This window comes from Mytilus galloprovincialis, chromosome 3 (genome assembly GCF_965363235.1).
Source record: "Mytilus galloprovincialis chromosome 3, xbMytGall1.hap1.1, whole genome shotgun sequence".
Classification (NCBI taxonomy): Eukaryota; Metazoa; Mollusca; class Bivalvia; order Mytilida; family Mytilidae; genus Mytilus; species Mytilus galloprovincialis.
The window spans coordinates 6,852,219-6,924,307 of NC_134840.1; the positions used below are offsets into that span (position 1 = coordinate 6,852,219).

The following is a 72,089-nucleotide window of genomic DNA, read 5'->3' on the forward strand; positions in this document are numbered from 1 at the left end:
TGTTTTGTTCACATATTGTTGTCAATACAATGGAATTTTATGCGACTGTCATACAAGTGAGGGGTTTAGCTAGCTATAAAACCAGGTTTAATCCACCCTTTCTACATAAGAAAATGCCTATACCAGGTCAAGAATATGGCTGTTATTATCCCTTTTATTGATGTGTTTGAGCTTTTGATTTTGTCATATGATTAGGGACTTTCCCTTTTGAATTTTCCTCGGAGTTAAGTATTTTTGTGATTATAGTTTTTATAAAAATCTATATAATGTCAATTTCAGAGTACGTTTTGTTTGAATCTGAATGAGACATCAATCGAAATCACACAAACCCAAACAACATCTAACAAAGACAGGTATCTAAACAAAATATCAAGATTTTATTCTTATTTTTATTTACTTAACATTTGTTTTCAAGAGAGAGAAATATTTTTTTAACAGAAAAAAGTTGTAATTCGGTGAATTTTAGGGAAATCTATGAAATCGATGAAATTTTAGCAATTATTCAGAAAGTCATTATGGAGAGAAGATTTTTTTAGGTTTCAAAAATCTTTTAGTGAGCGAATTTGAAGAATTTTGAATCAATTTAGGGTGGCCTTCACTTTTAAATTTTTATCCTCTTTAGGGCAAGGTGTTTGCCAAATATGTCGCATCCATCTTAGGGATACGTGATGAACTGTAACTAACTTCTCATCTTTATATAAACAAGGATGAAATTATGTTGTTTCATGAATCCTTCTAGGGAATATAGCCTCAAACCGAGTTGTTGGATACACAGAGAAACATAAACATCTTCCAAATGAAAAATGGAACATGCTTTGATATATTAACAATTTTTGTGACAACGTTTAAGCTGGTAACATAGCCAGTACCTGAACAAAATCCTGGATATGTTTTTTGAGGATAACTTCTAAAGGATGCATAATATTTCGATTTTCTATCTCTTATCGGATGAACAATCCTAAAAAACAATATCCTCCAACTGCGGTTTGTAAAACGTGATCGTTTTTCTTGATAACTTGGATTAGACCATGAATATTCACATACATATCATGGTCTGTCTTCATAACAAACTTTGCATTATTACAATGCGTCACTATCCATTGAAATCCCATTACTGTTTTAAAAGTTAAATTCGAATATGAATCTTTAAAATTTCCTAGCACAATATCTTTTGTTATGGAATTTTCTTTCTTAATATCTTCAGTCTCAGGTGATTCGCCGATTAGAAATATGTATCTGATCTTTTCTTTGGTCATGTTTGCATATTTTAACCAAGATTCCCTAACCGCCGTTCGTGCCAAACTATTTTGTGGTAATGAAGTTATAAGGATTAATAATTTGACATTTTCATTTTCTGTTTTACAAATATCTGCATTGTTGATTAAAAATTTGAATATTTTGGAAAAACACCTATTACATTTCAGTGGCCTTTCTGTCGGTTTCGATACAGCCATATTTAAATCGTTCAACGAATTCATAACAGTAACTGGCATTTCAGCTTTTATAATAGGCAAACTAGTGACATCATGTAAATATTGGTGATGAGAGTCAAGCAAACTTGTTGAAGAATTTAAATTAAAAAAAATATATGTCATTTAGAACGTTACCAACACTGTTCATAAGTTTTATTGTTGTCAGATAATTCTTCATGGATTCCAGGTTTGTGTACAATAACATTGGTAATAAAACACCGATTAAAACAATAGCTGGAAATAAACCCGAAACCACATTCCTACTGTTTCTTTTCATGACCACTTTATACATTGTTTATCTTCAATAATTTGCAGCTAGATCTGAAATAAAAAAGAAATCATGTATGCTGTATATTTTCTAATTGTGGATTTTTGACGAGTGTAATACGACATATAAGGACATATTACATATGTAAATACTAGTAGTCTATAATGGAAATGGACTATATATAATTAATCCTTTAAATAAACTTATCCTAAAAAGTTACCTTTTAAACATTGTAGTTAGATCACTAAATATTGTTACTTTTTTTTTGGTATTAATATTGGTTTTGTTATCAGTAAATTTATAGCAAACTACTATTAAATATTATTGTTAAATACGTATGCACATTCATGGATCTACAATCGGTCGATACCTGTATCTTTGCATTGCACAAGATCATGTTTTTCTCTGACTGTTTGTGAAGTCTTTGCACTAAATCCATTGGATGTCGGGTATGTACTGATTGATAATTTAGTTTAGAAGCATGTTTTTTTTTATTAGTTGTTAATGGCTTTGAACTAGCTGTCAGTAACTGCCAGTACTCTCAGATCAGTATCTCTTTGTTGTTGGAATTTAAAAGTACCGGGCCACGCCCACTTGTATTTGTATTATTTGTATGTTTATCCAACTGATGAAATAAGCCATTTTCAACTGATTTTCATAGTTCGTTCTTATGATGTACTGTTACACCACTGTCCCAGGTTATTGGAGGGTTGGGATCCCCCTAACAAGTTTAACCCCGCCACATTCTCTATGTATGTGCCTGTCCCAAGTAAGGAGCTTGTGGTTGTCGTGTGTTTATGTGTTAAATATTTGGTTTTCGTTTATTTTTTGTACATAAATTAGGCCGTTAGTTTTCTCGTTTGAATTGTTTTACATTTTCATTTCGGGGCCTTTTATAGCTGACTATGCGTAAATGGCTTTACTCATTGTTGAAAGCCGTACGGTGACCTATAGTTATAAATTTCTGTGTCATTTTGGTCTCTTGTGGAGAGTTGTCTCATTGGCAATCATACCATATCTTCCTTTTTTATATTTAATGTTCTTTTTGTGTATATTGCATTTTGCAAGATTTCTAATATAACTGTCAAAATATATATAAAACACCACATAGAGTCCATATACTAAATACCCTTTAGTACTTGTAGGTTGGTTAACCCTACTAGTTTGACGTCATATGTCTATTCCATCAGAATACGACATTTCCATTGGCTATTCGTTAAGTGTCTCAACAAGGACGAATTAACATACTCGCCATTATTTACCATTGACATCATCTATAATTCAAAAACAATCAAAAACAAAAGAACTAGGACTTCAACAACAAGAAAAACATTCAGCTTCTGGCTATATGCTGACAGGATACACCCAGGACCACTTCTAGCTAAAGTATGGCTAAGGAAAATAACTAAACATGCATTAATCAACTGTTTGAAACCAGATCAGTAAAAATATCCCTTGCTATATATGCTAAAAACATCAACTACAACCAATCCAATCAGTAAGGATATCCCTTGCTACATTGGACCGTCACCCGATAAAAAAATCAGTAAGGATTTCCCATGCTACATTTTACATACAAATTGAACCAATCAGTAAGGATCTCCCTTGCTACATTGGACCGTAACACAAGAAACAATCAGTAAGGATTTTCCTTGCTACATTGTACATACTGAAAACCATAAGACAATCAGTAAGGACATCCCTTGCTATATCATCTACAAAATGAAGTACACACTGTTACTATTCCTAGCCAGCTCGTTAGTTCTGCATATCATATATGCACAAACAGGGCCATCAAAACAAAACCTGGTCAAGTTGCTAAGCCCGAAATTACATCATAGCGGCAGAAGACCAATATTATTACCAGTACAAGCAAGTCACAATATATCAACAATGTTACTTATCGTCATACTATCAGGTGACATAGAAACAAACCCAGGTCTTTAAACAGAAAATGTCTTCCCATTTGGTCTATGTGAAAGACCCGTAACATGGTCAACAGAGGGAGTATGTTGCGACTGTTGTAGTATTTGGCACCACCGCTCATGCATCGAATTATGCAGACTATGAACTTGTACAAAGGTCAAATGTGCAATGGATGTGTTGCAAATGTGACAGCCTAAATGTATCTTCCTTCATTTATCATGCATACGAAATAGAAAACATAATCTATAATTATGAATCATTTACAAAAGATCTAAGCTTCATGAACTCTTTCTCTTCATCATTTAGTCCATTAGAAACAAGCAGCCCAAACGATAAATCAATAACCAAAAATCAGTCTGATGTAAACAAAACAAAAACCAGCATAAAAAGGTATAACACCACCACCCTACAACATCAACAATAAAAGAAACCTCAGAATCATGACGGTACACTGCAGAAGTATTAAAGACAAAACCTCTGAATTTAAAACTACAATAAATACACAAAGCCAGATATCATAATAGGAACCGAATCTTGGCTAAAAGGGGTAAAACCCGGAAAGAATCCAACTAAAGATGCTATAAAATCAGCAGAAGTATTCCCTGATAACTATACATCATACAGGAATGACAGAGGAAGCTTAGAGGAGTATTCCCTGATAATTACACATCATACAGGAATGACAGAGGAAGCTTAGAGGAGTATTCCCTGATAACTATACATCATACAGGAATGACAGAGGAAGCTTAGAGGAGTATTCCCTGATAATTACACATCATACAGGAATGACAGAGGAAGCTTAGAGGAGTATTCCCTGATAATTACACATCATACAGGAATGACAGAGGAAGCTTAGAGGAGTATTCCCTGATAACTATATATCATACAGGAATGACAGAGGAAGCTTAGAGGAGTATTCCCTGATAACTATACATCATACAGGAATGACAGAGGAAGCTTAGAGGAGTATTCCCTGATAATTACACATCATACAGGAATGACAGAGGAAGCTTAGAGGAGTATTCCCTGATAACTATACATCATACAGGAATGACAGATGATCCTAAGGGGGGAGTTTTCATATTAGTCCACAACAGTATGATTGGCACTGAACAACCACAATGCATAACAAAATGCGAGATCGAGTGGGTTAACCTCGAACTAAAAACAGCTCAAGATCTAATCGTTAGCTCATTATACATGCCACACAGAAACAAAGTACAACTAAAAGAACTCGAAAAATCCCTGGAAAAAATCACAGAGGAGAACAAAAATAGTAACATCAAACTAGCAGGCGATATCAACTGCCAAGACATAATGTGGGAAAACCGCTCCATAAAGAAAGATGCCTAAAATCCAGCTGTTCAAAAACAGCTCATAAATATAACTCAATTGGTCTTACACAATTCCACGAAGAACCAACAAGGGAAAACAATCTACTGGACCTTGTATTCACAACAAATCCGTCGCTAATGAAAACATCAACGAGCATATCAGGTATATCTGATCACGCCGTCATCATAACTGACCCAGGCATCAAACCGTTTTACTCTAAATCCAACCCTCGAAAAGTGTACACCGGGGCAAGAGCCAACTGGGATGAAGTGAATAAAGATGTCGATTCACTGACAACAGAAATAAGGAAGAATATCCAAAACAATCAAAATATCAACGAAGCTTGGTTGACATTTAAGAAACACCTATTCGCCTGCCTAGACAAAAATTTACCATTTAAAATAGTCAAATCAAACAACAGACTGCCATGGATAACCCACAAGTTCAAGAAAATGCTGAAGAAAAAAAACCTGTACAACCAATCCCAAAGAAAAAAACGAAATATTGAACAAATTACAACTATTATAAAAAAAATTGCAAGACAGAAATCAGGAAAGCAGAACATAACTACATTATCAACGCTATAATCGAAGGAATTAACAAGAACAACACAAAACCATTTTGGAAATATGTCAAGTCAAGGAAGCAAGACAACATCGGAGTTGCACCACTAAAGAGACAAGGACACTTATAAATGACAGCAAGGAGAAGGCCCAAATTCTACTGGAGCAATTTGTGTCTGTCTTCAAAAAGGAAACAACCCAAAAAAAAAAAGTAAAATCACAAAAATACTGAACTTAGAGGAAAATCAATTCGGAAAGTCCATTATCACATGGCAAAATCAAATAACAAAACGTATCAAAAACGAATGGACAAGACCTGTCATATTCATGACTTGGTACAGGCATTTTCAAATGTAGAAAATGGTGGATTAAACCTGGTTCTATAGCGCTAACCCTCTCACTTTAATGACAGTCTCATCAAATTCCGTTATATTTACATTGATGCGTTAATAAACAGACACAATAAATAAAATAGTCAAAATATGGGTACATCAGTCATCATCGTATAACAATTTTAAAAGGAACAATTTAACAGAACACAAAAACATCTACTATCTACGAACACATTCATTGATTTGAGTGTCTGACGTCAGAAAATTTTATACGTCACATAAATTTGTCGTTCAATGTGCATACAGACGATTTTAAAATTTACATAGGCAATGTTAGCATACAGGGTTAAACAAACGGTAAACGGACAGAAAGTCACAGGACAAAAAATCACAGGACATAAAGTCACAAATTTGATAGGACAAATAGTCACAAATATTTTGTTGACAAATTTTTGAATATATAAGAGAATATCTTGAAATGTTCACTTTTTAATACACATATTCATATTAAAGTTTAGGAAATTTATCATTTTACTTGAAAAATGAAGATTTATTTAATTCTAATCATGCAAAGGACATATTTCTTGGCACCATGAAGCCATTTAAGTGCTAATCTACTTTGACATTTTGTTTTCTTAACAATTATTTTATCATCTTAGATATTTTTTTGATAAATTTTGCTTACAAAGTTTGTTAATATACAATACTTAAAGAATAATACAAAAATGTTTTTGTAAAAATAAGCATTTTTTATTCAAAGAAAATAATCAGAAAAAATGAATTGTGACTTTTTGTCCTGTGACTTTTTGTCCGTGACTTTTTGTCTGTGACTTTTTGTCCTGTGACTTTCTGTCCTACATTCAAACAAACATTACCAAAAACAAATATTAGGGTAAAAGACTCCATAACTAAAATCACCATCAGAATAGAAGGATTAAAAAGCTGCTACAAAATATCAACCCATTCAAAGCATCTGGCCCAGACAACATATATACCGAACAGAGTATTAAAACAATGCGCCGAACATCTGGCACAAATAATGACATCGATATTCCTGCTATCCCTAGACAGTGGTACCCTATCCGATGACGGGAGAAATGCAAACATCTCCAGTATATTTAAGACGGCAGATCGACATGCGGCTGAAAATTACAGGCCCGTCTCACTGACTTCAGTACACTGTAAGCTACTTGAATACATAATATACAGACATATGCTAAAACACATTGAACAGCATAACGTATTAACATCATTAAACCATGGCTTCAGATCCGGATATTCCTTTGAGACCCAACTTGCCATCACAATCCACGACATGCTCCAGTAATACGACAAAGGAAACCAGGTGGACATAGCAACTCTGGACTTCTTTAAGGCAATCGATACTGTGCCTCATGATAGACTCCTGCACAAAATAAACCAATATGAAATATGGACCGAAAGAAAAATGCGATTCCAACTTGATAGAACAACACTCAACTAATGCATCAATCGAATGTGGGGTCCCCCAAGGAACGGGATGGGAGGATATTAGCGCTTTCTCAAGACAATCTAATAAAATTCCATAGACCCAAACAACAAATAAAAGCAACAACATATAATAACTTTGCAACCATGAACATTATAAACTAACAAGTCTGTAACAACAAACGAGCGGTCATAGTTTCCAACAGTAGGACCAACCAGTACAAAAACTCTATCTTTGTGTGCACTGCAGTAGATTGGAACCATCTATAGAGGACTCGGTAGTGTGCATCACTACAGCCAAGGAGTTTATATCAGCACTCCTCAGCAACCACGACTAATTTATGCGCAGACCAACCCGTCACACAATAACGAAAGAAATCTGTGACGTACCAATCCATATACAGAAGTGGGAAATACGGATACAGACGCTTTGACTTGTATGTCTCGAAAGTGATTTGCAAATCTATATCGTATTTTTTATATATGCAGGTAGACCCTCGGTGGCCAAGTGGTCTAAGTAGTATCAAGGAAAAAAAGGAGTTCTACTACTGTTATCACTAGCCAGTCAACACTGAGGTTGTGACTTCTAACCTCGCTCGTGCAGGGGCACTCGACTCCAATCTTAATAACAGACTTACAGCTGTCCTAGCACTCCATTTTAGTGCTGGGGTTGGAATTGTCCTTGTAATAATTGTTGTAAATATGTAAGCGACTCATTTCTATTAATCCTGATTGGGAGTGTACATGTATGGATTCCACTGTACCCTCGCAGATCTTGAGGGGTGCTTTGAATAAGGAGGAATCTACCAGTACACACACATACATGCTAGGATTATCAGTTTTCCAATCATAGGTTGGTGGTTTTTCTCCGGGTACTACCCCTTCCCCAACCATAAAAATCGACCGCCATGAAATATCCCAAAAGTGGTGTTAAAGCACTAACAATCAATCAATCATGTATTCAGTACCAACAGATTATAATACACAACCAGATAAGGCACAAAATGTGCACCATAATAAAGTTACCTTGTCTTGTAACCCCCAATAACATAATGGTTACATTGGTTACATTGGTTACACTCATACAAACTATAATAAATCATCAGTTTCAGAAACTCTCAAATCAAGGTACATTTGTAACCTCCATTGACCTAATGGTTACATTGGAAACACTGGCCGACTTCATTTAGAACAGTTCTGACTAGAGTAGATGAGATTGACATGGTAATATATAACACCTGTTATGATTGCACATAGCTTTCCTGCCATAAGAACTTAAGGAACCCTGCGTTGTGGTAGGGTTCCTTGAGGTCGACTCAACTTCGCATTGACGTCACTACGCTACTACTGCAGAATACGATTTTCTACTCTTTTAAATAAAAAACATTTCTGAAGATATGTTTCATTGTTATTCTAAATTATTGCTAAAAAATGTCAATTTTCTAATGGCCATTTCAAACCAGACTTCTGAATGCCTAAATACATTTCAGAACAAATCAGCAGGTTGTTAATTGATATTTATACCGGAGAGAGAGAGAGAGAGAGAGAGAATTAAGATAAAAACAATACAAAAATAGAAATATCTATGTACCACATTGCAAATCAGTAGACAGTATTTTAATATATTTATTAATAAAGATAAATAAATATTGTATGATCATAATTTAAAATGTTCAGATCAAAAATAATTTCTATAATATGCAATTATTCTAATAATAAAATATTTTACAAAAGACAGTAGCCCAAACCCTAAAGTTACATTTAATAAATACTAAATCTAACTTTCCTCTGCAAAAAATATCATACCAAAAATGATGTAGGTTAAAACATATTATTTCTATTAAATTGATATAACACTGAAATGGTGTCAATTTTGAAAAAGTGTCCTACGAAAATAATTTTAGTTTACCTTTTCACTGATATATCAGGTTTATGACACAATAACTGGCATACTTCAATTATTTTTTAACAAATTCATTTATTTGTAGTACATAATCACATATTCTATTATTGCACAATTAGTATTAAACTTCCTAAACAATAAACAAAACACTATAATAATGAGCAAGTTAGTCGTCTTTATCATCTTTTGAATATTTTGATATTATATATCCCTTTTAGGAGCAAATAACATTCAGACAAAGGCATATTACTCCAAGGAAAATTCAAAACGAAAAGTCCCTTATCAAATTGCAAAATCAAAAAGCTCAAACACATATAACAACTGTCATATCACTGACTCCTCAGCTCATCTGGAATCAATAAGAACCTGAATGGAATGATTTGGAAACTGTAAGTTTCATTGAGGAGATATATATAGTACCATTGAGGACCTAATTAATTTTGTTATTCTTTAAATTGGCAGTAAAAAACAGTTATCAATAAAAATTGTGTCTCCATGCTTTGACATTTACTTGAAAAACAATCCTCTTATAAATTTGTTTTATATACACAAGATTTAACATTATCACAATAACGAGGATGCTAAAAATTGTCATTTCTAAACAATCTTCATTTATAAATGATACTGTTTGTATATTATTGTAGCATGACTTATTTCAGTACAATCGTCTGTTTTTAGAAAAAAAAAACTATATTTTATCAGCTTTAATAAGCGAATGAAGCTAAAACATCCAATTGGTTTAAGCCAATATTTAAAAAAATATGCTCTACCTTCCTATATATATTTGAAAGTAATCTTTTCATTCTCATACACTGTTCTGGAGTTCTTGTAATACTTTTTACAATAAATCATTAATATATAATAAATACAAATTGAGTTCACAATTTCCCAATATTATAAAATACATAAAAAAAACTTTAAAAAAATATAACATATACTTTAAACATTAAAAAATCACCTTATGCAAACACTTTTAAATAACCCTTTGTACTTCAAAAAGGACACCCACAACCTTCTTGGTCAATAAGTAACCATTAAATATAGATATGAAAGAGAAACAATTCATAGAACTTGGATCAGGTACTTGCACTGAAATAGGTACACTTTCTGACATATCAGTTAAATAATATGCAAATTATTTAATAAAACTGTATTTGAAAATTTCCAAACAATCCTGGTTGTTATCAAACAAGAAATATGATTGAATATACAACAAAAGCACTGTTCTATCAGAAACAGCACACCTGAGTTTGCCATTTCTACTTTGTAAAAGCGCCATTACACATTGAGCAACATTAAATATAACACAGATACCATTGATTTCCCTAGAACTTTGGTTTCAAATATACATGTATAGAAACACTTAAAGAATGAGTTAAACAAATGAACACAAACAAAATAAATAAGAATCAAATCTCATATTGAAGAGCAGTCATTAAAGTTCATAAAATTCCATTGATTTGTCAATGTAATTAAAAAATGTTGGTAAAGTTTGTAGAATTGAGTGGCAGAGTTGAAGGCTGAACACTACTAGATGTTGTGTCAAGACTGTTCAATATCTGTGTAACCTTCTCTATAACACTGTTATTTAATTGAGTAGAATTTATTGTTGCTGGTGAACTTTCTAGGATTATATCACTTATTGCATTATATAGATCATAAACTACAGCAAAACCAAAATACAATGGTATAAGTAACTGTAATGGTCTCATGTATCCAGGAATCCGAACGCAAATTTTCTGTTGTCTGAAAAAAGAAATCAAATATCAAATTTCATGAACATTTTTTAGTTGTACATGTAATTGGTTTTAAACAAACTTCTTGGTACTCAATTTCGGTATCTATCAAAATGTTAAGGAAAAGAACTTTAATGTGAATAAAAGAAATTCATTGTGGTCTTAATATTTTCTTTAATTTTCTGACTGCACTCTGCCTGCCAGGTGTTATTATACCCTATATACGAATAATATCAGCACTGAGGCACTTTTCAATCTGTAGCAAATATCATGTACACATGTTCCTTGGCAATTATAGATAACCAAAACTGTAATTGTCATGAGAATGTATCAGGCTTTGATGTTCTAAATTAGCAAAACATGAAAAATAGGGACCTAAATAACAGTTCAAGTTTACAATACTTCTGTAAGTTTTCTTTAGTCTATTTTGAAGATTTATAGAGCAAAAATCTGGCTATGAGTTTTTATTTGAATTTTATTATATGTGTCATGTCATGCCATAATCTCATAAGAAGAGATTGGCAACTTCGGTTGAAGGATGTACGTAATAATATAATAATCCTAAAATCTTACAATGTATATTTCTTCCTTGCGCTAAGCATCATTAGAAATACAAATAACCCAGCTTCTAAATTAACTGTCAATGATGAGTATTTTTCCAACATTTCTACAAAACCCTGGAGAATAAACATGAAGTTAGATTATTAGCACTGTGTACTTATTTTAAAGCTTCCATTTGTGTAACATTAAAAATAAACAAGTAAAATGACACATTCAAAACTTTTGGTAAATTATGATGGAATCAGCGGTGTTCACTCATCTGGTTATATTGCACATTATAAGATTTTATCATTTGGATTTGGACAATGTAAAATAAATTGAATTTTGCTTGTTATTTTTTTTTTTAGTCTTTCAGAGACAGAACAGCTAAAAATTGATCAGTTGAATTAAGAAATAATTCTTTCATGCCATTCTCTATGCTAATTTTATCATGGGTAGGCCTTATTTATTCCCTATCTTTATGCCGAGCGGTTACAAGGTGTAAAATATTGACAAATCTAATGCTTACCCATGTTAAAATGAGCATAGAGCATGGTATGATAGAATTATTTTGATTCTAATAATAAAATTCAGAACATTGGTACTTCGTACCATTCCTATAATACAAATTCCAAAGGCAGCCATTTTCATTTTAGGAAGCCAAAACATTATAAAACATCAAGTTTCACAATAAAAATTGAACAAATATGCAAACTTACTCAAAGAAAGATTTTATTGCAACATGTATAATAAATGTACAATTTTCTGGAAGGATAAAAGTAAAAATCTTGAAAATAAGGGCTTACTTTGATCATTTCTAGAATTTCTATATTACTTTTTCTCAGTTTGATCCAAATAGTATTTTTTGTATTTGAAATAGGAAAATGTTCGAAACACAAATATATACTTTATGAGTACATAACTAACTATAAAAAATTTAGATAAAAATATTTATCTATAGATCATAACTTCTAGTTTTCTTTCATTGAATATTCTTTGTTATTAAAAATATAAACTATTATGATCATTTTTGTAAATCGGTTAAACTTAATCTAGTGTACTTACTCTTGGATCTAACATGGCTACTAAGAATACAATACTGAACAGAAACAGAGAAACAATCTTATTACACACACTGAAATAAATAATTATTTATTACACACACTGAAATATATAATTATTTATTACACACACGGAAATATATAATTATTTATTACACACACTGAAATATAAAATCCTTTATTACACACACTGAAATATATAATTATTTATTACACACACTGAAATGTACAATCCTTTATTACACACACTGAAATATACAATTATTTATTACACACACTGAAATATAAAATCCTTTATTACACACACTGAAAAATACAATCCTTTATTACACACACTGAAATATATAATTATTTATTACACACACTGAAATATAAAATCCTTTATTACACACACTGAAATATATAATTATTTATTACACACACTGAAATATGAAATCCTTTATTACACACACTGAAATATACAATCCTTTATTACACACACTGAAATATATAATTCTTTATTACACACACTGAAATATGAAATCCTTTATTACACACACTGAAATATATTATTCTTTATTACACACACTGAAATATGAAATCCTTTATTACACACACTGAAATATAAAATCCTTTATTACACACACTGAAATATACAATCCTTTATTACACACACTGAAATATGAAATCCTTTATTACACACACTGAAATATACAATCCTTTATTACACACACTGAAATATATAATTCTTTATCAACAACTGAAAAATAAATTTCTTTATTACACACTGAAATATAAATCCTTTATTACACACACTGAAATATATAATTATTTATTACTCACACTGAAATATGATTATTTATTACACACACTGAAATATAAAATCCTTTATTATACACACTGAAATATATAATTATTTATTACACACTGAAATATAAAATCCTTTATTACACACACTGAAATATATAATTATTTATTACACACACTGAAATATGAAACTGAAATATATAAATATTTATAACACACACTGATATATGAAATCCTTTATTTCACACACTGAAATATACAATCCTTTATTATACACACTGAAATATATAATTCTTTATCGACACACTGGAAAATAAATTTCTTTAGTACACACACTGAAATATAAAATTCTTTATTTCACACACTGAAATATATAATTCTTTATCAACACACTAAAAATATATTCCTTTATTACACACACTGAAATGTAAAATTATATATTACACACACTGAAAATTGTAATTATTCGTTACACAATGAAATATACCATCCTTTATTACACACACTGAAATATATAATTATTTATTACACACACTGAAATATAAAATCCTTTATTACACACACTGAAATATATAATTATTTATTACACACACCGAAATATAAAATCCTTTATTACACACACTGAAATATGAAATCCTTTATTACACACACTGAAATATACAATCCTTTATTACACATACTGAAATATGTAATTCTTTATCGACACACTGAAAAATAAATTTCTTTATTACACACACTGAAATATAAAATCCTTTATTACACACACTGAAATATATAATTATTTATTACACACACTGAAATATAAAATCCTTTATTACACACACTGAAATGTATAATTATTTATTACACACTGAAATATAAAATCCTTTATTACACACACTGAAATATATAATTATTTATCACACACACTGAAATATAAAATCCTTTATTACACACACCGAAATATATAATTATTTATTACACACTGAAATATAAAATCCTTTATTACACACACTGAAATATATAATTATTTATTACACACACTGAAATATGAAATCCTTTATTATACACACTGAAATATACAATCCTTTATTACACACACTGAAATATATAATTCTTTATCGACACACTGAAAAATAAATTTCTTTATTACACACACTGAAATATAAAATTCTTTATTTCACACGCTGAAATATATAATTCTTTATCAACACACTGAAAAATATATTCCTTTATTACACACACTGAAATGTAAAATTATATATTACACACACTGAAAAATGTAATTATTTGTTACACAATGAAATATACCATCCTTTATTACACACACTGAAATGTAAAATTCTAAATTACACACACTGAAAAATAATTTATTCATTACACACTGAAAAATATAATTATTCATTACACACTGAAATATACACTTCAAACTCTGAAACATACAATTTTTTATTAAACAAGCTGAAATATACATTTTTTTAACACACACACTGAATTAAACAATTCTGAATTACACTCTAATATACATAAGTTTATTACACAATTCTTTTAGTATTGCACACACTGCAAAATACAATTCCATATTATTATATGGATGGTCAGACCTTTTGGGTCAGTAATTAATAAAGATAAGATTAGATTACAATTTGTGGTTGATGTAAGTGATTGCTTTTTTAAAGCCTAACTGTAAATTTATTTCTCGGTCTTTAAATCTAAAGAAACAACAGGCTGTATCATAAGGATAACAGAAGATTTTCAAGTCTACTTCTACTTAAAATGGTAAAACATATTTAAGAGCAATTGCTTCTGAAAAGTATGAACCTCCTGAATATGCATGCAATATTTGCCAATGGACGTTAATCAACCAACAATCAATCAATCAATCTGAAAAGGTTGAATTGATAGCTTCAATCATATAAACATTTTGCTGATCAGGCTCTTTGTTAAATGACTTTGTTTTAATTTTTATTTATAATTATTTGATATCTTCTCATGTAAAGATATTTATCATATACTTAGACTAAATAACATATGATTTTTACTGTATGATAATAGCATAAAATTAACGTAAATTTCATATTTTTCGAATTGGTGCTTAGCGGGCTGATATGAAAAGTTTATCACATGCTTCGAACGTTATCACATGCCTTTCCGTAACGTTATCGCATGGCATTCCGGTGATACTCGGCAAATTCCGGAAAATACACCTCAATGCTACGTTTTCAGTGAAAAACATCACAAAGTAGTGTACAAAACAATTATTTGGATAGTGGAAAGTATATTGTGTAAAAAAAACCCAAAATAAATGCATTTTTAAAAGTTTCAAACATAATTTAGAAAGTAACTTTTATAAAATTTGACTTTTCCAAACAGTGTTCATTATGTAGATTGTTAAATTAAATTTTTTTTGTCGATTCGTCCATATTAAAATGTTTTTCTTCTCTTTTGATGCATATGATAGAAAGATTTCATATCGAATGTACTAAATTTGGGGTCCGACGTTCGTGAACGTTCACTCTTTGAACTTCTATTTGGGAACCACATGAAAGGATCTGTATTCAATATATGAATCTGTTATTTTTCTCCATTGTTGAAGCATATGATAAAAAGATCATATCATGTCATTTTTCATATCGCATGTATTATCAGCCCTCGGTCAATATCAGCCCTCGAGCCATGCGGCTCTTGGGCTGATATTGAACCTAGGGCTGATAATACATGCGATATGAAAAATGCCATGTAATAATCTGATAATAGTTATTATCTAGGCTAAATTCATATTACATACCATTCTCCATTACAACAGATCTTCCTTGATTTATACGCTGACTCTTTATCTTTTGGCCATAAAGATTTCATCAATCCTGTCACTGAAATCAAACAAACCATAAAGATTTCATCAATCCTGTCACTGAAATCAAACAAACCATAAAGATTTCATCAATCCTGTCACTGAAATCAAACAAACCATAAAGATTTCATCAATCCTGTCACTGAAATCAAACAAACTAATGTTAATTCACAAAATACGGCAACATAAATTATTGTGATTTTAGGGTATACTGTATAGAAGTAGTGCTAAAGGAATTTAAATGCAAGATTTTATTTTAAGGATTCCTAAGCAATTAAATTTTTAGCAATAATAAAAACATGTTTTGCATACAAGAAAATGAGGAGCTTGTTTGTTTTGCATAAACATAGCAATTTAAAAATACAATAGAATAGGATAGAAAATTTTCTCCTGCTTTACTGACCATGGACTTTATGTGGAAAGTCTTAATGATAAAGGTTTTACAACAAGTATCACAATAACATTTTTAAAGATACATGATAATGAAGTTTATGTCAGATTAATCTTGTCAGCCAGACCCATTGCTAATGGTAATTGAAAAACAGACATCCATGTATACGAACACCATCTTACCTAGCAATATAACCTACAGGTATGATAAAGGACAGCTCCACTAACCAGACATGACAAAGTTAAACTGATGTAATAATTTAACTCCATTTATAGGAACACCATCTTACCTAGCAATATAACTTACAGGTATGATAAAGGACAGCTCCACTAACCAGACATGACAAAGTTAAACTGATGTAATAATTTAACTCCATTTATAGGAACACCATCTTACCTAGCAATATAACTTATAGGTATGATAAAGGACAGCTCCACTTACCAGACATGACAAAGTTAAACTGATGTAATAATTTAACTCCATTTATAGGAACACCATCTTACCTAGCAATATAACTTACAGGTATGATAAAGGACAGCTCCACTAACCAGACATGACAAAGTTAAACTGATGTAATAATTTAACTCCATTTATAGGAACACCATCTTACCTAGCAATATAACTTACAGGTATGATAAAGGACAGCTCCACTAACCAGACATGACAAAGTTAAACTGATGTAATAATTTAACTCCATTTATAGGAACACCATCTTACCTAGCAATATAACTTACAGGTATGATAAAGGACAGCTCCACTAACCAGACATGACAAAGTTAAACTGATGTAATAATTTAACTCCATTTATAGGAACACCATCTTACCTAGCAATATAACTTACAGGTATGATAAAGGACAGCTCCACTAACCAGACATGACAAAGTTAAACTGATGTAATAATTTAACTCCATTTATAGGAACACCATCTTACCTAGCAATATAACTTACAGGTATGATAAAGGACAGCTCCACTAACCAGACATGACAAAGTTAAACTGATGTAATAATTTAACTCCATTTATAGGAACACCATCTTACCTAGCAATATAACTTACAGGTATGATAAAGGACAGCTCCACTAACCAGACATGACAAAGTTAAACTGATGTAATAATTTAACTCCATTTATAGGAACACCATCTTACCTAGCAATATAACTTACAGGTATGATAAAGGACAGCTCCACTAACCAGACATGACAAAGTTAAACTGATGTAATAATTTAACTCCATTTATAGGAACACCATCTTACCTAGCAATATAACTTACAGGTATGATAAAGGACAGCTCCACTAACCAGACATGACAAAGTTAAACTGATGTAATAATTTAACTCCATTTATAGGAACACCATCTTACCTAGCAATATAACTTACAGGTATGATAAAGGACAGCTCCACTAACCAAGAATGAGACTGTAATACTGACTACAATGAATGATTCAACCAACAAAGACACCCATGTATATTCTGGATACTTGGTTCTAATTATCTGGAAAACAACAAATTATTAGATCATATTTCTAGTATTTTAATACATGTGTTCCTCAATTTATTTAAGGGGGTACAGAACATCTATGACAGCTAACGTTTTAAACTCAGTTGAATTTTTTAATCACATATTGTTAGCAAATAGAAATTAAGCTCTCAATGATCAAAATAAGTGTTTGTCAAACTGCTATACATCCCAAAAATTGTTTCAGCAAATTGTGCAGTTCAAATTTCTTGATTTTTTAATAATTTTGTCAACAAGTCAAACTTAATACTTTTTGAAAATAAAAACAAGCCAAATCTTTTTCAGTCATATGCTGGGTATCCCTTAAGTTCTATATGATCTATAAGTCAAGTCTCTATTACCAAAAAAATACTAAAAGTTTTCTTATTTGACCGTTAAACTGCTGGAAGTGATGAAATATTTGACACTACTGATTTAATGTGAAGTTCAGTTACTGTACTCACTTATAAAGTTTTACTTATTTTTAAGAGAGATTTTATTTCGATTAAAAAAAAATTGTAATAACAAGCACTTTCATAAATTCATGTTTAGTCTGCTTCAATTTCTGGTCCAAAAACTGAAAAAATTGCCAAATTCATGGTTAACTTCCTTAATCCTATACTTTAACCTGATATGGGAGAGACAAAAAGATAATATAATGAATGGACTCAAAGACCAGTAACATAATGGTCCCTTCTATCGTTAACTGGACAAACAAATTCACAATACTGTAATACTAGCTTAGTGTTTATCTTTATGTTTTATGTTACAGCTTTGAAACATTGTGTTGCTGTTTATCATACTTCCACTAGTACTCCTTTCTGTCATTGTGGGTCAGATATTGAGGATGTCCATCATTACTTCTTTGTTTGTCCAAAATACACTTTATAAAATAAAATATGTTTAAACTACTCTTTTGTGCTTTATTTACTAAGCTTTTATACTATGCGATTGCTGTGCTTCAGTGTTTTATGTAGTATCTAAATTAGTTCAGCCTTGCCTTACTATGTGTATCAGTATGTAGTATATGTTTTCTATCTTTTATGTTTTAATATTAGTATTGTGTATACTTATTGTGTAAATGTATGTTCTGTAGATTTATTTTTCATTTGTACCAATTTTCATGGATTGTGGAATAATCACTTTTTTGTGGATTTTTGATTTCCTGGTTTTGCCAAAGTCAGCATACAAACTTCTATAAAAGTTGTCCAGCCAAAGTCAGCATACAAACTTCTATAAAAGTTGTCCAGCCAAAGTCAGCATACAAGCTTCTATAAAAGTTGTACAGCCAAAGTCAGCATACAAACTTCTATAAAAGTTGTCCAGCCAAAGTCAGCATACAAGCTTCTATAAAAGTTGTCCAGCCAAAGTCAGCATACAAGCTTCTATAAAAGTTGTCCAGCCAAAGCCAGCATACAAGCTTCTATAAAAGTTGTCCAACCAAAGTCAGCATACAAACTTCTATAAAAGTTGTCCAGCCAAAGCCAGCATACAAACTTCTATAAAAGTTGTCCAGCCAAAGTCAGCATACAAGCTTCTATAAAAGTTGTCCAGCCAAAGTCAGCATACAAACTTCTATAAAAGTTGTCCAGCCAAAGTCAGCATACAAGCTTCTATAAAAGTTGTCCAGCCAAAGTCAGCATACAAACTTCTATAAAAGTTGTCCAGCCAAAGTCAGCATACAAGCTTCTATAAAAGTTGTCCAGCCAAAGTCAGCATACAAACTTCTATAAAAGTTGTCCAGCCAAAGTCAGCATACAAGCTTCTATAAAAGTTGTCCAGCCAAAGTCAGCATACAAGCTTCTATAAAAGTTGTCCAGCCAAAGTCAGCATACAAACTTCTATAAAAGTTGTCCAGCCAAAGTCAGCATACAAGCTTCTATAAAAGTTGTCCAGCCAAAGTCAGCATACAAGCTTCTATAAAAGTTGTCCAGCCAAAGTCAGCATACAAACTTCTATAAAAGTTGTCCAGCCAAAGTCAGCATACAAGCTTCTATAAAAGTTGTCCAGCCAAAGTCAGCATACAAACTTCTATAAAAGTTGTCCAGCCAAAGTCAGTATACAAGCTTCTATAAAAGTTGTCCAGCCAAAGTCAGCATACAAGCTTCTATAAAAGTTGTCCAGCCAAAGTCAGCATACAAACTTCTATAAAAGTTGTCCAGCCAAAGTCAGCATACAAACTTCTATAAAAGTTGTCCAGCCAAAGTCAGCATACAAGCTTCTATAAAAGTTGTCCAGCCAAAGTCAGCATACAAGCTTCTATAAAAGTTGTCCAGCCAAAGTCAGCATACAAGCTTCTATAAAAGTTGTCCAGCCAAAGTCAGCATACAAGCTTCTATAAAAGTTGTCCAGCCAAAGTCAGCATACAAGCTTCTATAAAAGTTGTCCAGCCAAAGTCAGCATACAAGCTTCTATAAAAGTTGTCCAGCCAAAGTCAGCATACAAGCTTCTATAAAAGTTGTCCTATGTTGGACATTTAAATGTATGGTTAAACTTTTCATCACAAAATCAACTAAAAATTGGTAACCCACAAATAATATTGAATCAACAGTATTTGTCAGTTTTAAAAGCTCGAAGAGCTTATGTTATTGATATTCTGTGACATGCCAACTTTATAAAGAAAGCTTTTGTTTTTGATTGATACTACCAATAATAACTGACTATTAATCTACTTTTTTCAACTATTTTTTCAGTTATCTATACTAAATATAAAACTGAATTACAACCTTACCTCTGTTAATGGAATGGTTGATATCTCTCCTAATGATTTGGATCTGTAATCATAAACATCTATTGAAATTTATTAGTTTAAGTCATTGACCTTTTTAGTCAAATGTATTAATAACAATATTCAGTGTACATGTTGTTTATATACACTTTTTTTATTTAAGAATTGAATGCTCTTTTTTGTAAATTTATTGGGGTGTAAAAGCGTTGACCGAAGTACATTTTGTATGAAGCGCGGAAGCGCTTCATACTTAAAATGTGCGCACGGTCAACGCTTTTACAACCCTATAAAGTTACAAAAAAAAAGCATTCAATACTTATAATTACATTTTTACCTATAGGATCATGAAAACACGCCTTTAATCAAGTTTTTATTTCATTTACCTGTGCACTTTATTGTGGGACCTCGTGTCATCATAAATGAGAAGTTTTATTGAGTGATACAACTGCTTAAGGAATAACACATGATGTGCAGTTAGCCAATCAGAATAACGTGTTGTAATGAAACATACATCTAATGTAATTATATAGCTATACATATATATACCTTTTGCAATGTTATCAACATCAATTTCAAACTGAAAGATTTGTAGGCAAAGTAAGTTATCTCCCTTTGAAATAGTGTGTTTGATATGTCAACATAGCTGCATAAAATGTAAATATCATATTGATACTGTGACCTTTAAAGTGTTGTTGATAGAAGTTAAGTTTGTTGAACAAATTCTTAACAGAATAAATCCTTCACTTCTCACTTTAAAAATTAAAACAAGAATGTCTCCATAGTACACGGATTCCCCACTTGCACTATCATTTTCTATTTATACTGTAAAATTGGGGTCAAAATTCTAATTTGGCATTATAATTAGAAAGATCATATTATAGGAAACATGTGTACTACGTTTCAAGTTGGTTGGACTTCAAAATCATCAAAAAGTACCTTGGCCAAAAATTAATCTGATGAGGGACAGACAGACAGACAGACAGACGGAGGGACTGACAAACGGAATGACAAACAGACAGACAGACTGAAAAACATAATGCCCATAATGGGGCATAAAAATACATATACCGGGTACATCAATTATTCAAAGATATACCTTCTGTATACGTAAAAGAGAAAACACACTTTTTATCAACATGGAAAAAAAAAAAATTTAAATGCCAGTTTTTCATGGGAATGTTGATATCTGAGGGACAGTGTCCAGCACTGCCCAGCACCTACCTGGCTAAAGATATATTACTGTGACAAATGCCAGTTTTACAGGGGAATGATGATGTCTGAGGGACAATGTCCAGCACTGCCCAGCACCTACAAACAAATAGAACAAAACTTTACAAGAATTCACATGAAATATTCCTGTGCATGAACAACAAAACTGATATTAAACATGAACTTGTATCTCATAAAAATACAAGAAAGCCAGGTTAAACTTCTTATGGGAACACTTAATCATTCCTAAAGTTGTAGGGATGTCTAAATTAACAACAGTTTTAATATTCGATAAAAAGAAGGGGTCACTTGATCCCTCCTTTATAAGTTAATTTACTAATTTGAATTATCAATCTTAAAAGATCCTAATTTTTTATAAACAAAGGAAAAGAGGCATGATTTTAAAATAAAACATTTTAAAGAGTGAAGAACTTGTGCCATACTGTATAGACAGGTTGTAGAGCCAAAAATGGCTCTTGTCTAATAACCCCCCAAAATGTTACAAGTTAAAACTTCAAAAGACCATTATTAATTTAACAAATGCTATTTTGATGGTCTCTCCCCAAATTATTTTCAATACTTTACATAATTTAGAAATTTGTACACATGAATAGGGGTATAAATGTATTCACAATGCATTACAATAAAAAAAGTGTAAAATTAATATTTTTATATACCTGGATTTCATTATAGGTCACTATGAACCAGATTTTACCACTTACCATAAAACATTGAGCACCATACATGTCAGAAGGCCTAATATCATTAAAGGTCACTATGAACCAGATTTTACCACTTACCATAAAACATTGAGCATGTCAGAAGGCCTAATATCATTATAGGTCACTATGAACCAGATTTTACCACTTACCATAAAACATTGAGCATGTCAGAAGGCCTAATATCATTATAGGTCACTATGAACCAGATTTTACCACTTACCATAAAACATTGAGCACCATACATGTCAGAAGGCCTAATATCATTATAAGTCACTATGGAACAGATTTTACCACTTACCATAAAACATTGAACACCATACATGTCAGAAGGCCTAATATCATTATAGGTCACTATGAACCAGATTTTACCACTAACCATAAAACATTGAGCACCATACATGTCAGAAGGCCTAATATCATTATAGGTCACTATGAACCAGATTTTACCACTTACCATAAAACATTGAGCACCATACATGTCAGAAGGCCTAATATCATTATAGGTCACTATGAACCAGATTTTACCACTAACCATAAAACATTGAACACCATACATGTCAGAAGGCCTAATATCATTATAGGTCACTATGAACCAGATTTTACCACTAACCATAAAACATTGAGCACCATACATGTCAGAAGGCCTAATATCATTATAGGTCACTATGAACCAGATTTTACCACTTACCATAAAACATTGAGCACCATACATGTCAGAAGGCCTAATATCATTATAGGTCACTATGAACCAGATTTTACCACTAACCATAAAACATTGAGCACCATACATGTCAGAAGGCCTAATATCATTATAGGTCACTATGAACCAGATTTTACCACTTACCATAAAACATTGAGCACCATACATGTCAGAAGGCCTAATATCATTATAGGTCACTATGAACCAGATTTTACCACTTACCATAAAACATTGAGCACCATACATGTCAGAAGGCCTAATATCATTATAGGTCACTATGAACCAGATTTTACCACTAACCATAAAACATTGAGCACCATACATGTCAGAAGGCCTAATATCATTATAGGTCACTATGAACCAGATTTTACCACTTACCATAAAACATTGAGCACCATACATGTCAGAAGGCCTAATATCATTATAAGTCAGCATGAATCAGATTTTACCACTTACCATAAAACATTGAGCACCATACATGTCAGAAGGCCTAATATTATTAAAGGTCACAATGAACCAGATTTTACCACTTACCATAAAACATTGAGCACCATACATGTCAGAAGGCCTAATATCATTATAGGTCACTATGAACCAGATTTTACCACTAACCATAAAACATTGAGTACCATACATGTCAGAAGGCCTAATATCATTATAGGTCACTATGAACCAGATTTTACCACTAACCATAAAACATTGAGTACCATACATGTCAGAAGGCCTAATATCATTATTGGTCACTATGAACCAGATTTTACCACTTACCATAAAATATTGAGCACCACACATGTCAGAAGGCCTAACATCACAGACAGACGGAAGTTCTTTATCTGAAATTAAAATTGAAATTGATAAATGTTAACAAAATATTTGTTGCTATTTAAGGGCCTTCTTTCAACCTTCTTCAGGAGTGGTATGAATCAAAAGAAAAATATTACTACTGAAATAGGTTAACTGCAAATATCTATCAATCCTTATTTTTAACACTTTCACTGAATTATTTAAGAATCTGTAAGAAGTTCCTATATAATGTATATGGACATTAAAGTCACTAGACAATTAAAATTTAGATAATGAGTTGATCTAAAGTGCAAATATCTAAATACAAATCCTGAAGTGCTCAAAGGTGTAAGTTTTCCATGGAATACGTGTGTCATCTATAGACTCTACATGAAATATAGTAATTGGCAAAGTCTTTCAGTTAAGGAAAAACTTTAAAATTATTCAGGTCTAAAATAATTAAAAATTAAAATAGCATTATCCTGTAGAAGAATATGACTGTTTGGTTTCAAGGGATTGTGTAAACCCATAGCAGAAGTGATCCTTACATGTAAAATGATCCCTAAATGTCGCAATGCCAAAATTATTACCTGTTTTGCATCTGGTTTTACTTTTGTATACATTAATGGCATTGTGTTTATAACACCACCTAGAATGCATAAAACAATAATTAGCTATAATTGACATGTATTCATACTTTCAATAATTAAAGGAACTTATCAGACAATATCTGCTACACTAAAGAAAAGAAGAAAGAATGACTTTGTTACTTTAATTTGACTGTACTGTAAATTGATCATTTTATCATTGCCAAATTTGATACAGAGTAGGTTTTACAAGCGTTCAATATGTACATTCACTGTATCCTTAGTTGCCCTTAGTCTATAGTAGATACTAATACCTAAAGCTACAGTTCCCATCAGGAATGGTTCTCCAGTGGCTTTAAAATCATCCAGGATTTCTCGGTTTACTTCTGATCCAACAATAAATGTAATTATCACCTGAAATTATCTAAATAACATATTATGTTTACAAAAAATGAGAGAAAATTTAGGTCAAATTTACATTAAAAGATATTACGTAGTTGAATAAATAGTTACTATTTCACATATTCTTTCTAAACTTTTCAAATTTTTATGGTGATGATACAAAGAAATGCCTAAATGGTTTCAGTGTTTTCATTTCCATGATCATACTATATATATATAAACTGTATATATATATACTTTTTTTCTATTTCCAATAGATGGATTCTTTCTCAATCTTAATGCATATATTTCTTAAATATCTATTTAAGATGATATACTGATTTTTACATTTCTTTTTAAAACATTAATCAGTGTAATGATTTTAATATGGATGGGACAAATTTCTTCAAAGGAAGGTGTTGTACAACTTATCATTAAAGTGTGACTTACTAATTTTCTAAAAATGCATTGAAAATGTAAAATGTTAACAATATTTTTTGTAATGCTTGTATATTTGATACTTTTAACTTTTTTACATTTATTCATAAATAGTAATATACTCTTTGAAATTTTATAAAAAGTAATATACTCTTTATTTTAATTAGCAAAGGAAGTATATGCAAGTGTTTATTCCAAATTAAGTAGCTATTTGACCTTTCTTTTCTTAATTTAAAGGCAAACTAAATGTCAAAAGTTTGTGAAGGTCATTAAAATATTGTTTAAACTTCTGCAAGTCATAAAACACTTAATTATATTCACTAAATGCCCTTAAATCAGTATTATGCACTATCCTAAAATCTGGAGTGATCACATAGATCCATGCTGGATAACAAATATATTATCAACTTACAGTGCCTAATAAAAGTGATCCTTTAAAGAAAGTTAAAACTGAAACAACTGGCTGTACTAACTGCAGAGCAAAAACAACAGCAAATGTACAAATCCAAACAAACAAAGGTATAACATAACGGAAGCTGAAATAACAAGTATACCTTATCAAACTACTGAAAAATAAATAATTAATATATATAAACAGACAACGGCTTTCTATATTATATACATAAATGACAATTGTTCTCTTTTAAAAATATTCAAATTTCACAAAAAATGAAATATGAAATAATAAATCTTTATAATATAAAATTCAGCTAGAAATTAAGTTTATATTGTTATAAATCAAATTATTATATATTGCAAATATTTTAGAAAGTTATCAAATTGTACAAGTACGTATAAGTTATGGTACCTTTAGTTTCCTTCATATTCTTTAGTTTCTGAGATTTATCTATAAGTTTAGGCAAACTAGAGGCTCTTAAGAGCCTGTGTCGCTCACCTTGGTCTATGAGCATACATATGTAGGACTGTAAAGTGTGATGGGGATGCTAAAATGAGATGGTCACGCTAAAGTGTGATGGCCTACGCTGAAGTACGATGGTTTGATACGCTAAAGTGCTTTTTTACGCAAATACATCGACGTTAGCATCGTTCAACAGCATTATGACGAGAATGTTTGTCCAGATTATAGATTTTTATTACACGAGAAAAGAAAGAAGAGAAGAGAAAAACAAATGATCACAATCTGGATTTTTTGGTCGTTGCTGGAATAGGTTAACTTAATTTGTGAAATTGTAGAAATAACTTTAATCAAAACAGTCACTTTCTAATTTAACTATTCAATACAAAAAAATAATACTATATGGTTTGTTATTTCTGTTAAATAATAATTATACGTCAATTAGACAGCAACCTAACAAACAGATGTGTAGTATCATCATACTATATGATTGCCAATACAACAACTATCTATCTTTGACCTAATGTCATTGAAATATGCATACCATCGCACATTAGTGTGATTTCTGATTGCACTTAAAAATCAAACAACAATCGCACTTTAGCGTCTGACACCATCGCACTTTAGCGTAGACCATCGTACTTTAGCTTGATCATCGAACTTTAGAGTACCATCGCAATTTAGAGTCCTACACATGTATTAAAGAAAGGACACAGATGGATTCATGACAAAATTGTGTTTTGATGATGGCAATGTGTTTGTATATCTTACTTTACTGAACATTCTTGCTACTTACAATTTCTCTATCTATAATAAACTTGGCCCTTTAGTTACACAGAGGAAAATGTTTTGTAAAAATTTATAAAATTAATGAAAATTGTTAAAAATTGACTATAAAGGGCAATAACTCCTTAAGGGGTCATCTGACCATTTTGATCATGTTAACTTATTTGTAGATCTTACTTTGCTGAACATTATTGCTATTTACAGTTTATCTCTATTTATAATAGTATTCAAGATAATAACCAAAAACGGCAAAATTTCCTTAAAATTACCTATTCATGGGCAGCAACCCAACAACGGGTTGTCCAATTCATCTGAAAATTTCAGGGCAGATAGATCTTGATCTGATGAACAATTTTATCCCGTTTCAGATTTGCTCTAAATGCTTTGGTTTCAGAGTTATAAGCCAAAATCTACATTTTACTCCTATGTTCTATTTTTAGCCATGGCGGCCATCTTGGTTGGTTGGCCGGGTCACCGGACGCATTTTTAAAACTAGATACTCAAATGATGATTGTGGCTAAGTTTGGTAAAATTTGGTTTAGTAGTTTCAGAGGAGAAGATTTTTGTAAAAGTTAACAGACGACGGACGCAAAGTGATGAGAAAAGCTCACTTGGCCCCGAAGGGCCAGGTGAGCTAAAAAGGTAAATTAACTAAGCTGTGATAATAAACATTTCATAAAACTTTTATGAAAGTCATTTTTTTTACATGAACTCAAACTAGTTGCATCTGAGGTCCTATGTAAGAGAAGTTCCAATTTAACAATCTAAACTAGCCACTAACATCTTTTAAAAGCACTATTTTACAAATATTTAAATCAACAATAGCCTATTGGTTACAATCCATGCTGTAATGTCCAGTTTTTCAAATACAAAATGCTTTCTGTAATAAAAATTACAAAATATGAATACTCAAACATAGCACACACCTAAACAGTACATTCTATAGCAGTACTTACTCCACTCCAATAATTTGTGCATACGCCTCACTACCAGCTAGAGCATAACTTATCAAAAACCCAACACTGAAAAGGAAATAGTAGGAAAACAATTAAATCCACTACATTAAGGCAGGAGCCTGTTGTTCAGTTGTTGTCATTTGTTTGTGCAGTTCATAAGTGTTTCTCCTTTCTCGTTTTTTATATAGCATGTATAGATTGGAAAGCTGGTTTTCCTGTTTTATACTAAGTCATTTTTGGGCCCTTTATAGCTTGCTGTTCTGTGTTAGCCAATGCTCTGTGCTGAAGACTGTACTTTGACCTTTTAAAATTGTTTACTTTTTATACATTGTGACTTGGATGGAGAGTTGTCTCATTGGTAATCACACCACATCTGCTTATTTATATTATAGCATAACTTTTGACTTTTTCATTAGACCCTTACTGTACAAATTATAGATAAAAGCCTTAGATGAAACAGACTTGAAATGATTTGTGGTATAAATTATTTCAAGTTGCTTGGGGTAGATGTAGTCAGCAGTCATTTAACTGTAAGGTATCAGCATTATCTATATAGCAGGATGGGAAGAGAAAGGAAAATGATAACTATTTTATGCTTTCTTAGAATCATGTGTTAGAAGTCAGTCTAATTGAAATAAAGGAACAAGGCAAGAAGAAAAGTACATTTGGTTCCCATAGGAATGAAAACTGTCTGTTTAAAAACACGATGATGATTTCAGCATTAGCAATGATTAGTGAAGATTTTTACAAAAATGATTTTTACTCCTAAAAACAAGATATTTTATTCTGCATCAGCTTTTCGTTTTTAATTTGTGGAATAAAGTTGAACAAATTCTTTCAAACAGTCTTAAAGTTAAGAACAAGGAATTCTTGAATAATTGTTTTCATTAATGGCAAAGTTTGTGTTTTAAATTATTCTTTTTTTATTTTTTTAATGCTTAATGTTTTCTGACCATACATTTTAAGAATAATTGTTTTCATAAATGGCAAAGTTTGTGTTTCAAATTATTCGTCTTTTATAATTAATATTTATGAGGAAATTATGGCTTAATATTTTCTGACCATACATTATAAGATGTAATAAAATCAACTTACAATTGTAAAAACAGTATAATTTCAAAACACTGTTTAAATCCACATCCTAAAAATAAACTTCCTAATGTATAAAGACTGGGTGATTCTATTTCTTGACCTTTAGGTATGATCACATGACCTGCCAGTACAGGACCTGGAAAATATTTCAAATTGCATTATTTTTGTTAAGATGAAGAATAAACGAAAATTTTACAACTGCTAAGGAAATTAAGTTAAAATGTCAAATATCCTTAATGTAAGATTTAAGAAAGCATAGAAAAATGATTTCTTTACACCAATGGCAGCTAAATCACAAGGGTCTTGATGGAGTTTACAGAATAGAGATTAATGTGCCAATACTACAGACAAAATGGATGTTTTCAGAAAATAAAACCAAAACAAGATTCTGTATGCAGTGACATGCAAAGTATGTAACCACTTAAGGAAGTTCGCGAATCAGTTTCAAAATAAATAATTTCCATAACACTAGTATACATTGATAGGGGATAAATTAAGGAATTGAAAAAGCAAAAAAAATATAGAGGTCAATGTGCTTGTTTTCGAGATATCAGCCATTGAAATTTTGGCGGGAAAATGTTCTCCCTTGATTTTTCATAGCTTAAAGTTAAAGTTCTCAAAAACTATTAAAAAATAAATATAATCTTATAAGACTTTTACAATGGCTTATAATTATATAGGTTAAAGATTCATAAAAAGAAAAAGATGGGGGTCAATGGGCAATTTTTTTTTAAGGCATTCAAATGGATAAAACCAGAGGATTTCTAAAATCTAACAAAAATTCCAAAACATGACAAGCCAACATCTTAATTATTACATGACGAAACATTTTCCTGCTAGGTGGGTTTAATAAACATTCCAAATATTGTAAAACAGGAAATGACTTGCTGGCAAATTTGTAAATTGCTCTCATGTACAACTCGGGGATCTCCATGGATGAAAATTGAACAATGGAGGAACTTTCACCATCACAAACTGTGTCTGCACCGTACAGTGTAGCGTGATCCAAATTATTTCATCCCTCCATGTAAGGAATGGTGAACATGCTAATTCATTGCTTATTTAAATTATACTGATTTATTTGAATTTTCATTATAGAACTTAGAAGTATCAATATTTTCATTAATTGCCGTTTGTAACCATTTAAATGCCAAGCCTTCATGGTCCCCCCTTAGTCGAAAATGACCAAATGCTGTCATGAAGGTCCCCATGTAGTTTTCCTGCTATATTTTTTTCACAGAAACTGTCAAATTCAGCAGTCATAAACTAATTACCGGTATGGCTAATTTGCAGCAACAACAAAACGATTCGTACGGGTTATGTAAAAGGTTGAAAAGATTTGTAAAGCAAACGTTGACAAATCGAGTAGGTTTTTAATGACTTTATCTAGCAAATTGATGCTATGCAACATGCAATATAAACTGGAAACGCGGATGTATCAATTTGATTGTAAACTACGAAATGAATTCGGAATTCAAATACGATATTTCTTTACAATAAATATTTTAGTTTTTAGTTTTTACTTTTAAATTAATTTTATATTATTGTTACAGTAGTGCTCGAGTTATTTGCGATGAAATAATATTAATGTTTTACGTCTTATTTTGTACTTCTTAAAAAAGGGGATGCTGATTGCTGATTGCGTAAGTCAAAATAAAAGCATGTGTTCAACTTGTTAAACTGTTTTTTCTTTGTCACTGGATTATTAATTTATTTATTTAATCTAAATTATCATATGATAAGCATTTGCTGAAACTTAGTTGAATAATTCGATAAATGAATTGTCTATCGTCAGATAATATTCTCCTGTCTGGTTTGTTGATCTACCTGTACAAGCTCAGGTACAAGTGATTAGCGATCTTAATCGGATATCCCTCAGGCATTAGAACTGTATTGGAATATAATATAAAAAAGCCTAAGGTTTATGCAATTACATGCATTTGATTATAATTGCTAAGAAAATGGCGTCGGGCTATAAAAAAAACAACAAGTTTTGAACGATTGCGGGGCGCCATCATTAAACAGGCCATGGAGATCCCTGCAACTTATAAAAATAAAATTTCAGACCAAAAATAAAATCAGTCCTTTAATACCACAGAAACTAAGTAACATGTTACAAAAATTTAAAATGAGATAAATGGTCACTGAACTGAAGTATTAAAATTGGGTCTCCATTATGTTTTCTTGTGACATTACAAAATAGCAAAATTTATGGATGATTACAAAAATATGTTATCTGAGTTATCGCCCTTTATAAATCAAGGTTCGTGAAATTTTAAATTAATGATCTAATGAGAAGTCTCACAAAAAAATGCATAGTTCAGTAAAAATCAAGTCTGGTCATTTGTGTTCATTCAATATCACTTTGCTAACTCATTAATCAGTTTCCCACAGAATTATTTCTGCGTTCCAATATTCCTAAAACTAATTAAATGATTGTTGTTTGCTTACTGTCTAGTGACATCCATATAAATTACAATATATTACATATAATGCAATACTATGACATCCTTTTTTAACAACAAAATTACTGATTTATTTATAGGTTAAAAATGTTTACAATAAAACCTATATTTGAACATCTTCCCCTTACCAGTACTACTGTCCATTGGTGCCATTTCATCACAACTCTCATCTTCTAACATGTCATTTAATGGAACCATTTCTTCCTACAAAATATTCACTGTATAGATAATTAGGTGATATATGTGTTCCAACAAAGATTCATTTCAATGATAATATAAGGGTTTTCACTGAGGATATTGGAAGGCAAGTTCAGGGACTCAATCATTTTTGGGCAAGGCCAGTCCAACAGTGAGAAGATGAAATTAAATTGTTGTAAGTAAAATTTGAGTCCTTACAATGAGCACTATCACTATCAACTATAATAGACAGTTAGCATGAATGTAATGTATACATTATAAGTGATATGGTTTGCTACTGAATCATACAGATCCATAGGGGTCATTAAGTGATGGTGTTAAACCAATCATAATTCATCCAATAACATATTATGAAAATGTACACAATAATCATACATCAAAAGAAAAGTACTTGTATTGCTATACTTCATCTTCAGTTCATTAAATGCGACCAAAGATAAATTAGGAGTTCAAGTTTTATTTATGTTATCTTAACCCAAGAGCTGTTTTTTCTATTTGCCATGAGTTTTAGTTTTGTAAGTGTTTCTTTACTATTACTGATTATAGTCTAAGGTGAAGGTTAGTTGTTCTGACTGTTACTGATTATAGTCTAAGGTGAAGGTAAGTTGTTCTGACTGTTACTGATTATAGTTTAAGGTGAAGGTTAGTTGTTCTGACTGTTACTGATTATAGTTTAAGGTGAAGGTTAGTTGTTCTGACTGTTACTGATTATAGTTTAAGGTGAAGGTTAGTTGTTCTGACTGTTACTGATTATAGTTTAAGGTGAAGGTTAGTTGTTCTGACTCTTACTGATTATAGTTTAAAGTGAAGGTTAGTTGTTCTGACTGTTACTGATTATAGTTTAAGGTGAAGGTTAGTTGTTCTGACTGTTACTGATTATAGTCTAAGGTGAAGGTTAGTAGTTCTGACTGTTACTGATTATAGTCTAAGGTGAAGGTTAGTTGTTCTGACTGTTACTGATTATAGTCTAAGGTGAAGGTTAGTTGTTCTGACGGTTACTGATTATAGTCTAAGGTGAAGGTTAGTTGTTCTGACGGTTACTGATTATAGTTTAAGGTGAAGGTTAGTTGTTCTGACTGTTACTGATTATAGTCTAAGGTGAAGGTTAGTTGTTCTGACTGTTACTGATTATAGTTTAAGGTGAAGGTTAGTTGTTCTAACTGTTACTGATTATAGTTTAAGGTGAAGATTAGTTGTTGTGAAACTATCAAATTACTCCTGAATAGATCTGAAAAGATCAATCCAAAAATGTTTTTGCACTATATTTATTTTGGACTTTGTGATGAAATACCTTTTTCTTACATTCTACCATACCTTATGAGATGTTCCTGAATTTTGAGCAGCATAAGCAATTTGTAGTAGTTCTACAAAGAAATATACCAGGAGGACCTGGAAAATAGATATGAAAGATAAAGATTAAGTAAAGTATGGAATTCAATTATTGAGTTTAAAAAACAAAACAAATTTATACCTTTCTGAAAACTGAAGATAGAAAATTGTCAAGTAAGTAAACAGTGTCTTTTTTGCATTTAATATGCTGTACTTCAAAGCAAACCAACAACACAAATCAACCAATATAAACCATTACCGGTAATTAAAAAGGTGCAAGAATTGTATCTGTAAAATTGATTTCTGGAAGGGAATGAATTAAAAAAGGTAAATCTTAAATTACTGAAGTAGTGAACTGTACCTGTACAACTGATCCCAGAATGAAAGAAACAAGGAAAGGGTATAATCCTGCTCTTGACAGGGTCACAGGTAGTCCTGTAATGAAAATCTATATCAAAGACATGTGTTATGAAAGTATAATGCATGCAAAAATACAACTTCATGAACTTAGCATATGAATATAAGTAATAATGTAACATTTCTAGTAATTCATATCTTTTTTATCTTATCAATTACTACTTGAACATGTATCAGTAATTCAATTTTGGATGTAACGCGTCTTCTGATTGGCTGACGTTATTTTGATATCAGCCCATAGACAAAATTTAGTAATGTGACTGTGACCTCATCAACGTTTTTTCATGTTTTTCTACGGTTTAAAATGGAATTTAGAATTAAATTATAAGAAATGACTAATATTTTTTCTGTTTATTCGAAATAACATAAAAAATGTGGTGCACACTGTTAAATAAAAGAGGGACGAAAGATACCTAAGGGACAGTCAAACTCATAAATCTAAAACAAACTGACAACGCCATGGCTAAAAATGAAAAAGACAAACAGAAAAACAATAGAACACATGACACAACATAGAAAACTAAAGAATAAACAACACGAACCCCACCAAAAACTAGGGGTGATCTCAGGTGCTCCGGAAGGGTAAGAAGATCCTGCTCCACATGTGGCAACCGTCGTGTTGCTTATGTGATTACAAATCCGGTAAATAGTCTAATTCGGTAGGTCACATTTATGAAAGGGAAGGGGATTGTAGTTACAACGTAAGGAACATATCCGATATCATTTGTGAAACGGTTATTCCATAACGGTCAACCAACTCGTGATGGCGTCCGTAAAATTTACGAAGGGATGATTTCAACTTCACTATTTGGAACTCTTGGTTTAATAGCTTCCTTGTGAGTAGTAACCCTCTATCAAGAAAATCATGATAGGAAATGCAAGCACGGGAATATCGTATCAATTGGGAGATATATACCCCGTATGCAGGTGCTGCTGGAATGTTGCTACTTAGAAATGGAAAGTTCACAATTGGAAAGCTGAAATCATCTCTTTTGTCGTAAGGTTTTGTTTTCAACCGACCCTCATTGTCAATTTCTAGATGTAAGTCAAGATATGAAGCCGACTTAACTGTATCTGTAGTATCCTTTATCTCCAATTCGATGGGATAGATGCGTTCCACATAGTCACCAAATTTTGAATTGTTTAGTGAAAGAACGTCATCTATATAGCGGAAAGTAGAGTTAAAGGATATTGCTAACTTCTTATCTTTCTTCCTAAGAAGTTCCTGCAAGAAGTCAGCCTCATAATAATAAAGAAACAAGTCGGCAAGCAGAGGGGCACAGTTTGTTCCCATTGGGATGCCGACAGTCTAACCCGCTACACACGTTATTCAGTGTGCACCACATTTTTTATGTTATGTCTTCATAGACAGAAAAAAATATTACAGTCATTCCTTAATTAAATTAAATTAATCCCCTCATTAACAACTATAGCAACTTTGCCCAAGCATATCACAACCATATATGAAGAGGTTTTCCGTCTTAGAGTATGGATTCTTAATGTTTTCTAAAAAAAATGTAACAAAAAACTAGAAGTGGTGTGAAGGTAAATAAGACAGCAACACACCAATACAAGAAACCCAAGGACATACATACTGTCAACTGTCTTCAATCCTTTTAAAATGTGTGAGTTCATTTTTTTTTTTTGTGGGCCCATGATATGTTGCACAGTCTCTATTAGTTTTCTATGTTAAGTATGTAGTGTTTTTTGGACTTATGTCATCTTTTATTTTTTAGCATGGCCCTGTCAATTTTTTTTAATACTTATGACTTTTGAAAAACAGCTTGATATCTTCCGCATATTTTTTCGTTTTTTTTTTCTATTTTCAACAGTAAATATGGTCAACATACACATGAATACATCATACATGTATGTGAACTTTTTGTGAACAAATGAACCATCTACAAACAAATTCCTTAAACTATTAAAATAGAAAGATAAAATCTAAGAACAATCGATAAGGAGTTTCCTCACATGGGACAAGTACAAATGTATATGGAATAGTTATTTCTCTTTATAATTGCTCAATATATATGTGAAACATCAAAACTAAAGTTACACAATTCAAATTTTGGCATTGTGTTACTTTATTTAGTGGTCTAACCCACTGCAAGTCTCCTTTCAAAGACCATCAAATCAGTCTTAAGCATTGTTAACTAATGTACAGAAGACATTGCAGTAGTTTATTTAATGGCATTAGCCATCTTCATTATCCATAAAGGAATTGCACTCATTGATTAATCAGTAGTTGTTTGATATCATTTTGGTATGTACTTACCGAGAATTCCAACTCCTAAAATGGTAGCAATGGTAACAAAATCTGAAGAAATGATAAAATATTTGAATAAAATGGACTATTAAATATGTTAAATTAAAGTGAAGTTATGATCAATTAACAGATCTAATATAAAGTAATCAGCTGCTCAGGTAAATACATATTATTATCTGTGATCCTGTAAACAAGTGCTAAATATTTGTTAAAAAAAAGAAACGGAAATACCGTAACGTTTCCGATTTTGGTTCTGTTGTTAGGGATTTTACTTGTGATGTTATTTAAGTTATGACGTCATCTTTAATGTAAACAAAGAAACGCACATCCACCAGGTAATGTTAATTCATATCAAAGACAAAGAATTATTAAAAATGAAATATTGGTATTGTGTTCCTTGTGTTCATATATTTTACTAGACTACTCAAATTCTCACAACAACAAGACCGGAAAAGGAAGTAGATTTCTGCGTTCTTCGCAAACCGGAAATTTAAAAAACGCGACATAAAAATACTTGAATGATTTTGAGTTCATTAGTACAATGAAAAATTCCGGAAAATGTTCCCGATTTTTTAATTTTTTTTTATTGATTTTTCTACCAAGGAAGAATAAAACATTAAATACAAAAATATTAGAAAAAAAAGAAAAAAAATATTTTCAAGAGTTGGAAAACTTGACCTGACCAACTACGTCCTCCCGTGACTAATGTCCTGACCGATGTAAAATGCTAATAACTTTTTCTTTCTTTTAAGGATCGACTTCAAATTTGATGTCAAGGAAGATTCTAACATTGAATACAGAGATATAAGAAAAAATATTCAATCAAAGAGCAGATTGCTCTGAGGGATACGATTGCCATTGTTTTCATTGACACATGTATACATGTAGCTGGATAATATTATTTTCAAAACTAATTTAACTGCACATGTAAAATGTAATTTACGTAATCTGAATAGTTACAAAATAGCCAATCCCGGTTAAAAGTGTATGAACAATGTACTTAGGCCTATTGTGTTTTATTTTTGTACTATCAATTCCAAGTTTACTTTCCACAGCAGTCACTGAGACTCAGAGTGAGAGAAGTATTTCCCTTCGTATCTTATCACCTATTTTCCTATGTTAATTCTAGGAGGAACCCCATTCCTAACTCTTTAAATATTTAATTTCCTTTGGGTCAGTGATCATGACTCCTTTCCGTACACATTCCTCGGTTTAAATTGCGATCGTTTTTAATATATTATGACGTTTATTGACAGAACGAGTTATTTTTTCTTAACGTGTTGTCCGTTGATTCAGAATTCACGGAAGTACTTCCGGAAGGGATACAACTCGAAACGATACTATTGAAGACCCCATTTCGCCTGAAGGGGTGTTGAAAGTAAACCTTTTAATTGAAATGATGCATATGATTTAAAATTATGCAACAACAATAACCCTCAATAGCAGACATACTTAGAAAGGATCCCATGAGTTATAAATTAATCAATTGAGTGGGAAATCCAGAGCAACCATTTAACCTAGTACCCCTTGAAGTCAAGAAAACTATACGCATACGCATAATTACCTAAACAAACCTGTAGTAAAAACGTATATTAAACCTAAATGGTTTTCTATTATTTATGAAAGTACAATATCAAATATCAGTTAAATAACGGTGACATATAAGTAAAACTCCACTTCAGTTCTTATATGACAGAAATAGATTTATCGGAATTCAGAGAACTCTCGCATTTTCATCACAACTGGGGAATTCTCTCTGACGTGTTTCTAAATTTATAAAAACACTAAATATAAAACTGCTTGGTTCTGATTTTCCGTGTTGTTAAAAACACGCATATAAGTCAAGGGAAATATCAAACATGAAGATTAGGAGAAGAACATTATAGGAAAGTTGTTTAAGTTCAATCCCTTTGTTTGTTTTTACCTTTTTAACCAAGACAATCATAAGAATCTGAGATGGTCCTTAATGTTTAGAATAAAACGGTTGACGTGAGGGCATTGTCCTGAGCCACTGGTATAAGTCTACAGATTGCTTGAAAGCAATCGTATCCCAAAAAACGAATTTTAAGTGTTATAAAACTTGACCTGACCAACGTCGACTCTGTCCCGACTATAATGTCGTGATCGATGTAGAAAATGTTTATAACTTTTTTGTTATTGAAAGAATTGACTTTATTAAAGATCCTTACCAAGGAAAATTATAATATTCAAAATAAGAATTTATGAGAAAAAAATGTTAGTTAATTTTGGAAATTTTAGAAAACTTGACCTGACCAACTTGATCTTTATCATGATGAATGTGCTGACCGTTATAAAATTGCATTGCCAATAACTTTTTTGTTATTGAAAGGGATATAACCAAGTTTTATATTACTGAGAAAAGTATGTGATTAGAGATGCTGTAGATACTAAGTAAATGCACCTTTTCTACACTTAATATGAAAGGATTATAAAGATGTACAGAATGCAATTAAGTCCAAAGACAGTGGCATGAATAATTAAAATTTAATCGGTTTACTTAGGGGTCATCCATAATTGTCAACCATTTTCCAAAGTGTACAAAACGTACACTTTTTCAGACCCCCCACCCTCCCTCAAAAAGTGTACATCAACCATTTTCAGATTTCAAGAGAAGAATCAGTCATTCTTAATAAAAAGAAGATCCGGATCCTGTCCATTATATTTTAGTTTAATTTCGAAATTTGCATTGAAAAAAAACTAAAATATATCTGACTGTTTTATTTGATGACATCTATCTGTGATGCTTGTGTTTTGTCAGAATAAGGTACAAAGATTAGTGTTTCCCCTATCACACAGTGGGAATGGTAACTCCAATAAAAAGGGCACCTAGAGCATTCAAAAGATTAACAAAGGGGCACATAAATTATGCTAAGAATCAAAGAAAGGGAAATGCATGGTTATATTGCATTGGTAAAGTATGGACTGACAGTTGCTGATGGAATCAGAGCTCAAGACATCAATCAATAAAAGTGTAATGTTTTAAAACATTTTGAGTTTTTAAATTTCCCGCCTGTATTTCTATTTGATAGGTCCCTGTAAATATGCCATTCATGGCACTATTATCGTTGATGTATATATATATACTGTAACGTGTACATATATTGGATATTTTTTAAGTTAAGGTTAGACTTCATATGGGGGTGCTCCTAATTAAAGGAGGCTTATACTAAGAAAAATAAGTTTACTTCCGGTTTACTGGTTTACTATTTTGGAATGCATTACAAGGAAATTAATCTAAAGACCAGTTTAAAATCTTTTCACAAAATGGCGTCTTGTCAAAATCAAAAAATTCAAAGAATTTAGTGTTTCCATCAATTTTGTTTATTAAACAGAGTAAAACGATAACGATAACGATAAAGCAGGTGAAATTGACAATCGGGGGTACTGAGAAATGCTTGCAAACTTTTTGTTTAAATAATTTTACTAGTTCACATTTTTGAAAGATTTAGTTTTCATATGATTTGATCTTTTAATCGTTCAATCCCGATTGAGTAGAATTATGATATCGAAATCAATATCATCAAGTGAAAATAATAAAGAAGAAATAAGAAGAGAAACATACCCAAGCCAATTCTCGATTTTATAAATCGACTTTCCCTACGGAAACGATATAAATTCCGGAGATTAAAAAAAAAGCGTACGGTAAAAATGTTGATTTTTTAACCCCCTCCCCCCAAGTGTACGTTTTGTACACTTTGGAAAATGGTTGACAATTATGGATGACCCCTTACCTATATCTTTCTTATTTATTTCACTCATTTTTTGTTGTTTAGTTAATGAGGGATTAAACATGTCAAATAACATAAATAAGGACAGGAAATGGGCTTCTCTTGATTTCAATATACATGATATATTGTTTTTAAGTAGAATTATGTTAGAATCACACAGAAATATAAAAACTTATAATAAACATAATTTTATTATGTCACTGTCTTTTGGCTTTCTTTATATACACTTATATTACAAATAATAAAAAGTGCATCCAAGTTCTTTCTAAACTATGTTTAAATAAAAAAAAAAATGAAATATCAATATAATTTAAAGAGTTAAGTCTATTCTGTTTTCAGAGAGAGAAAAAAAACATTTATATAATATTTGTCTTTTCTTCATCAGTCAGGACAAAGATCAAGTTGGTCAGGTCAAGTTTTCTAACATTTCAAAAATTAAAAAACATTTTTTTCTTTCATAAATTCCTATATTTAATGCTATCATCTTCCTTGGTAAGGAACTTAAAGTCATTTTTTTCAATAAAAAAAGTTATTAACATTTTCTGCATCGGTCAGGACATTAGTCAGAGCAGAGTCGACGTTGGTCAGGTCAAGTTTTTTAACTCTTTAAATTATTTTTTTTTAAATCTTTTCTTGTATCTATAAATTTAGTATTATAATCTTCATTGGCATCAAATTTGAAATCCTTTGAAGAATAAAAAGGTTATAGGCATTTTACATCGGTCAGGACATAAGTCATGGGAAAGACATAGTTGGTCAGGTCAAGTTTTCTAACTCTTGAAAATAAGCATAAAGCATAAAAGCATAAAGCATAAAAGATTTATTTAAAGTCGGTTATACATATAACAATACAACATAAGCTCTGTAGATCCAAAAATAATAAAACATTTTTTACCCGTTTCATATCAGTCAGGACATTGTCAGGACATTAGTGTAACCCCTGTTATTGTGGACTTCGTCACCATATTAAACAATTTATTTTGCAATTGGCTACTTCTTAAAAGAAAACTTTTTTTGTTGGTAGATAAAGAAAGATACTCCATTTTTTAAATAATGCTAACAATGTAACAAACAAACATAATTTATAATAAACCGCTTGGGAACACTAAAAATGCTGAAAGTAAAATGTTATTGAAAATAAGACCACAGGCTCCAAGAAAAGTTGATCCAAAAATAAATTTTTCCCCTTTTCTTTTAAAAAGGCAAAGTTTCCCTTTTCTACAACAATAACAGAACCCCTTGCCCAAGAGACTGTCCCTCTATCAAAGGATATTCCTTATTACATGTATTAAGGGGTTGTTCCCAACCTTATAAAATTGCCCCCCTAAATTTTGACTTACAACTTTGTAAATATACAAACAACGTTGCATGACGACCATTCTTATAGTTCTGTTTGTTACCCATGTTAAAATCTATGAAAAACTACTTTCAAACTTTCATTTCGATACCGCAATACTCTACAATATTATATTCAGGGAGATGTAAGAGTAAATTTTGTTTGACGTTGCAACATGGGCGCAGACATATTGAAATTGTGTAATAGACAAAACCCATTCCGGTTTTCGGTTCCGGTTATTGGTAATAATAATATTGCCTACTAAGCTTACTCTTGAAAGGAATTGTAGTAAGACTGTCTAACTATACAAATCCTTGGTCAATTTATGGAAGTAAACCATTATAGGTCAAAGTACGATCTTCAACAAGGAGCCTTGTCTCACAACAACAGCAAGCTATATAAAGGGCATCAAAAATGAATATTTAAGCCGTAAAACAACTCATGCAACTTGACGGGAAAACCAAACTGATACGGTATAATCTGTATAAAAAATTTGTAAGGGTTCCGCGGAACCCCGTGTCTCGCCTACTTTTGCTGTAAATTGCAGGATCAACAAAAATGAGGGAAAAAATCAATAAAAATATTCCGCTTGATACCATGTTTGGATTGTAGGAAGCTTCTGTCCAAGTTTGGTAAAAAAAATCCTGGATAGTTTATGAATCTAATAAATGTTTTAAAAACTTTAACTGCAGACTGGATGTAATGTTAACTGGAAGAAAAACTAAGTCCATTTATAAGAAAAATACAGATACACAGGTACAAAATATTAACAAAATTTCCTTCTAGATACTAGCTTTTGGTCATAAACAAGCTTCTGTCTTAGTTTGGTACAAATAAAAAATAGTATAAGAAAGTTATCAAAATTTTTTAAAATTTAACCACAGAGTGAATGTGTTGTTTCCTGGCAGAAAGAATTCTATTTAAAGTAAAATATGGAAAAAATTGATGTCATTTTACAAAATTTACTTCTGGATACTATCTTATGATCATAAACAAGCTTCTGTCCAAGTTTGGAACAAACCAAGGATAGTTTAAGAAAGTTATTAAAATTTTAAAAACTACAACCACAGAGTGATGTAATGTTTTCCCGCAGAAAAACTTAGTGCATTTATAAGTAAAATACGGAAAAAATGGAATTTTATTTTCACAAAATTTACTTCTGGATACTATCTTATGATCATAAATAAGCTTCTGTCCAAGTTTGGTAGAAATCCAAGATATTTTAAGAAAGTTATTTAAATTCTAAAAACTTTGACCACAGAGTGTATGTAATGTTTTCCCGCAGAAAAACTAAGTCCATTTATAAGTAAAATACGGAAAAAATGGAATTTTATTTTCACAAAATTTACTTCTGGATACTATCTTATGATCATAAACAAGCTTCTGTCCAAGTTTGGTAGAAATCCAGTATGGTTTAAGAAAGTTATTAAAATTTCAAAAACTTTAACCACAGATTGAATATTTGTGGACGACGCCGACGACGCCGACGACGACGGAATGTAGGATCGCTTAGTCTCGCTTTTTCGACTAAAGTCAAAGGCTCGACAAAAAGCGAGAAACGAGAAACTCTTATGAACCATATCAACAAACGACAACTACTGAACATCAGATTCCTGACTTATGACAACGCAACGTAAAATATAAGCCAATTTGACCTTTCTGTGCCAGGCCGCTATACAGATTTTATACTAGCACTTCTTCAGATACATTCGTGCACCAACTCATATTTACCTACCTTCATTTACCTACGTTCGATTTGAACGCAGGAGCTGCTGCTCCTCTATGTTCATCTCTATCGTTTCTTCTTTTCCGGTTACTCTAATTGTGTTTTGTCCATACTCAAGTGTATATAGTCTAATTTCATAGGATGATCTTTCCAGTAAGTGTTGTCTGTTTTCTAATGTTTTCACTTTAGTGGTTGTTACAATGTGTTCTGGTAAGTTGTTCCATGTCACGCTCTACTATTCTGTTTGTGAAGAAGTGTGAATGCACATACATCTTTGTTTATTAATTTTAAATTTATGACCTCTAGTTGTACTTTTAATTTGTTAAAAGTGAAGAAATCAGTTGCTTTACTATCGTATATTTCAGCCAGTATATTGAAAGCTTCTTTCATGTCCCTACGCATTCATCATGTTCATCTAAACTTTAGTGTTGTCAATTTCAATATTTTTAGTCGTTCTATGTAACTTTTCAGTCACCGGGCGGATACAGAACTTTTTGTAAAAGGGGGGGGGGCTCCAGTCACACTTCAGTGATTCCCTATATAATCAACCAAATTATTCCCACGAAAGGGGGATAAGTAGCTTGTCTCTGGACATTTTCAAATGATGCAATAAAATTGAGAATGGAAATGGGGAATGTGCCAAAGAGACAACAACCCGACCATAGAGCAGAAGAACAGCAGAAGGTCACCAACAGGTCTTCAATGCAACGAGAAATTCCCGCACCCGGAGGCGTCCTTCAGCTGGCCCCTAATTGGCCCTAAACAAATATATACTAGTTCAGTGATAATGAACGCCATACTAAACTCCAAATTGTACACAAGACTTACAAAGGCCAGAGGCTCCTGACTTGGGACAGGCGCAAAAATGCGGCGGGGTTAAACATGTTAGTGAGATCTCAACCCTACCCCTATACCTCTAGCCAATGCAGAAAAGTAAACGCATAACAATACGCACATTAAAATGTCTTTTACTTTAGACAGATTCCATTATCACTGTTTGCATATTCTAAGTGTGGTCTTACCAGCGCCTTAAATAACAGAAGGATTTATAATCTAATAATTACATTAGATGTATGTTTCATTATAATACGTTATTTTGATTGGTTAACTGCACATCACGTGTTATTCCTTAAGCAATTGCATTACACAATAAAACTCATCTTTCATGATAACACGAGGTCCCACAATAAAGTGCACAGGTAAATTAAATTAAAAAAAATGATAAAATTCGTGTTTTCATGATCCTAGTTAAAAAATGTAATTATAAGTATCAAGGACGTATAACTAACATATACGTCCTTGTAAGTATTGATCCAATGCTTCTTTTTGTAACTTCATAGGGTTGTAAAAGCGTTGACCGTACTCACATTTTTAGAATGAAGCGGTTCCGCGCTTCATACAAAATGTACTTCGGTCAACGCTTTTACACCCCAATAAAGTTACAAAAAGAAGCATTCAATTCTTAAAGTGATTTAAACGTTCTTCGGATAATACCGACTATTTGCGGGTTTGCCTTATTTACTTGATTGTGTATATGTTTATCAAACGCTACATATATTTGTAGGTCAACAAAGTATTTGAACTCGTACGTGTATATAATAAAATAAAAAAATTTGTAAGGGTTCCACGGAACCCAGTGTCTCGCCTACTTTTGTTGTTAATCGCAGACTCAACAAAAATGAGGAAAAACATAAATAAAAATTTCCCTCTCGATACTGTCTTATGATTGAAAGAAGCTTCCAAGTTTGGTAAATCAAAGCACCAAAGGCGCTGTAGGGAAAACGGTAGTATTTAATTTTCCCAGCATTAGGTTGGCCTTTTGTGTACCCAAGGCAGGTGAAGGAAGTCAAATTAGGAGCGCTGTGATTGGATGTAAGGGTACAATATATTTTTTATTTATCTATGAATAACTGCAGTGTATATATTTACAACATAAATTTTGAAACCTATTGAAATATTTTCTAGAGAATTATTTGAAAAGACTTGCAAAATTTCATAAATTTGGTGCAAAATGACGGTGGGCATGGATAACATAAACAAGCTCCGTTGGAAGTTGGTCATGATACTATTTGGCTTTAATTTTTAAAACACAATAATAAAGTACTAACACAACATATAACTGTTTTATCCAGGTTTTTATCTTAAAAAGTTGTAAATTTAGAAAATGTTAATATTGTCGCCTATGGCAGAATAAATAGTACCGTTTTCCCTGTAGGCAGTTACGTAAAAAAAGCAGAGGCAAACTTGGCAGAAGTTAAGACGAATATTGTGGAAAAATTGGTGAAAATATTTATCTTGGCTATTTCTCAAGTATTGAATAATGTTTGTACCCTAAAGTTTTCACTATCCAATCCAGGACTGCCACTTTCAAAAGTTATGTCCAATTATTTTTTTTAATATTCAATATCTGTGATTATGCACATACTGTACACTGTCCCATGTACGGGGAGAGTTTGTGCCTGTCCATATTGAGGACCCAGTAATTTGGTAATTGTTGCTGTATATCATATTAATTTTTCATAATTGTTTTGTACATAAATCAGGCTGCTTTAGTTTTATTGTTTTACATTTGTAATTTCCTGGTCTTTTAAAGCTTACTATGCAGTATACATGTAGGTTTTGCTAATAAGTACAATCTGCATGGAGGAATATTCTTATCAGAATAATAATTTCAAATAATGGGGTCCAGCAGTGGTGTATAGTTTAATTCAACTATATTCTAGAGTATGAATATGCCATATTAGCAGTTTTAGTTGCATCAGCTGGTGCACCTACATTGTATGCACAATCATTAAATCATAGCTGAAACTATCTGAAGTGGTTTAATTTTCTTGTAAGTTATATTACAACAAATGCTGATGTTGTTATAATGGCCTAGCAATGATGCAAAAATTTTTGAAGCCTGTACGGTTGCCTAACTATAATTGCTTACTTTCTTCATTTGAAAATTTGAGGAAATAAGATGTGCCAACACTTGTACAACTGCTTACCAAATACCATTGACTTTTCATAAGTTGTCCTCTTTAAACAAACCTTAACACATATCTAATTTCTAAGTCATTCAATGAACAATAATGGGTATAAAATATCCATGGAAATGAAACTTTTAAATACCAATATGTTTGCATACCAAATGGCTTTGACTTAAGATTACTGGTATCTTAAACTGACATAATTATAATAATAACAAACTAATTCAAGTAAACTAGTTAAAAGTTCAAATTCAATAGATCATGCATATGACTGAGGGGTAAGGACCAAATATCCTCTATGGAACTGAGATGTACTAATGCTTCTTCACCTGCATGGCAATCATTTTTGACTTGCGACGATTGGTTTTCCTCATAGAAAATAATCAAAAGTTTTATGAAATTTCAAAGTAACATAAGTTTCCAAGTAAAAAGAGAATTATTGAGGGGGCAGAGCCAAATATCCTCAATAGAAATTGAAAGTGACAAAGTTTATACAACTGCACACCAAATATCATTGACCGTTCACTATAGTTCCCCAATAACTGACATAATAAAAAACTAATACATTTAAACTAAGTTTCAGAGTCAATAGACCATGACAAAGGAGGTGGGGCTAAATATTCTGGTAATGAGATATACCTATGCTAATAAAACTGCTTACCAAATATCATTGACCTCCCATAAACTAGTCCTTATCACAAAATCACAAACTATATTTAATTTTTGTAATACATTGTTGATGCTGCCAAAACAACACACCTTTATATATGCCTCTCTTTTTTGACTGTCATCTTTGGCAAGACAAAAATTCCAACAAATTCAATACAAATATTTTGTCCATCTTTTTTTTAATATTTCTATATTATTGATTTCTTGAATAAATCAATATTGCATTTACACATAATTCAATATCAATTCGAAACGTTTAACATGTTTAAAGTCTACTTCAATACACGTCAAAATCACTTCACTCCTGAATGTGTTTTAACTACTGGCAAGTTTATAAATAATTCCTGTCCGAAGCTGAATCAAAACTTGTTGTACTAGTCGACATGATTAGACCTGGCATAAACAATCTTCAAAATTGATCATATAATATGTAGATGTACATGTAGGTATATGTAAATATCTTCATAACATCATACATGTACATGTAGTAGTCTAGAGTTTCATTGTTGTTGTGGAACTATAGGGGTGAATAGACATCCAATTGCTACACAGAATCATGTTTGTACATATACATGTATGCCTTGTCTCTTCTTGTATTAGCCATTGCCAAAGATTGGAATCAAGCTGAAATAAAAACAAATATAAATAGGTATAATATTATTGCTTTAAAATTTTGTTTTGACATATACAATGTGGCAAAAAGGCTTCCTCGATCTTGATATCTATATCACTAACGGAAAGCTTAATACTAAAATTTATGATAAAAGAGATGATTTTTCATTTCCTATCGTTAATTATCCATTTTTAGATGGTGACGTTCCATTGTCACCATCTTACGGTGTTTATATATCTCAACTTGTACGATTCGCTCGTGTATGTAACAATGTTTTAGATTTTAACAAGAGAAATTTATGTATTACTGAAAAATTATTACACCAGGGTTTTCGATATCACAAACTAGTCAAAACATTTACTAAATTTTATCATCAGTATAAGGACATCATTCGTAAATATAGCTCAACATGCAGACTTCTTATACATTCAGGTATTTCACATCCAATTTTTTTATGGAAATATTCTTTATAAAGCACAAAAATGTCAGTATTCACCTCAGAAACTAACAAAACCTTTAAATAGACTTATCAAGAAGGGATATAGTTAGGATACTGTTGTCAGGTCATTAAAGATTGCTTATTTTGGCGTTAATATTGATTCACTTATAGGGTCTTTGCATCGGAACTAAACAGATTTATTCAAAAACCAGTTGTTGGCATGACACGGGTTATGTTCTTCTCATATACATGTATGTTATGATGGTATGATACTAAACCCCTAACAGGAAGGATTGTGCCTGATATTCATATGAGGAAATCATAATCTTTCAAATGAATCAGTTTAATTGAAGTCTGGAGCTGGCATGTCAGTTAACTGCTAGTAGTCTGTTGTTATTTATGTATTATTGTCATTTTGTTTATTTTCTTTGGTTACATCTTCTGACATCAGACTAGGACTTCTCTTGAATTGAATTTTAAATGTGCGTATTGTTATGCATTTACTTTTCTACATTGGCTAGAGGTATAGGGGGAGGGTTGAGATCTCATAAACATATTTAACCCCGCCGCATTTTTGTGCCTGTCCCAAGTCAGGAGCCTCTGGCCTTTGTTAGTCTTGTATTTTTTTAATTTTAGTTTCTTGTGTACAATTTGGAAGTAGTATGGCGTTCATTATCACTGAACTAGTATATATTTGTTTAGGGGCCAGCTGAAGGACGCCTCCGGGTGCGGGAATTTCTCGCTACATTGAAGACCTGTTAGTGACCTTCTGCTGTTGTTTTTTCTATGGTCGGGTTGTTGTCTCTTTGACACATTCCCCATTTCCATTCTCAATTTTATTCATGTCTAAAATCTTTATGTATTAGTTTTGTCCATGTTCATTGAGGCCCTTATAATTACATTTGTAATGCTTAAATTCTCTAGGGTCCCAAGTCAGGATCGTCTGGCCTTTGTTAGTCTTGTATGATTTTCAACTTAAGATTCTTGTGTATAATTCTAACTTAAGTTTAGTATGACTATGAAGTCCATAATCACTGAACTAGTAATTTTTGTTTAGGGGTCAATTGAAGCAAGCCTCCATGAATGACATTTTCTCGCTGCATTGAAGACCATTTAATGGCTTCAGCTGTTCTCAGCTGTTTGGTCAGGTTGTTGTTTTTTAGCACATTCCCCATTTTCATTCCAATTTTATTTGAAATTGTTAGTGACATATTTTGATCACGGATTCCCTGTCATCCATTGGCAATGTTATAATAAAATCTGTTCTATAAATAATTGATGTAGGAATTAAGAAAAAAACTGTTTGTAACTTGTTGAAAACTTAACTTCGTAAGGCACAACGTTACCTTCTATATAGGGCTTCTTTTCGTATCATGCGAGTTTGTTTTAACAGTAATTTCATAGAAAAGTGGTTTACCAGTATCAAGTTGCAGTAGGAAACGCAAAGTTATGATTCTTGAAAACTTCACGAATCGCAAAGAAACAGAAAAAGAAACATCGAAAAAAACTGTGTTTTCATTTCCGGAAAATGAGAAGTGCTGGGAAGGTCTAAAACGCGAAAATGGAAAACGCGGAAATGAAAAATGAGTGTATTATAACTAATATCTTTGGAACCGCTAAAGCTAAATTAATAAATAAAACTGATATTGAAAGCTAATATAATAGTCTATAAGATAAAATAAAAAAAATATATATTTGAATATGCTTTTTTACCGAAAAGTTGACCGGAAGGCTTTCTTAGTGCGACTCTGGCAAAACATTTTTGAACATTAAAACTTAAATTCACGAAAAAGCATATAACCCGGTCAAAGTCTGTAAATTGACTCTTAAAGACATTTAAATGACAAATAATATTATATAAAGAAAAAAATAAATATATTACTATAAAAGGACAAAAAGTTGACCGGAAGACCCCCTTGTACAAAAATATTGAAGTGAAGTTTTCAACTTTGAATTAAAATTCACAAAAATATAAAAAGCCCGGTCAAAGTCTGTAAATTGACTCTTAAAGACATTTAAATGACAAATAATATGATATAAAGAAAAGAAAAAATGTATTACTATAAAAGGGCAGAAAGTTGACCGGAAGACCCCCTTGTACACAAATATTGAAGTGAAATTTTCAACTTTGAATTAAAATTCACAAAAATATAAAATGCCCGGTCAAAATCGAGAACAAGATTCAAAAAGACAATTTAATAACAAATGATATGATATAAATAAAAATAAAAATATATGAAACTAAAATTGCAAAAACTTGACCTGTGGCCTAGCTTGTGTCTTAATCTTGACCCCCTTTTATGGAAAAAAAATAATGACTGAAACCAGAGACATATATACACATATATATATGTCTCTGCTGAAACTAGATATAAAAAAAAGAATCTAAATCTTCGTGCAAAGCAAAGAACTTGCTATTTTTATTTCACAACTTCACAACTCTATTGTATCCGGTTTTCCACAGTCACAGTTTATTGAGATAATGTGGGTTTTAGTTTTCAGATTTTTTTTAGCTTTACCGAAATAATTTTTTGGAAAATGGGTGAATTTACCATTTTCAAGACAATGAATTAAATGTTCTCTCATATATTTTTGCTCGTATGTGATATGAGTACCTCCTTTAAACCCAGATTGACAAAATTCAAGAGTATTTGCAATTGCAAAAAGTCCACAATCTATGCTGTTTTGTTGTTTTTGGACATCGGGTATTCTTATTATTAATTTTTTCTTGTCTTTACCGTAGATTTTTGCTCTTGGTTGTTTTCTTCCTGATTTTTTGTCAATTTTTTTCTTGCTATTTTTTGAAAGTGCCCTTTAAACTAACGACGTTATCTGTTTTTGTTGGCTCTAACCCTATACTCAATTTTGCAGCCAAAATATGAAAACAAATAGATGAGGATTCACATTGACATGTTTCTTTTGGAAAAAGAGTTACACAGTATTTCCCTTTCCTGTCATTTACAATAAACGCACCTTGTTGTGGAACCAAAGTAATTAAATTATTGTCAACAATAAACCGTGCCAAACTTTGTTGACTGCTATCAGTACTAATTGTCGGGTAATTTATGACAGGTTGTTGATTAACTATTACCTCATTATTTTCTAATTTGACCTGATTAGTACTAGTGTTCTCATCAGAGTTTGTTTGTTTTATGATTTCCTGTGAATTTAAATTGCCAGTAAAGGATCAGTGTCAGATTGGAAAGAATTAGACTGAAAAAGTGGCTTGTCGTTTTTTAAGTATTCAATTACTTCATCAAGGACTTACAATTCTTTTTGGAAATATAACATCTGATGGTGAAATAAATGCTCTACTAAACTCTTTTTTCAAATGATAATTTCCTAAACCAGAACGTCCACGTAAAATTTCATAATTCTCAAAATTTTGCATGTAATAAAAGCCCAAAGCCAGCAAATCTACTGGTAGCTCTTTCCAATCATTTTCTCTTTTTAAAACGGCATTCATACTTTCGGAAAGATTGTTTGTTATTCCAGAATAAGGATCAAACATGCCGGGATATTTTTCAATTAACCATTTACCAGAGTGATTTTGAATTGCCGGAGATACATGTTTATTGAAATGTTCTAAAACTACGGGAGTCCATTTTGAGGGTGCGTCTAAACACTGCTAAGGACTCCTTAGTGCACTAAGGACTTATAACATGCCACTAAGGACTAGATGGGGTGCTGTTACATGTAATTTCTTTTCATATTATGGTAGAGATTGATATTTAATGCATAAATTTCAAATTTTATAGAAAAATAATCATAGATAAATAAGATATTCAACATTAGTTAGGCACGTGCCTGTTTTTCTTTGATATGCCGAAAATCAATGAACCGTTTGACACGTGTCAAATTACATATCTTATTACACGGGAATCCTGCTATCTGTTGTATTGAATCGACAAGATTGGTAAAGTTGGATACTATTAAATGAATTGTTTCTGAAATTTTATTAATGTTTATTTTTTCAGAATGACGAAGTATTTTCTCAGGTGTATTTTGTATTTCTTGAAAATAATAATTTTTTCCACCAGAGCAATATATCTAATGTCGGGTTTTTTATTTGATGTTTATATTAATAAATGACTGAAATATATATATTTTTTAAATATTTTAATTCATATATATATATATTATACAGTTATTTAAATTACATTTCATAGATGAGACATACAAATGTTCAAAATCGCGTCTGTGTTCGAGCAACCATTGGTCTTTTTGTTTGACATGGTTTTTTGGCAAGTCTCTGATGTAATGGCATGGTAAAGTCAAACAGAGTACTTGTCACTGTTTTTGCTTTTATTGAAGTCAAACTAGACTTATCACTATCTTTCATTAGCTTTTTGAAAAAAGGCGATCTTTTTGATTAGATGTTTTTGTAAGCCAGCATTGATACAACAATTGGTGGCGCTTAAAGTATCCAAACAGCAGGTAATTTCCTTGGCTGTACAGTTCAAACTCCAGCTTGACTAGTTCGTGGAGCGTTTTCACAAGTTCTGGTATACTTTTCATTTGCGCCGATTTTTTCTTTCATTTGCGTCGATTTTTTTTTTCATTTGCGCCGAATTTTTCTTTCATTTGCGTCGATTTTTTTTTCATTTGCGCCGATTTTTTTACAGGTAAATTACAGGTGAATAGATAAAAGAAGATGTGGTATGAGTGCCAATGAGAGAACTCTCCATCCAAGTCATGTTATTTTTCATTTATCATTATAGACCTCTTCCGTTAGCCATGCACTTGTACAAATTATTGAATTGTCAATCATAACATGTATATAACTGTTGTCCCCCTGCTCACCATGGGGAGGTGGAAGAAGGCCTACAAGATACAACTTCACTTACATCTTCATCAAAGGCACAGATGATAAAAAGCTATGCTTAACTTTTTAATTAGCACTTTTTAAAATGGGGAACATCAATTGTTTTGGGAAAATCGACGATCATTTAAGTTAATCTTCCTTATATTTATTGTTTTTCATAACAAAAAGTGTGAAAATAATGTCTAATTAGTTATAAAGAATCTACAAGACCTGCCAGATCAGAGCAATGGCATTTTTTCAAAACTTCCCAGTGGGGGACCCAAATCCAGGGTGTTCGCATAAGGCAGCTTAACTGCCTAAAAATCCAGGATAGTTTATGAATCTAATAAATGTTTTGTAAACTTTAACTGCAGACTGTATGTAATGTTAACTGGAAGAAAAACTAAGTCCATTTATAAGTAAAATACGGAAAAAGTGAATTTTTTTTTTTACAAAATTTACTTCTGAATAATATCTTATGATCAGAAACAAGCTTTTGTCTAAGTTTGGTAGAAATCCAGGATAGTTTAAGAACATTATAAAAATTTTAAAAACTTAAACCACAGAGTGAATGTTTTGTTTCTGGCAAAAAAAACTAAGTCCATTTATAAGTTAAATACGGAAAAGTGGAAATTTATTTTTACAAAATTTTCTTCTTGATACTATCTTATGATCATAAACAAGCTTCTGTCCAAGTTTGGTACAAATCAAGGATAGTTTGTGAAAGTTATTAAAATTTTAAAAACTTTAACCACAGAGTGAATGTAATGTTTCCATGCAGAAAAACTAAGTCCATTTATAAGTAAAATACGGAAAAAATGGAATTTTATTTTTACAAAATTTACTTCTAGATACTTTCTTATGATCATAAACAAGCTTCTGTCCAAGTTTGGTAGAAATTCAGTATAGTTTAAGAAAGTTTCAAAAACTTTAACCACAGATTGAATATTTGTGGACGCCGCCGACGACGACGGAATGTAGGATCGCTTAGTCTCGCTTTTTCGACTAAAGTCGAAGGCTCGACAAAAAAAGATGTGCTATGATTGCCAATGAGACAACTCTCAACAAGAGACCAAAATGACACAGAAATTAACAACTATAGGTCATTGTACGGCCTTCATCAATGAGCAAAGCCAATACCGCATAGTCAGCTATAGAAGGTCCCGAAATGACGATGTTAAACAATTCACGAGAAAACTAACGGCCTTATTTATGTACAAAAAATAAATAGAAAAACAAATATGTAACACATGAACAAACGACAACCACTGAATTACAGGCTGTACTACACTGAATATGACTAGTGTAAAATCTACACTATAGTTATTTCTTTTATCTGGAAGAATGCAACCATAGTCCCTTAAACAAATCCACAAACTTAGCGATATTGTTGTATACTACCGGGTAGTACCGGTATCTGATATCTAACGTTTATAGAAATAAGAAGATGTGGTATGAGTTTATGAACTCAATGTGACAATGTTTTAAATCAGAGGCTGTCATACTGACACTCAGTTGTTTTATGATGTATTAATATTCGCTGGTGAATACCAAGAAGTTTATGAACAGCACCAAAGCCACTGAGATATATGTCTATAGTGACCTTCGTGACCTGTCCCTCTAGGTGTGCATATGCTTTACAGCATGTTATTTAGTATTCCAAAAGGGACTTAATTTAGGAACGCCAAAAGGATTCAAACCAATATAGTACTCCTATATATACCAATACACTTACCGCATGTCATATGAAATGTTGTTGACACTGTTTTAAATAAAAATTATATATGTGCTGAATTCATCCTGGAAACATATATATGGATAAACGGCACCACTGAAGCATTACAAATAAGTCAAATTCATAATATGACATATGTCAGATAACGGTAAAATAACCGGTCAATGCACAGGCACTCGTCTCAGAATTTTTTCCCTATATATATATATGTTGTGTACAAGATGTAAGTTTGTACAAATTATCATTTGTACAGGGTTTTTGTACAAGTTATAAGTTTTTTGACACCTACCTTCTTGCAACAGGTGATACAGGTTTAACTTATAAAATGTACCAGTGTAATGTTTTAAATTCAAAAAAATATACGTCAACCTAACATTTAGTGCTATTCTCCTTGCCTTCAAACTGGAAATGAGGATACCTGAATGGTTTAAATTCTAATTTTATTTTTTTCCTTATACCATATTCATATCTATACAAAATCTTTGTGAGGTCTTATAATGTTTTTGTATCAATGCTCAGTATTAGACTGTATCATGAAGTTGTGAAAAATTGACAGAAATATGCGGAGCAAAAGACTGTGTGCTAGCTTGCATCATCCATTTTTGTTCAGCAGGTCATAAAACACTGATAACATAAAGGTATATTCAATTCTTTAATTAACCGAATGTTTTACAACATATAGGTTATAACTGGTAAATGTATAAGCAATATATACGAAATATAGATTACAAAACTATACGATAATGACAAAACAGACAGAAGTATTTTAAAATACACAAAGAATAAATACATAGAAATAATTCCAAATAGCAAATATTTGTAACAAATGAATTACAAATCATCTTACTGAAAACAGTCATTTCTGAGCTTCAGTGCTCTAAATAGAATAGAATAGAATAGAATATTTTTATTTCCCAAATTACAGGGCCCATATAAAGGGCATACAATCAGATACAATTGATTTACATAATTGGTAACAACAACAATAATAGAGGCATATACATATAAATTTGGAATATAAGCATTGGTCAGAATCAAGCTAAAAACCACATATATGTTGTGAATAATAAAATTACATTATATATGTATTTATTCTCAAATTATTTACTTGACTTATAGTGTCAGTGTTCATACCTGATCTCCTGAATTCAAAACAGTCACAAATATAACAGCCCAGTTTTCCCATAAGAGTAACATTTTCTTGGGTCAAGAGCCATAAAAATTTAGAAGATTTATTTAAATTCATAAAATTATAACAGTTGTTAGAAATGTCTTAAAAAAAATCGCCCCTTTGAATATCATAAACTTTGCGAGGGCATTCTAATAAAAAATGAAGCTCATCTTCAACTTTACCAAGTGAGCAATTAGAACAAAGACGCTCAGATCTTTCTATATGTTTTTTTGAATATCTGTTTGTCTCAATTTTTAAAGAGTGAGCGCTTATTCTTAACTTACAAATTGACTGTCCTTTTTTGAAGTCCTGCAATTCTAAATATTTTTCTTTTTTAAAACAATTTTTTATAGAAAAATAAGTAACAAGCTTCCCTTTTTCGGAGTTAATTGTTTGATACTTCAGTTTATTCCAAAATGTTAAATAACTTTTACATAGTTTATGTTTAACATACTGACATAAAGAACCAATTGATTGGTCAAAATTTGCTAGTATATATATATATAAGAACGTCTGAGCCAGTGACAACTCTACAACAGATTTATCCATCGGATCACCAGCAGTGATGGTGATACATGGCTGTGTACATTATGTATATACAACGCGTCTAAAAATCAACCCAACAATGTTAGATCTGTAAATTTGCTTTCGCAAATTTTTTGTTCTTCCCTCGACGGGATTCGAACCCATGCTACTGAGACTCGTCTCAGAAAAAAATATTCCTATATACAGGTATATACTAGTATATATATATATATATAGGGTTTGTTTTTTTCTGAGATGAGTGCCTGTGCCAGTGTGGGTCAAAGGCTTCTCGCAGGCTATCCACGTCACATCCCAACAATTATTGGTTCATCGTGTGCTGAGAATCGCAACTCATTCTCATGGATAACAAAACTTGACCACAGACACCTGATGTACACACCCTTAATTCGGTGGTTTTCGTTTGTTGCTGTATACTAGTATATCATTCTTGGGTTTTGTTAATTGTTTTGTACAGAAAACAGTCCGTTAGTTATCTCGTATGAAGTGTTTTACATTTGACATTTCGGAGTTTTAAAAAGCTTGCTTTGGTGAAGGCATATAGTTTCTAAATTTTATGTGATTTGGTGTCTAATGTGAAGTTGTCTCATTGGAAATCATGCCACATCTTCAATTTTTAAAAATTACTCTGAAAACTTAACTTTATGTTTTGAGTCTGAAAATGATCGTAGACAAAGGTGCATGGTGACACGTCGTCAGATGACCATAGACAAAGGTCATCTGACGACGTGTCACCATGCACCATTTCGATACCTTAGATGAAAGTAAAAGATACCATACTGGATATATTTGTGAATTTTGGATCGATGCATCATATTCAAATAGATTGAGTACTGTGACACCTTGTATTAAATTTGACAAAATATATCACATACCAATACGATGAGTACACCTTGTCACTTCGCACAATGTTTCAAATAACAAACGATTTAGTACACCTTGTCACTTCGCACAATGTTTCACATAACAGAAGATTAAGTACAGTACACCATGTGATTTGGCACAATGTATCACATGCCAAAACATTGAGTAAACCTTATGATTTTGGCAAATTGTATCATATGCTAGTGCACTGAGAACACGTTGTGATTTGGCAAACTGTATCATAGGCTAATACACTGAGAACAAGTTGTGATTTGGCAAACTGTATTACATGCTAATACACTGAGAACAAGCTGTGATTTGGCAAACTGTATCACATACCAATACGCTGAGAACACCTTGTGATTTGGCAAACCGTATCGCATTCCAATACACTGAGAACACCTTGTGATTTGGCAAACTATATCACATGGAAATGCACTGAGAACGGGTTGTGATTTGGCAAACTGTATCACATGCCAATACATCGAGTAAACCTTGTGATTTGGCAAAATGTATCACATGCTAGTACACCGAGAACACGTTGTGATTTGGCAAACTGTATCATAGGCTAATACACTGAGAACACGTTGTGATTTGGCAAATTGTATCACATGCTAATACACTGAGAACAAGTTGAGATTTGGCAAACTGTATCACATACCAATACATTGAGAACACCTTGTGATTTGGAAAACTGTATCACATGCCAATACACTGAGAACACCTTGTGATTTGGCAAACTGTATCACATGCCAATACATTGAGAACACCTTGTGATTTGGCAAACCGTATCACATGCCAATACACTGAGAACACCTTGTGATTTGGCAAACTGTATCACATGCCAATGCATTGAGAACGGGTTGTGATTTGGCAAACTGTATCACATAAAATACATTGAGAACACCTTGTGATTTGGCAAACCGTATCACATGCCAATACACTGAAAACACCTTGTGATTTGGCAAACTGTATCCCATGCCAATGCATTGAGAACAGGTTGTGATTTGGCAAACTGTATCCCATGCCAATGCATTGAGAACAGGTTGTGATTTGGCAAACTGTATCACATACCAATACATTGAGTAGATCTGGTTATTTGGCACACTGTGTCACATGCCAATGCATTGAAAACACGTGATTTGGCACAATGTGTTACATGCCAAAATATTGAGTACATCTGGTGATTTGGAACTCTGTGTCTCATGCCAATAGATTGAGAACACCTTGAGATTTGGCACAATGTGTCACATGCCAATATTTTGAGTACATTTGATGATTTGGCACACTGTCCTCCCACTTGCCAATATATTGAGTACATCTGTGATTTGGCACACTGTGTCACATGCCAACAGATTGAATACATCTGATGATTTGGCACACTGTGTCACATGCCAATGGATTGAGTTCACTTTGTGATTTGGCACACTGTCACATGCCAATAGATTGAGCTCACCTGGCAAACTGTGTCATATGGCAATAAATTGAGTACACCTGATTTGGCACCCGGTTTGGCACACTGTCTCACATGCTGATGTATTGAGTTCATCTTGTGATATGAAACATTCATAACATGCCAATACACTTTGAGATTTGGCACACTGTGTCACATACTATGATAGTAAGTTTTCTGGTTGATTGACACACTACAGGACAAAGTATGATTATATATAAGCATATACCTTGTAATTCTAGTTCTTCAAAAGTATTACACTGGTCCAAATAGTCATGCTAGAATACATCTCACTATTTCTTACAAATAGTAATCTGAGATTGTTCTTATGTCTTACAGCCTTTTCATGTTTTTTTTTATGAATTTGGCAAGACATACCATTAGATATAGATATAAGCATACACACAAACATTTGGCACACTGTCTAATAATCATATATAAAACAAGTTTTCGGAGAGTAATGCATGACAAAATAATTGCAGCTGGATTAAACATTTTAATGGCACCAAACCTTCTTCCTTCTCTGAAACAATAGTATAACATCACAACATAGAAAGACACACTATAAAATATCAATTGGAAGACTTAACTCATTCAAAAAACGTATATTGCTATTTATATAACTCTATAATATATGGCTATGTACATAACTCAATAATATATGGCTACGTACATAACTCAATTCTATATGGCTACGTACATTGCTCAATTCTATATGGCTACCCTTTAATTTGTGGTTAACTTTTGTAACTTGCTTGTTGTTTCAATTCTACCTTTAATAATCTCATATCTTCTCTATTCATCCAGATTTATATCCTACAATTTCCATTGTTTTTCACTCTGTTGAAGTTCCCCTCCCCAAAATAGTTACATCCATTGGTACATGCAGTACACATTATTCATATGCAGGGTTTGTTATCTTTAATATTGCAAAACTATTGGCATTAATATAAAGACTTCTCTCTTTGCATGAGATTTTCTGTATATATATATAACAACCAATCAGAAAGAGAAGTTTGCACACTGAAGTATTTTAATTATGGAGACTCTATTATGAACTGGATAAAAACATTTTATAACGATATAACATCTACTGTCACCCAGAACTGCTGTCTGTCAGACTTTTTCTGTGTGGAGAGAGGCTGTAGACAGGGTGATCCTTTGTCTCCTTACCTTTTACCTTTTCTTGCTATGTGCTGAAATATTAGGCATTTTAGTAAGAAACAGTGATGAGGTCAAGGGTATTACGATAGACGCTTCAAAGTAAATCTTGTCTCAATATGCAGACGACACATCACTTATTTTAGATGGGTCACCTGCCTCGCTGGATGCATCTCTCCGTGTATTACAATTCTATGCTGAGATATCAGGACTGAAAATTAACTTAGACAAAACAAACGTTATATGGATGGGTAGTAAAAAACATAGTCAAGACAAAATATGTGTAAAGTGGGGACTGAAATGGGGTTTCAGTACCTTCAAATTATTAGGTATCACTTTCTGTGTTGATTTAGATAGAATGTTAAATCTAAATTATGCTCCTCGAATACAAGAAATAGAAAAAATATTACAAAAATGGTCAAAATAGTCAATAGTCACTTACCCCGTTTGGTAAAATAACAATTATAAAGTCATTAATTATATCAAAATTTAATCATCTGTTCCTGTCCATCCCAGGTCCAGATGATAATATGATAAGTCAACTTAATAGTAAAATTTATTCATTCACTTGGGATGATAAGCCTGACAAAATAAAGCGGGATCTTCTATTTTCAGGAATACTTCCTAGGGGCCTAAAAATGATTAATTTGAGAAATTTTATACAAGGGTTAAAACTTACTTGGGTTAGAAGATTATTTAAGTCAAAATCGAAATGAATTCAATTATTTACCTCCACCCAAAATATAAATTTTACAGAGTTACCTTATTTTGGAATTATTAAAAAATCCAAAAAAAAATTTGGGGATGAAGTTTTTCATGCCTGGAAAACTATGTCAAAACTCAGACATCCATTTTATTTTGAGGAAGTCATTTCTACATCTATATGGCATAACGAACATATTAAAATTGATAATGTCAGCGTTTACTATAACAATTGGGCACATCATGGAGTATGGACTGTAAATGACCTGTTAGATGAACATGGGAGATATATTAACGTATGAAAATTTTAAAATTATGTATAATTTCACAAGAGTGCACACACTGAAATGTCTCGCTTCTATACTAATCATTGATATTATGTTGATAGTCCTAAGTATAAAGCAAAGCTTTATAACAACTGTACCATAAACTTAACATTAACCAAGATAACTAAAAAAAGACCAATGAACCTTGAAAATGAGGTCAAGGTCAGATGAACCATGCCAGGCAGACATGTACAGCTAATAAAATTGAGAATGGAAATGGAGAATGTGTCAAAGAGACAACAACCCGACCAAATAAAAAACAACAGCAGAGGGTCACCAACAGGTCTTCAATTTAGCGAGAAATTCCCGCACCCGGAGGCGTCCCTCAGCTGGCCCCTAAACAATTATATACTAGTCCAGTGATAATGAACGCCATACTAATTTCCAAATTGTACACAAGAAACTAAAATTAAAATAATACAAGACTAACAAAGGCCAGAGGCTCCTGACTTGGGACAGGCGCAAAAATGCTTCTATACAACATATATAGTTGACCTATTACTAATCGTTTAAGAAAAATAGACCAAAACACAAAAACTTAACACTGTGCAATGAACCGTGAAAATGAGGTCACGGTCAAATAAAACCTGCGTGACTGACATAAAGATCATAAAATATTTCCATACACCAAATATAGTTGACCTATGGCATATAGTATTAGATAAAAAGACCAAAACACAAAAACTTAACTTTGACCACTGAACCATGAAAATGAGGTCAAGGTCACATGACATCTGCCCGCTAGACATGTACACCTTACAATCATTCCATACAACAAATATAGTAGACCTATTGCATATAGTATGAGAACAACAGACCAAAACACAAAAATTTAACTATAACCACTGAACCATGAAAATGAGGTCAAGGTCAGATGACACCTGCCAGTTGGACATGTACACCTTACAGTCCTTCCATACACCAAATATATTAGCCCTATTGCTTATAGTATCTGAGATATGGACTTGACCACCAAAACTTAACCTTGTTCACTGATCCATGAAATGAGGTCGAGGTCAAGTGAAAACTGTCTGACAGACATGAGGACCTTGCAAGGTACGCACATATCAAATATAGTTATCCTATTACTTATAATAAGAGAGAATTCAACATTACAAAAAATTTGAACTTTTTTTTCAAGTGGTCACTGAACCATGAAAATGAGGTCAAGTACATTGGACATGTGACTGACGGAAACTTCGTAACATGAGACATCTATATATAAAGTATGAAGCATCCAGGTCTTCCACCTTCTAAAATATAAAGCTTTTAAGAAGTTAGCTAACACCGCCGCCGTAGCCGCCGCCGCCGCCGCCGGATCACTATCCCTATGTCGAGCTTTCTGCATCAAAAGTTGCAGGCTCGACAAAAACCATGTTTCTTCAGTTTTATGGACTTACATTAGAACTAAAAAAGTGGCTACAAGACATTGGAATCAACACTGAAAGAGATAAAAACATCAGGCTATTATACCTTTTAACATTAATATTTTCTTTAAGTCTGAAAAAGGCTCAAAGGATATGTATACTATTTTAAATCAAGGAATTAACCACAAATTTTGTAACAGAAAAAAAAATGGGAAGGTATTCTGAACAAGTTGTAGAAAATTGGAAAAAAAATACACTTGTGTGTTACCAAGGTTTCAAAAAACACTAGGTTATGTTGGTTTCAATATAGAATTATTCATTATATTTTAGGGACAAATGCTTTACTATTTAAAATGAAGCTTGTTAATTGTAATTTGTGTACATTTTGCAAGGAAGAGCCTGAAACTATAGAACATTTACTTTGGGGTTGTCATATTGTAGCCGACATTTGGCACAATCTAAATTCATGGATTTTTGATAAGGTTCTTATCGAAATTCCACTTAATTTGAAAATTGTCATTTTTGGCCTCTATGAAAATTATAAACTGAATTTTATTAAGAATAAAGTTATCTTACTGACGAAGTACCGGTACTTTATTTACAGATGTAAGATGCAAGATATAAAACCTAATATAAAAGGTCTTCAAAATTACATAAAAGAAAACTTGATTTTAGAGCAACACATTTCTTCAAAAAACTTAAGTATGGAAGAACACAACTTGTACTGGAACCCCTGGGCTAAGTTTATTGATTAAATTGATACATGTATGTATATGAGCATTTGAAATTATTTGTATACTGTTATACCATACCATATGTATGCTCATATATTTCTTGCACTACTATTACTATATGAATGAAAATGTTATTACTATACTTAATCCATAGATTTTTAAGTGTTAGTTCATAGAATGCTTATTATGCTTATTTATTTCATTTGCTTGCTTATTGTGCCACAAGATAAATATATGTTGATACTTGTAAATTCATGAAGAAGAAAAAAAAATTATAAAAAAAAAATAATCTATAACAAATTGTGTACTGTTAATGTTATCATGGTCATTGGTTATGCCAAAAACAGCAAACTTTTTTTATATATAAGATTTAAAGACTTTGCTGCAGCAAGACAAAACAAATAGACAACTTTTGAATTTGTTGCATTTCCTTCAAAAACGTTGGATTTAGTGACCATCATTCGTGAGATTAAAGGTGTCATCATTTCCGTTCCAATAATGAGCGATTGATTGATAGAAATATAATGCTACATTGCACGAATTTTTATGCAAATTAAATTCTTATAATTGAAATTCAGTCACTATAGAAATGCATGGATACAGACAGTCCCCTCTATCTGGTTAGTGACGCCATAAAGGCGTGTATAATTGACGAACATTTCAAGTCAAGGACATAATTATACACAACTCTAAAATGGTCTAAATTGAGAAAGGGTCCTCACCTACAATTGCAGCTGACAGTGTTAAAGTGTGATGGTGACTGCCCAAAAATAAGCCCATTAATTAGGGAAAAAGAAGGAATTTTTGTTGATCATCATATAATTACGTGCAGTTTCATCTTAGGCAAATGAAAAATAGGTGTATTTCCTGTTGCATACTCCCAAACAATCTTATGAGAAAAAATACTTGTAGGTCATTACTATTTCAGTTTAACTTTATATATACAATCATGTTTTGTTGTAAATGTTTTGTGAAAAAGATTAAGATAAATGGGGAATGTGTCCATGGGACAAAGATGATGCCCCTGCTTGGATATAAGATTCTAAAGATACATAACTCAAGAACAGTAAAAGTGATCGACACTACAAAAATGTGTGCTAAATCTGTGTTTTTTTGTTTAATATAAGCATTGTTTATTAGTGTCATAACATTTGCTTGAGAAAAAAATGTATATATGCTTTCTTTAGTATCAGAAACCAAGCTAAGATAATTTTTAAACAGACCCTATAAAGAAAAGAGTGGCTATGTCTAAGTATACATGTATATATGACCTAGTGATTTATATCATAAACATATTTTTCTTCTAAAGTTCAAGGTGAACTGATGACAATAGGTTATATTGCACTTTTTGGTCAGTTGCATTGAAAATAAAGAATGAATACAACTTAAGGTGGTACCCAACACCTTGACTAAAATTTATTTGGCTCATTTAATTTTCATAAAATTTTGACAATATATTTACTCTGACCCTTTGACAAATATATAAAAATTTCAAAAAATTTGAACCAACCGTGCAATTTATCAGAAAATTTTGATCAATGAGAAGCTTATATTCCCTGAACAACACAACGTAATTAAAACGTTTAGCTGATTTTACAGAGTTATCTCCCTGTAGTGTTAGGTACCATCTTAAATGATTTTTATCATTATGATTCTTTCTTTATAACTTCATTTAATTCTTAAACTGACAGTAACTGTTATCTTTGTTTAGTTTATGCAATTTACTTGTTCTGTTTCCTTTTTGTGCTTGTTATCTTAATTCATTCTATTAATTGTATTGATAATTATATTGTGAAACACCTCCTTTAACTACATTGATTGTTTTTTTTCCCTGTTAAGCGCTTAGAGTAAGTTTAACTAGATAATGACCTATATAAATATTGTAAATAATAATTGTATAAAAGAGATAAATACCATCAGTACTGATTCTTGAATCAACTCCACAGAAAGAACTGATAAATCAAGTATATATCTGAAAAGAGAACAATATACATGATATATGGTACTATTTAGTTGTTAGGACTTTCAATTTCAAAAGTTACAAGAGAAATAAAAATAGCAAAAACTGTTGCACGGATAATTAAAATCATGAAAAACGAAGCAGGAGAAAATAGATTGTAAATATTTAGGAAAAAAGTACCAGAAGTCATTACGCAGATGTTCTTTGGGATCATGCAGACATTGTTAATTGACATAAAGATCCTGTGTTCAACTCCTAATTCGTCCGCTCGTTACATCCCATTCTGATTTGAAAGAAAAAAATATTCATAGTATAACATGTCATGATAGTAATAATTTGATAGCCATTAATATTAATTCTATCCAAATTTACCAGCTCTTTAAAGTCCATACTTTGACCTATAATGGTTTACTTTTACATATTGTGACTAAGACGGAGAGCTGTCTTGTTGGCACTCATACCACATCTTCTTATATCTATCTGTAAATGAAACTGGTCAAAATCAAAAAGTTTAAAAGACAGTTAAAAAGATTAGGATAGTAATCATTGACATATATTTAAGACAGACATTTTATTTTAGATATGTTTACCTTACCTATGATATTTGTTTTTAAACTTCAAAGCATTCCTGAAATCCATGTATACAGCATATGCTGATTGTCCTGATCTCAAAAAACCCTACAATAATAATAAAATTATGTTCTCACAAAGAATTAAAAGGCATCAAAAATAATAAAGTAAGGCACAAATTGATGCTACCCATTTAAGAAATAGATATTTGTTTCAGAGGAATAGATATTTAGCATATTATCATATAACTCTATGTAAACAAATTATGATATGAGACTATGGTCCTATTAAATGGCTGGGAGATTTCATTAGATTTAAATTCTAAAATACAATGTAAGCACATTTCTGTCATAACTAGTTGAAGTAGCTTCTATCTACATTTGGTATTTGGTGAATAAGACTAACTATTCAGAAAGATAATTTTATGAAAACAGCAAAGTCTTTCAAAACAATTATATAAGGAAATATGTCGTTTGTTGATGTGATTCGTAAGAGTTTTCCTGTTTGAATAGTTTTACACCAGTCATTTATTGGGTCATTTATAGCTTGCTGTTCAGTGTGAGTATATGAAGTCGCCACTGTGTCTTTGTTATGATCATCTTTAATGGATGTGATTATAATTAAACAGAACATAAAAAAAAATAAGGGCAATTCAAGACCCCATTGGTTCAAATCACATCAGCGGTGAGCTATGCAGTGGCGTAGCTTGCCTCCTGTTTATACCGAGGCAGGGGGTCAGGGGGGCGCAGCCCCCCTTAAGCTATAGAGGTTTTTACAATCTGAACCAGAAAAAATCGTTAAAAATAGTTGCTGTTCAATGTTATTTCATCATAATAATGTTAATTATATGCCTTACTATCTATACTCAAAGATATAAAAATAACAAAATACGACGGTGAAGGTATCACATTAGACAACCAATGAAAAGTCAGTTTCCTGACTTGCTAGCAGTTACAAAAAGCAGGAACATATATACATATATATGTATATTGACATACTGTTCCCAGCAGAAAGCCAGCTCAAATGCCTAATGTCTCCCAATATATTTCCAAGCCGTAGTACACTCTAATATAGTTGGCTGTACATCACACGTCATATCACAAGAAATCATGACCTTGCTCGGTGGATAGAAGAAACCTGTACAAAATGTTCAATACAGAAAAAAAAAAAACGCAAATATTAAGGTTTATTTGTAATAAGTTTTGTGATGATAATATGTTTGGTCGTAGGTCACGAATCAACGAATTATCGATAATCACCACAAAATGACTGCTGGATTGAACAAACGAATTTCAGGATAAACAAGGAGAAAAACATATGCTACATGTAAAGTGTAGCACGGCACTTGTTTTAGTGGTGTATATTCCTTCGAAGGTCTTGAAATTACATATTGAATGATTTTTAACTTTTTTTTTCATTCACGATGAACATGACAACCGGGGAATAACTAACATTTACTTTATTCTGAAGTCTTCATTTTAAATGAACAGTATTCGGTTGATTTTTTTATATACAAACTGACATTATGTATTAACTAACAGACATATTTCTCTGGAATTAGTGATTCCTTTAAATATTTTTCAATTCCCTGCTTGTGAAAACGTACTATGAATTTAAAATAGCGAGAATAAAACTTGAGAACCACAACATATAAATTATTTTCTGTGCACTATAATATAGAAATGTAAATGCATGTTTTGTTTTGTTTAGTACCAAAGTCAATGAACATAGTCGTAGGGGAACATGTCAACAGTTATAAATGAGGGTTTGAATGCTTAGAATGGGATTATCAAATATTTATTTTTTAATCATTGTCGCCCATAATTTGATTTTCCTTTATTTTATAAGTTAGCACCATTTTAAATCCATATTCTTTCAAATTTAAATTAATTTCAGGGCCAATTTTCTGTTTTCTTAAAACCTCACCCAGGCCCTCATATACTAGAAATTATTCTGACACAAAATTAACTAATTGACCTAATTCAATGGTAAAGTGATTTGATCGGGTGACTCGTGAGTTGCATCCTCATCTATTCTACTCAATGTTTTCGCTTGCAATGGGGTAGGACAAAATAAATCTGTTGTCGATTTCCTTTTACTCTGACAAACTTGAATTACAGAAAACTACCGTAAAGGGTATTTCCAAGTAGAGGAAGGAAAATTAATTCTAATGTTCCCATAAGTCTTGAATACTTCGTAAAGGGTATGAATCAATAACCGTGCCAACAAGACATAACAAATAATTAAGTTGCTACATTATTGTTTAGTAGCCAGTTTGCTGCAATAATCATTTAAAAGGAAATACAGTGAAGGAATTTTTTTTTTTTACTGAGGCAGTTGCCTCGGTTGCCTCAACGTAAGCTACGCCCCTGCTATGAATAGATCATTAACTATCATTTGTCACAAAACGTTTTTTTCTAACCTATATAAGAATTCATTTTCTCAAGTTTAAAATAAAAGAATAGATCGAGTTAAAAAAAAAATAAGAGCAATTCAAGACCCCATTGGTTCAAATCACATCAGCGGTGAGCTATGAATAGATCATTAACTATCATTTGTCACATAACGTTTTTTTATAACCTATATAAGAACTCATTTTCTCAAGTTTAAAATAAAAGAATAGATCGAGTTCTAACATTTCACGTGTTGCACTTATTTTATCTTTCCAGGTTCAATAACTAAAAACACTTTTGTTTTGATATTTAAAGCAATTTATAAATGAAAAGCATGCAAAGGGAAGATGCAGAGAACAAAGATCTTTTACAGTTAATTTAAAAAAAAAAAAAATTGATATTTCCAAGGGTCATAACTTTAAAAAAAAAGTTGATTGGCCACAATAATAGAACTTGTCTGAGATATTGCTTATATTAACCTATAGTATTTATATAAGCTTTATAAAAATCTAGCAAGACTTGTACCTGTTGGAGTGCTAACAAGATCAGAGAGACCGACAGAAGGATGGATGCTTGTTATGCGGGAGGAAAAAAAACATCATATAGCAAAAGGAATTCAGTTGCTTGAGTTATAACATTTGATACCTAAAACAGAGAACAGGGTATCGGTCAATATATTCAAGTTTCTGTTTTGTTCTACAATCACAAAATACCTGAAAAGGTCCAGCTTGTCCACATAATTCTTTGATTGTATTGTCTGATGTAGATGAAGATAAATTATTTATAATCACAGCTCTTTTTGTATCTTCTATACTCTGTAATCAAAATCACCAGAACAGATACACAATGGCATCAAAATTCAAGACAAAGAAATTTAGGAAGATTACAAAAACAAACAAAAACATAAATATTGTCATGGCATACAAGATCTCTTTAAACAATGGTTAGTAAAATGTGAAAAATATGTTTTTTGAATAATTTCGTTCATGTATTTGTGTCAAGAATCAACACAATTAAATCAGAGGCAGTTTCAGTGAATTCAGGTTATTTATAATAATTATAACTGAAGTATTAACATGATTAAAAGAATAAAATGCAAAATGTACATTTGTTGATGCTAAATCTAAAATATTGTCCTTTTGCTTTGAGTAACAACAAACAATAATGTTCACTCAACTTATCAAGACTAAAGTTTAGGGATGTCAACGAGTACTCGAGTACTTGAGTATCGCTAGGTAGTACCGAGTATTGATTACCAAAATGATACTCGACTTTAATCAGTGTCCTGTTAGAATGTTGTTGCTTTCTTAAATTTAAACAAATAAATATTTTTATTGCGAGCGACTCCCGGGAAATTTTATATTAATCAAAATTAATAAAAATCAAAATACTGTAACGATTCGAATGTTTGCTTTTAACTGTTATTTAAAATTCCTCTAAACAGAGATACATGTAGGATATATGAACAAGATAATATTTCCAAGGCTAACACTTTTAGATAATCTTAGTCACTCACACCTCTTTACTGTCAAAACATATATTTTCATTCGCCCCTGTTGATTATTAAATGTGATTTTTACGGGTCCCAAATACTGTTGTTTGAGTAATAATTTTTCAATAGATTTTAATTAATTACTTGATTAGGTAATAGACAGTTTACCTAACAGGAACATGTCGTAAATGAGCTATCAATTATGGTATAAAATTCCTTGAACTAACTAGTATCTTAAGTCCGAGATAATAATGTTAAAGATTATACTATCATCAAACAACGACCCATACTACATCAAAATTAATGCTTACTATTTAGTATTATAATTTTGTGTTTCCATTTTTTAAATGTTTTAACGAGCGAGTACTCGAGTATTGCTTGGTAAATTCAACAAGTAATCGATTAGTAAGTCTTTACTGAGTTGACATCCCTACTAAAGATTGAGCAAAATAAATCCCACTGAAAACAGGGTTGAACTAAGGTGTTCAGGAAGATTAGAACAGGAGAGCACTTGCAATACAATTTTCTATATAATTAAATTTCCATGGGGCATTTCTCTTAGAAAAACAGTTGTACACTGAATTTAGAGAATGATCTAGACAATGCTGACGTCATGTTAGTACCTATTTTTTTTAAATCTGAATGTGATGTGAAGGTGATTACAAATACCTGGTATATCTATGTCTGCCACAATGTGTTGATTGCAAATGGGGAAGGGGCAAACAAAGAGGGCTTAGTCCTGTAACTCTTACAAAAAATTGTTAAATCTGAATTGATGTACAAAATGGTCAATAACACATGATGACCATCAATCCTTCTTAGTTTGAAGGGTCTCAGAGGAATTGCCTTCACACCTGTACCCTTACCTAACTAACTCGAACCTTCACTAAGTGCCTCTAATTATGAGAGGTCTCAGAGGAATTGCCTTCACACCTGTACCCTTACCCTAACTAACTTGAACCTTCACTAAGTGCCTCTAATTATGAGAGGTCTCAGAGGAATTACCTTCACAACTGTACCCTTACCCTAACTAACTGGAACCTTCACTAAGTGCCTCTAATTATGAGAGGTCTCAGAGGAATTAATACCTTCACACCTGTACCCTTACCCTAACTAACTCGAACCTTCACTAAGTGCCTCTAATTATGAGAGGTTTCAGAGGAATTACCTTCACACCTGTACCCTTACCCTAACTAACTGGAACCTTCACTAAGTGCCTCTAATTATGAGAGGTCTCAGAGGAATTACCTTCATACCTGTACCCTTACCCTTACTAACTCGAACCTTCATTAAGTGCTTCTAATTATGAGAGGTCTCAGAGGAATTAATACCTTCACACCTGTACCCTTACCCTAACTAACTCGAACCTTCACTAAGTGCTTCTAATTATGAGAGGTCTCAGAGGAATTAATACCTTCACACCTGTACCCTTACCCTAACTAACTGGAACCTTCACTAAGTGCCTCTAATTATGAGAGGTCTCAGAGGAATTAATACCTTCACACCTGTACCCTTACCCTAACTAACTCGAACCTTCACTAAGTGCTTCTAATTATGAGAGGTCTCAGAGGAATTACCTTCACACCTGTACCCTTACCCTAACTAACTGGAACCTTCACTAAGTGCCTCTAATTACGAGAGGTCTCAGAGGAATTACCTTCACACCTGTACCCTTACCCTTACTAACTCGAACCTTCACTAAGTGCTTCTAATTATGAGAGGTCTCAGAGGAATTAATACCTTCACACCTGTACCCTTACCCTAACTAACTCGAACCTTCACTAAGTGCTTCTAATTATGAGAGGTCTCAGAGGAATTAATACCTTCACACCTGTACCCTTACCCTAACTAACTCGAACCTTCACTAAGTGCCTCTAATTATGAGAGGTCTCAGAGGAATTACCTTCACAACTGTACCCTTACCCTAACTAACTGGAACCTTCACTAAATGCTTCTAATTATGAGAGGTCTCAGAGGAATTAATACCTTCACACCTGTACCCTTACCCTAACTAACTCAAACCTTCACTAAGTGCCTCTAATTATGAGAGGTCTCAGAGGAATTACCTTCACACCTGTGCCCTTACCCTAACTAACTGGAACCTTCACTAAGTGCCTCTAATTATGAGAGGTCTCAGAGGAATTACTTTCACACCTGTTCCCTTACCCTAACTAACTCGTACCTTCACTAAGTGCTTCTAATTATGAGAGGTCTCAGAGGAATTACATTCACACCTGTACCCTTACCCTAACTAACTCGAACCTTCACTAAGTGCTTCTAATTATGAAAGGTCTCCGAGGAATTACATTCACACCTGTACCCTTACCCTAACTAACTCGAACCTTCACTAAGTGCCTCTAATTATGAGAGGTCTCAGAGGAATTACCTTCACACCTGTACCCTTACCCTAACTAACTCGAACCTTCACTAAGTGCTTCTAATTATGAGAGGTCCCAGAGGAATTAATACCTTCACACCTGTACCCTTACCCTAACTAACTTGAACCTTCACTAAGTGCTTCTAATTATGAGAGGTCTTCTAGAGGAATTAATACCTTCACACCTGTACCCTTACCCTAACTAACTCGAACCTTCACTAAGTGCTTCTAATTATGAGAGGTCTCAGAGGAATTAATACCTTCACATCTGTACCCTTACCCTAACTAACTCGAACCTTCACTAAGTGCTTCTAATTATGAGAGGTCTCAGAGGAATTAATACCTTCACACCTGTACCCTTACCCTAACTAACTGGAACCTTCACTAAGTGCCTCTAATTATGAGAGGTCTCAGAGGAATTAATACCTTCACACCTGTACCCTTACCCTAACTAACTCGAACCTTCACTAAGTGCTTCTAATTATGAGAGGTCTCAGAGGAATTACCTTCACACCTATACCCTTACCCTAACTAACTGGAACCTTCACTAAGTGCCTCTAATTATGAGAGGTCTCAGAGGAATTACCTTCACACCTGTACCCTTACCCTTACTAACTCGAACCTTCACTAAGTGCTTCTAATTATGAGAGGTCTCAGAGGAATTAATACCTTCACACCTGTACCCTTACCCTAACTAACTCGAACCTTCACTAAGTGCTTCTAATTATGAGAGGTCTCAGAGGAATTAATACCTTCACACCTGTACCCTTACCCTAACTAACTGGAACCTTCACTAAGTGCCTCTAATTATGAGAGGTCTCAGAGGAATTAATACCTTCACACCTGTACCCTTACCCTAACTAACTCGAACCTTCACTAAGTGCTTCTAATTATGAGAGGTCTCAGAGGAATT

The 72,089-nt window shown here is 32.1% G+C and overlaps 2 protein-coding genes across 8 annotated transcripts in view; both read right to left on the bottom strand.

The window, feature by feature from the left end:
• Positions 1-8,973: 8,973 nt before the first annotated feature.
• Positions 8,974-43,229, bottom strand: LOC143067063 (uncharacterized). Of its 3 annotated transcripts, none has more exons than XM_076240069.1 (18): positions 42,841-43,229; positions 36,030-36,071; positions 33,696-33,769; positions 33,320-33,394; positions 31,936-32,011; positions 29,346-29,478; positions 28,251-28,316; positions 26,065-26,188; positions 25,148-25,247; positions 24,837-24,895; positions 24,232-24,296; positions 22,054-22,140; positions 20,836-20,878; positions 17,987-18,101; positions 16,157-16,238; positions 12,608-12,677; positions 11,576-11,679; positions 8,974-11,012 (listed from the first exon to the last, which is right to left on the bottom strand). In XM_076240069.1, exons 5-18 carry the CDS (start codon positions 32,003-32,005, stop codon positions 10,739-10,741), a joined length of 1,392 nt encoding a protein of 463 aa, XP_076096184.1. In that variant the 5' UTR covers positions 32,006-32,011; positions 33,320-33,394; positions 33,696-33,769; positions 36,030-36,071; positions 42,841-43,229; the 3' UTR covers positions 8,974-10,738. The 3 variants fall into 3 exon arrangements, with proteins under 3 accessions (XP_076096184.1, XP_076096183.1, XP_076096182.1); XM_076240068.1 differs by lacking the exon at positions 42,841-43,229 and adding an exon at positions 41,170-41,310; XM_076240067.1 differs by lacking the exon at positions 42,841-43,229 and adding an exon at positions 41,110-41,310.
• Positions 43,230-46,632: 3,403 nt separating this feature from the next.
• The window catches only part of LOC143067064 (uncharacterized), a 49,874-nt gene continuing 24,417 nt past the window's right edge, over positions 46,633-72,089 (bottom strand). For 4 of the 5 annotated variants that reach the window (XM_076240070.1, XM_076240073.1, XM_076240071.1 and 1 more), the window contains 4 exons: positions 68,021-68,122; positions 64,940-65,022; positions 64,299-64,356; positions 46,633-47,096 (listed from right to left, as the gene is read on the bottom strand). In XM_076240070.1, the coding sequence (XP_076096185.1) occupies positions 46,965-47,096; positions 64,299-64,356; positions 64,940-65,022; positions 68,021-68,122 (375 nt within the window). In that variant the 3' untranslated portion in view covers positions 46,633-46,964. Of the gene's footprint in view, positions 47,097-54,702; positions 59,291-64,298; positions 64,357-64,939; positions 65,023-68,020; positions 68,123-72,089 lie in introns of those variants that run through there. The other variant, XM_076240075.1, reaches the window with a different exon arrangement.

What these genes read in the sequence shown, in the direction of transcription:
- LOC143067063 (XM_076240067.1), bottom strand. Translation starts at nt 41,173, where the DNA reads ATGGGTAACAAACAGAACTATAAGAATGGTCGTCATGCAACGTTGTTT. An exon ending in GTGGTGCTCAATATTTTATG is followed by an intron (nt 22,141 to 24,231) that starts GTAAGTGGTAAA and finishes ATTTGTTTGTAG; the next exon opens with GTGCTGGGCAGTGCTGGACA. An exon ending in CAACCATTCCATTAACAGAG is followed by an intron (nt 18,102 to 20,835) that starts GTAAGGTTGTAA and finishes GTTGTTTTCCAG; the next exon opens with ATAATTAGAACCAAGTATCC.